The sequence below is a fragment of the Vulpes lagopus genome, chromosome 10, assembly GCF_018345385.1.
Source record: "Vulpes lagopus strain Blue_001 chromosome 10, ASM1834538v1, whole genome shotgun sequence".
In the NCBI taxonomy this organism is placed as follows: Eukaryota; Metazoa; Chordata; class Mammalia; order Carnivora; family Canidae; genus Vulpes; species Vulpes lagopus.
In genome coordinates this window covers 58,315,761-58,387,849 of record NC_054833.1, presented here as the reverse complement: position 1 = coordinate 58,387,849, position 72,089 = coordinate 58,315,761, and the positions used below count along the sequence as shown (strand labels likewise).

The window sequence follows — 72,089 nt, the reverse complement described above, 5'->3', positions numbered from 1 at the left end:
CCCTGCTCAGCATGGAGCCCAAGACAGGGCTCGATCTATGATTGAGTCCATGCTATGCACTTCATGCCCCTATGTGCCACGTGCCAGTCCTATTTTACACACTGAGGATATAGCAGTGAAAACAAGACTAAGTCCCTGCTATATTGAGCTCTTACATTGGTGAGGAGAGAAAGACGTTAACAAATGATAAAATATGAAATGCATGGTATGGAGAGACATAGAGAAGGGAAAGGGATAGCAAAGTTTCAAAGAACAGGGCAGCAATTTTAAACAGTAGTCAAAGAAATTCTATGAGATGGTGAGCTGAAATCAGGAATTAGCCACTTAACTGGCTGAGCCACGCAGGTGCCCCTCTCTGATCGCATTTTGGGGGGGATCATCAACAACTGTTGTTTTGAGATCCAAATGTAAATGTCAAGTAGGCAGTTGGATATACAAGGCTGCAGTTTAGGGAGAGTTTCAGGTTGGAGAGAAGCAGATGCTACCTAATGATGTAGGAGATAAAAGTATTTAATGGGATCAGAGATTATTCACTACATATTTCTTACAGTGTCATTGGTCATTACAGAGTCCTTTAGGATAAAGGAACGTGCAGGTGTGAGCACTGGTCTTCTGGTGGCAGAGGATAGCCATGTAAGACAGGGTGGACTATGACTGCCTCCACACCAGGGACACACGTCAATCAGCAGGTGACAACATAATAAAGAGGGGCACCTGGCTGGCTCAGTCAGTAGAGCATGTGACTCTTGATCTCAGGGTTGTAAATTTGAGCCCCACATCGGGTGTAGAGATTACTTTTAAAAATTTACAAAAAAACATAATAAAGGGATGTATAGGGACTTGGATTTGAAACAATTACATCACAAAAAGCAGTTTGGAGAAAATTGTAATAAAGAGCAATTTTGGGATAGTTATAAAAAAAAATGCAGACTGGATCCAGACCACCTGCTTTTGTTCTACCATTACTAGATGTGTGACTTTAGGTAAGTTATTTCATCTCCTTTGTGCTTCAATTTCTTCCTTTGTCAAACTGGAAAAATAATATACCTACACAATGATTTTTTTGAGGATTAAAGGTCAGTATATGTGAAATGACTGGACTAGTGACTATTGGATTAGTGTGTGATGGTACTATTATTGTCATGACCCACTGTCTACTGGGGGTAGCAGCCCTGTAGTGACAACAAAAATAAAATGCAGAAGAATTCTAATTGAGGTCTCACAGTACAAAGATGGAAGAGTCAGGGGAGTCTAAAGAGGGGAGTTTAGGGGGCACCTAGGTGGCTTAGTTGGTTAAGCATCTGCCTTTGGCTCACGTCATGTTGGGCTCCCTGCTTAGTGGGCAGTCTGCTCCTGCCTCTGCCCCTCCCCACCCCTGCTCATGCTCTCCCGCTCTCTCGCTCTCTGTATTTCTCTCTCACTTGCTCTCTCTCTCAAATAAATAAAATCTTAAAAAATAAAAAGGCAAAACTTGTATTGAACTTGAACGCTGGACTTTGGGAGGAGATGATACCAGTGAAGACAATGAGTTTTTTCTTTTTTTTTTCTATCTGAGCATGGCTTTAGACATGGGTTCACCAACAAGTGGCAGAGCTGTGTACCAGAGGAGTTAGGGGTGACAGGAGAGCTAAGAGGTAGAAGCATCAGCAGAGGTGTGCGTGGTGGCAGTTTGGAGAACAGGCAGTGACAGGAGTGATGATTCAAATGGGTTATTCATCCATTCAGCTAATGCTGGCTAAGTATCCACTATGTGCCACACATCCCAATAGGTAGATGTCTGAGGGAACAGAGTGAACAAGAGACAAAACCCCCTCTTACTCTGTCATCCACTATGTATTTACTATATTATATGTATTTTTTCTGGAATATTTTAAGGCATATCTCAGACATCATATCAGTTCACCTTTAAATATTTTAGTACATCTCTCTTACTGATAAAGACTTTAGAAAACAGCCGCCATATTATTATCAGCATCTCATTGATCACAATGTGCCATATAATAGCATCATAATCTTTACTAGTCAGTACACATTCACATTTTCCCCAGTTTTTAAAAAGGTCTTTTAAAAGTTGGTTTCTTTGAATCACATTGTATTCAGTTGACCTCTCTCTCCTGTTAATCTCTAGTAGTTCTCCATAGTCTCTTTTGTAACCTTTCATATTACTGATTTTTTAAAAATTATCATATAGGGTAGGGGCACCTAGGTGGCTCAGTCAGTTAAGTGTCTAACTCTTGGTTTCGGCTCAGGCCATGATCTCGGGCTAGTGAGATTGAACCCTGCTTCGGGCTCCACGCTCAGCACGGAGTCTGCTTGTCCCTCTTCCTCCCCCTGCTTGCTTGCTCTCTCTCAAATAAATAAATAATCTTTTAAAAAGTAAACTATCATATGGTAAAATTGACTTTTTGGTGTGCAATTCTATTTTCACACATGTGTAGATTCATGTGATTCCTACCACAATCAGGTTATAGAACAATTTCTTCACCCCCACCCCCGACCCAAAAAAGCTCTCTGTCACCATCCCTTTTAAATCACACCTCTTGTGCCTTTATATTTCTTGGGAAATTGAGTCATCTGTTCTGTATAATTTCCCACAAACTGGATTAGGCAGATGGTGTTCTTACAATGTGGTTTAGTGTGTGTCTGTAACCTGGTAGTAGATCTGAGGTTTGGTTAGATTTGAGTCCAATTTTCTTTTTCTATTTTTTGATAAGAATGCTTACAGATGGTGCTATGGTTTTCCTCTTGCATCATATCAGAAGGAACATAGTATTTGGTTGAATCACTTCGGACGATCCTGAGATTCATCATCACTGGGTTCGGCTGTGACCAGCTTGATCCCTCTGCCGGAGTGTATCCCACTGGCCTCTCACCCAATGACTTTCCTTGCTGGCCATGGTCACCACCTGGAGCCAATATTTCATTAGGGATTCCAAAATGGTGATATTTTAATTCTGGCATTTCTTTTGCATTTATCAGTCTTAGTTCTTCTCTTCTGGTATACATTTAACGGAAGGAAAGGATCATCTGGGAAGAAACTGTACAGTCATTTTTTTGAGGAGTTGGTGGCCCCATGTGGCCCAGTTAGGTGATTTTGAAAGAACCATTTGTAAAGACTTGGGGCACTTCTCCAGAAGGAGGGGCCAGCCTCTCCTTCAGTTACACGCTGATGGAGCAACAGAATCAAGCCTGCCCTGTGTTGGTCAGGAAGCATGGTAGGAGGCTTCTTGGGACAAGAAGTTTGCCGAGTTTCTGAGTCTTAGTTGGGCCTCAGTTGGGGGAAAGAGTAAAATTTGAACTGGATGAGAAATGGACGTTTGATCCTAGGTTAGATCTCTTAATATCTAAAATTATCATTGTTCTAACAGCCAAAGTGACACAGAAACCTATAGGATCTTAGATGCTAATTATGCAGATATATTCAGTTTGTGAAAACTCACTGAGCGTATACTACTATGTGTACTTTTCTATATGCATCTTCAATTTCAATGAAAATGTAAAAGAAATCTACAGATTGTAATATAATCCAGACGTACAGAAGGAAGATCTTACACAGCAGGTTTGCGGCAGGTGGCGAGTTAAGAATAGAGATTTTAGAATGGTGCCCTCCTGAGTCCTGCTCATTTATGCCAGCGGCAGGTTGTTATTATCTGACCTTCTGTTGTGTCCACCCAACATGTAGCCAGGGGAACACCAGGTACATATACCTTGCTGGGAAATTTTTATCATAAGATCAATGAAAGGTTTCAATCTGGGGAGTGCCATTTTGGAACATTCCCTGCAGTTGGTGTGTCAGCGGAATGGAGGAGGCCATTGGAGTTCAGCAGGGCAGTCAAGAGGCTGTGACATAAATTCTGGTTGGGTGGGAGCACTGCGTGGGGTGGAAGTTAGCTCACATACCTCCAGCCCACCCTCTCCTCTGAAGGTGCCCGTACCCATCTGCCTGCTGTGTATCAACTTCCAGACATGGAGAAGCACCTCAACCTCAATATGTCCAAACTGAACTCATGATCTTCCTCCCCAAACCTGGCCCTAATCCAGAGTTCCTAGTCCCTGTGGATCATATCCATCACACATTCAGTTGTGCAGGCCAGTATCTGGGAGTCACTCTTGCCTCCTCCCTTTGCCAAGCATGCTGCTCTTATCTGTTAAAAGTCTCGAGTCCTTCAGCTTCTCTATATGGTCACAGTCTTTACCGTGGCTGAAGCTGCCTGGGCTCCCGCTGCAGGATCCTAACTGGTCCACCACCTTTGCCCACTACAGCCTGCATCCAGTTCACTTACCACATTAAAGCCAATCAATCTGAATCCTTCAGGATTCTTGTGGCTGGATCCATTCTCAGGGAAGTTTGCTCAGGTGGCACCTCCCAGTACACCCTGCTAGATGATTGACCCTCCTGCCCACATAGATAGTATTGGAAGGCATTGGGAAAGATGAGCCTCAGCAAGGATGGTTATGTGATGAGAAGACCACCTCACTAGCTGCACCTGGCTACTAGGTAGAGAAATAGCCGGGATGCCTGTTGCTCTTAGGACATAATCCAATCTCATCCACCCCAAGGGGAGTGTCCGGAATATGTGGCCAAATCCAGAAGTCTGCCCATTTCCCACTTTTTTTTTTCCTCTAAGTTTTATTTCTGTGAAGCTTGAGGGCTCAGAGTCACCCAGAGGGAATGCTTATCTATTGGGTTGTTCCCTTCCCCAGGTTTCTGGGAATCTTACCTCTCCTCATTCACAGGTGAACCGAGAAATGAACCAGGTTCACACCCTGTTCCTGAGTGCAGCTGATTGGTCCAGAGATAAGCACCTGACCAGGATTTGACCAATCATTCCCAGGAATCTGGAAGGAAGGCTGACAGACATCAGCTCAGACTGATGAGGTGAAGGGGATTTTCTGTGTCCTGCACCTTCTCTGAGAAAGGTCCAGCTCAGGAAGAAAGGTTTTCTTAGTTTGGGCAAAGTCCTAAAAGAAACTGGGGTAGGGGTTGGTTGTGGGACTAGCTCTCAGGGCCAAGAAGGTAGTATCAGAAGGATGGGGGAGGGCTAGGAGAGTCTGCCTCTGTTCCCCCTCTTGCCTCCTTCCTTCAGGAGGTGGTTGCCGTGGAGATGATTGAGTTCCCTTCTGTTGCAGCACACGGTTGCCTGGAGGTACAGCTGGGAGAAGCCTGAGAACTCTGCAGTGCTACTCCTTGTCTGTTTCTGGGTGTCTTGTCCCTTGCATCAGATCTTAGGGTCTTTAAGACTCTCCTGGGGTGTTTTTAGAACATGTCCACAAACCCTTTGATACTCCATCCATGGAAAGGTGGGGTCTTTCCACCCTCACTGTGAACCTGAGTGGGTTTGTAATTCAACATGTAACCAAAAGAGTGATGGAAATGATGTTTGAATTCTGAGGCCAGGTCAGAAAAGATGCTGCAGCTGCCTCCTTTATTTGCTGAATGCTGTTTTGGGGATCCCTGAGCTGCAGGGTAAGAAGTCTGAGCCCAGACTGTAGGGAGAGGCCATGTTTCGGTGCTATGGTCAGTAGCTCCAGCAAAGGTCTCAGTACACAGCCTGTGTCAAATGCTGGACATGGGAGTGAAGGCACCTTCATGCGAATCCAGCCCCTTGTAGTCGGGTCTTCCAACTGAGGTGCCTTCCCACCTGATGCCCCACACGTCATGGAGCAGAGATAGGCCTTATCTGCTGTGTCCCCACCTGAATTCCAGACCCACAGAATCTGTGAGCAAAAGAAAATGTTTATTTGAAGCCTTTGTATTTTGGGTTAACTTATGCATTTAAACCAAAGTAATGAGAACACAGTCCCACACTGAGCTTTCCTACCCCTCTCTTACAACTGAAAGGTTGAAGGGCAGTAATTGAGTACTCATGGTCTCTGTCAGCATGCTGGCTCCTAAGAAGAAAACAAATGGAGAGGTCAAGTCATACATTCCCATTTTATTCTTCCCATAATTACCGATGAGATATGGCTTTCTGTCATCCTGAGACCTGGAACCTTACAGGAACTAAGCTTGCTTCTCATTAAAGAAACATCAGAAGAACATGAGTGTTCATCTCTGTCAAGAAGCATATTTTAAAAGGTTTATTCTGCATTCCTTTCCTCCCCAATTATTTCAGTGTACTCTTTTATTTCTTTTTGTTTTGTTATAGTGTAATGATAGAAATTATAGTAAAATCAAGATAATAAGTTATGATAAAAAGTTTTAACAAATTTATGCATATAATTACATACAATATGATATACAATAAAAATGTTATAGTAAAAGAACAAAAATTCTTTTTTTTTTAAATTTTTATTTATTTATGATAGTCACAGAGAGAGAGAGAGAGGTAGAGACACAGGCAGAGGGAGAAGCAGGCTCCATGCACCGGGAGCCTGACGTGGGATTCGATCCCGGGTCTCCAGGATCGCGCCCTGGGCCAAAGGCAGGCGCCAAACCGCTGCGCCACCCAGGGATCCCCAAAAATTCTTTTATTTGATTGTTTTTGTTGTTTTGTTCTCTTTCATTTTGGTGATTCTTTCCAATGTTTTGTTCCTTGGATATCTTTTCACACAACTGTGAGGCATTACAAAGCTGACTGGAAGCTCTGAATATGTAAGCAGGGTTTGCAGATGTGTGGGTCTCTCAGGGAAACTAGGAGGTTAAGGGGCTGTCTTTGAGCATACCTCCAAAGGTTAATTAGAACAGGGAGGTTTTTGTGGGGGGGTTTTGGGTGTGTGTGTGTTTTGTTTTGTTTTGTTTTAGAACAGGGAGGTCTTTTCTCTGGAATAGTTTAATTCTGCAGATAAGAAGTGCCCTGTCTCCTGCTTTGGTAGTGTAAGCTACTTGCAAATCTAGGAGCAGTTTGAGGAGGGACTGAGGTCCCCATCATTCAGTGCTAAATGTCACTTAATCTCCCCATTTTCAGGCTCTTGGGGAGGAAAAATTTTCCTATACCCTTCAAAGATCCTTCCAGCCAGTCTAAGAATTAAATTGACATAAGACAGATTAACAGGAGAAAATCAAATTTAAGTTTCTATGTACAGGAACCTCACATATATGAGAGGTACACAGATAGGTAAAGTGAGGTATATATGCCATCCTGAACTAAGGAATGGGATAGAGGCCTGGGGTTCAAAGAGGAGGAAATCTATTCCTAGGGCAATAAGAGGAAAAGCAGATGCCTGGTGATTAGATATCTACCCTGCTATTGGATGGGTCATTCAGATAAAGTTTATCTCTAGTGAAAGCTCTTATTCTGGGAAAGACCCCTAATTTAGATTCTTCTAGCTAGTTAAGGGGTGAAAGTTTCTCTTGGGCCCACAGGATCTTGATTGCCTTCAGCTCAAAATAGTCCACATGCCAAAGTGGCACATTTTGGGGAGACTTGTCCTGAACCCCTTCAAGTCCCATACCTCACCTCATTCCCTCTACCATATCTGGTCTCCACAAGGCAAGAGCATCTCACTTCTTTCAAAAGATAAACCTCTCATTTTCCAGTGGGAAAGGGTGCTAGCAGGTGTATGTGAGATAGGGAAGAATTTGGTGATCTGATCCTTCAGTACCACACTTTGAAGCACCCCCTCATCTTGGCCTCATGTCTCACCCACAGCTTTTGTGGTGTCTTGACTCTCCAAGGGCTGAGCCTTCCCAGATTCTGTGGGGTTTAATTGTCCCCCTTCCCAGAGGGCACCCCTCTTCAGGGCTAGGAAGATTAAATTGACCATCTAATCATGGAATTCAGACCCAAACTCAGATTTGTCCATCCTCAAACCTCTACATTGATTAGTTTATTTAATGAAGTTAGAATAAGGACTAGTAAACCTGAGAACATAGGATTACCAGAAGAACTAACTTCAGAATATAGATGTAGGATTCCTAAATAAAATGTTAACAAATGGAATCCAGCACAATATTGAAAAATCTACACTTGACAGACAACTCAGTAAAGAAATGCCAAGTAACATGAGATACTACTTTTGTCTGTCTGTGTGTGTGTGATGAACTTGGCAGGGATGTTAAGAAAGATACTAGCCATTGCAGGCAGTGGTAGAGGACATAGGGATTCTCCCATTTCTAGTGTAATTTGGCGTCACCTTTCAAGAGGTCACTTGTACTACATGTGGCAGAAGTCTTACAATCATAACTATTGACCTAGAAGCCCCCCTTCTAGGAATTTATTTTCAGGAAATAATTGTGATATTGCAGAAATTTGGCATAAGGACATTCATCTGTTATTTATAGTATTGAAAAATTGATAAGAATTTATCTGCCCACTAATATGGGCTTGATAGGAGATATAAATCAGACATAAAATTATGTTGAAAAATAACACCATGAAAATATAATGATATGCAAAGTGAAATCATGGGTTTGAAACAGTATGTTCTCAAGTTTTTGTATTATAAAGGATTCTTTTTTTTGCAAAAACTCAACTAAAAGTGACTTAAGAGAAAGCAAAAGAATGTATCGATTCATAATCCTGGAAAGTCATGGATCCTAATCCCAGAAAGTCAGGGAGCATAATGCCTTCAGGCAGGCCAGACCCAGGTGCCCAAGGATCATCATTAATAATGTGCTTATGTGTAATAATGTGTGAATTTCTTAATTCAGCTTTATTTTATGTTAGTTGTACTTTCAGGTACACCTTCCACAAGTGTTTTTAAACAGGGTGTTTTAGAGTTCTCCAGAGAAACAGAGGCAAGGAGACCCAGGCAAGCCCAGGGGTGTGGTTCAAAGGCTTCAGAGCCTGAGAGCTGATGGTGTAGATTCCAGGCTGGTTCTGAAGGGCTGAAAACCAGGAGTGCTGAGGTCAGGAGAAGATGAATGTTCCAGTTTAAGTAGTCAGGCAGGTAGTGAATTCAACCTTTTCTCCACCTTTTTGTTCTATTGAGGCCCTCAGTAGGTTGGATGAGGTCCATCCACATTGGGGAGGGTCATCTTCTTTGCTCAATCCACCCATTAAAATGCTGATCTCTTCTGGAAACACCCTCACAGACACACCCAGAAATTATGTTTAACCAGCTATCTAGGCATCCTGTGGCCCAGTCAAGTTGACATATAAAATTAACCATCACAGAGGGCCTAAAAGCAGCTCTGGGGTTATGCTACAGAAAAAGAGTCTTTTCTTCCAAATCATTCCAGCCAAAATCCCAGTGCTAAATTTCTTTGACCAGGCCTGGGTCATTTACTCCTCTCCAGCTGAGAGATGGTGTGGGTCCCACATGAATTATGTAATAATGACAACAGCTAAAATTTATTGAGTTCTAATTACATGTCAAATTAGGAATCTGAGTTTGAGTTCTATGATTAGATGTGTAATCTTGGGCAGTTCAGTCTCCCCATGCCTGAAAAAGACACATAATCCATATCCTCAGTATCATTTCACTTACTCCTCATAACAACCCTACTGAAATAGATTCTGTCCTCATTTTGCAGAGGAGAAAACTAAGGCTCAGGTAGGTTAAACATATTATACACAACAAAAGAATTAGCAAATGGTGAACTCATTCACATGGATTGAGAATGTGGGAGGAAGCAGTTCCCCTAGGAATCAGAGGCTTCTTCCAACATCAAAGATAGCCCAAAACAAAAGCAAATAACCCCACAGAATACAGTGATTTGAAAATTCAATAAATCTATCACTAATATACTCATAAAGGCATAAGAATATATTGCACTTGTGTTATAAGAAGAGGATGATGTGTTCATAAATTTAAGAGAAAAAGAGCCCTTAAAAGTTAAAGCAGGAGGAAAAAAAAAAAAGTTAAAGCAGGAGAGTAGACCTGAAAATGTACTATCAGTTGGAAGATCAATCTGAGGAAATCCCTGAAGAAGACAAAGAGATGGAAAATAGGAGAGAAAAGGTAACCCTGGGAGGTTCAATATCTGAGTAACAGAGTTCTAGAAAGAAAGAGAACATTTAGGGGAGGCAGTGAAACAATACAGAAACATTTACCAGAACTGAAGGACCTGAGGTTCCAGATTGGAAGCGCCCTTCAAATGCTCAGAAAAAAAGGATGAAAAGAGACCCACCAAGATGCATCATCATGAAATTTCAGAACATTGGGGGCAAAGAGATCTTAAAATCTGAGGGGGGAGGGAGAAGAGAGAGAGAAACATAAACATCGTATACAGAGGATGGGCAATCAGATTTGGCTTTGCGTGGTCCAACGAACAACACTGGGAGCAAGAGGACAACTGAGCAACACCTTCAAAATTCCGAGGAAGAGTGATTTCCACCCTCGTATTCTTCACCCAGCTGGATTATCAATGAAATATGAGGGTAAGCACAGACATTTTCCGACCTGCAAGATTTCAAAGTGTTTCCTTCATGCATCCCTTCTGAAGAAGCTACTGGAGGCTGTATTTCTTGAAACAAGAAGAATGGGACACCTCAGAGAGAAGTCTGACCTAGGGGAGAGATGGAGGGGATCCTCAGAGTGAGGGTGATAGGAGAATCCAGGGGTGACAGCCGTGCACTAGATGCAGAAGGTAACCATTCAGACCACAAAGAGACATGGAGAGAACTATCACCTCCTACCATCCACACTAACTTTAAACCAAGGATGAAATGACCAGAGAGTCTGGCCCAAGTTTTTTTTTTTTTTCTGTACTTATCTTATTTGACCACATGTTGATGAAGTTCCAGCTCATTTCTGCATGCCCCACTGCCTTGCTGTGCTGTAAATGTCATCTAGAAATGTTGGCAGGGAAATCATGGTGAACTGAAAATACAGCACAGCCTCCCCCTCTGGCCAAACACTTAAAACCTGGTCCATGCCAAGATGCTGCTACATGTCTCAACTGTGCTGAGCCTGATGCCTGGTTTTACTCAATTCTCTATTCAATGATTTTCCCGTCAAGGGCTCTTATAAATGCTCAGGGAAGCTGAAGCTAGACAGTGGCCCAGAGACCATTCAGCTTAGCTTCTCCCTTCTCCCGACCCTCCCCTGCACGAGCGTCCCTTCAACAGTGGCAGCATAAGACTTTCATTATAGTCCTTGATTGCTGCTTGCTGCACAGATTTTTTTAAATTTAGTAATATTTAGGGATGCATATGTAGGTAGAAAGCTAAAAGGGAAAACGGGAATGACTGACAAAAAAAAAAAGTCACCACAGTGGTCACTGCTGAAGGTAGAGAAGAGACTACAATTGAGGAAGGGTAGACATAGGCTCTGAGTGAACCAGCCAATGTTTTATATCTCAAACTGGCCACATGATTGTTTACCCTATTATTATATTTAAATAATTAATATTTTATTATTAAATGCACAAATGATTTTATTCCCCCTTCTATTTGCACAATGCATTTCACAACAAACCATTCAAAACAAAACAAAACAAAACAAAACAAAAAAAAACAAAAAAAAACAAAAAACAAAACAGGGCAGCCCAGTTGGCTCAGTGGTTTAGCGCCTTTGGCAGTGGCAGATGATTGGAGAGTAGAAGGGGAAAGAGTGGGCTATTTCTCCTCTATTTTTCTATTCCTGTGAGGTCCTTGACTGTGACTCCTTCTCTCCTATGAATGTCCTTCTCCCTCCAAACAGACACCTCCCTCTGTGGTTCCAGCTCCCTGGAAATCCCTCTCCTTGGTTCTGGTTCCTGGCTGGCCTCAACCTCCATATTCTAAAAAAACCTCCCTCTCCTGTTGCCTCTTCAGCGCTAGGGTAGCAGTGGGTTCCGGCTGTTGTTAACCTCTCCCTTGCCTCACCATCCTGTGGTTGGCCTCTCAGCTTTTCCATTTCCTGTAAAACCAATTTTCTTTATTTGGCTTGAAGGGCCCAGGGTGGCGTCTGTTTTCCTGACTACACCCTGACTAATACAGATAGGGTGCTCATCCTTGGTCTAATCTGAGCAATGTGTGGAATGGGGTAACATGTTATCAGCTAAGGCAGCATTGGCCCTAGGGGCTCCAAGAGGGAAGATTCCTTCACAAGGAGAAATAAGCACTGTAGCTCCTCCCTGCTTATACAGGAAAGGGTTATGCACAAAGATAACATCTCTTAGGTAGAATTTTAGATGATTTTATATTATTTTTTCTTCTTTTTTTGTTTATCCAAATTACCTACATTTCCTTTTCTCTTCAAAATTTTATTTAAGTATTTATTTGAGAGAGAGAGAGAGAGAGGGAGAGTGTGTGTGTGTGTGTGTGTGTGTGTGTGTGTTTGAGCAAGCAGGGAAAGGAGCAGAGGGAAAGGGACAAGCAGACTCTGTGCTGAGCATAGAGCTAATGCTTGATCTCACAACCCTGAGATCAATACCTGAGCCAAAACCAAAAGTCAGATACTTAACTGATTGAGCCACTGAGGCACCCCCCAAATTATCTACAATTTCTACAACAGTGGACATGGATTGTTCAGGCATGAAGAAAAAATTGCCGGCATGCCACGTTTAGGAAACAAGTGAGAAGGGATGATCATCATGTGTGCACAATAAGATGCATCAGAGAATATGGAAGCAGCTAACCCCCATAAAATCACTTTGGTCCCCAAGCTTTTTTCTCCCGCTTTATTGAGCTATGGTTGACAAATAAAACCTTGATAGATCTAAAGTGTACACAGTAATGACCTGATACATTTTCACAGGGTGAAAGGATTCCTACAATCGAGTTAATGAACGCATCCATCAGCCCACGTACTTACCTTTTTTTTTTTTTTTAAGATTTTATTTATTTATTTATTCATGGGAGACACACAGAGAGAGGCAGAGACTCAGGCAGAGGGAGAAGCTGTTTCCCTGCAGGGAGCCCAATGCAGGACTCCATCCCAGGACCCCAGGGTCATGACCTGAGCCAAAGGCAGCCGCTCAACTCCTGAGCCACCCAGGTGCTCCTCGCGTACTTACCTTTATTTACCTATTTGTTTTGGCAAACACTTAAGCTCTACTCTCTTAGCAAATTTCAGTTGTAAAATGCAGTGCTGTCAACTCTAGTCACTATGCTATACGTGGTGGTTATAGATCTTCAGACCTTATTCATCTTATAATGGAAAGTATGTCCCCTTTACCAACCTGTCCACATTTGTCCCAACACCCAGCACCTGGCCACCATTCTCTTCTCTGTTTTTGTGTGTGCCACTTAAAAAAAAATTTTTTTTTTAGATTTTACATATAAGTGAAGTCAAGCAATATTTGTCTTTCTCTGCCTCCCTCCCTACATCTTAAAAAAAAAAAGTCATTCAGTATAAGATACGAGAGTAATGAGATTTCTCTTGTGAGATGTACAAAAGATGCTTATGCTCTTTTGCTTATCTGGTGTAGTTCATAATGTAATTGAATAATTTGAAAAATCTGGTGCTATAATCATAAAAGGGGGAAACAGCTCATTGTTGGGGGTGATTTTCACAGAATCATGCAGACCCACAAATGAGCAAGTCTCTAGTGAGGGGAGGAAATCTTGCTGGTTCATATGGATAGGTTTATATTTAACAGGAGACTTGTGTGGTTGTTTGTAAGAATTGGAGGCATGTTTTGGTGTTTTCTTAATCAAATCATCTAAGGGGTTTTGGAAAATGTATAACTGAGAGGCTGAAGGATCCAAATGGATATTAAAACAGCTGAGGGGGACTCCTGGGTGGCTCAGTGGTTGAGCATCTGCCTTCGGCTCAGGTCGTGATCCCAGGTTCCTGGGATCAAGTCCCACATTGGGCCCCTGGTAGGGAGCCTGCTTCTCCCTCTGCCTATGTTTCTGCCTCTCTCTCTCTCTCTCTCTCTCTCTCTGTGTCTCTCATGAATAAATAAAATCTTAAAAAAATTAAAAAAATAAAACAGTTGAGGCATGGGTTAGAAATCGGAGAACATGAGTAAAAAAGCTCAAGAAATAGCAGTGGAAAGATTAAATAGGACTTGAGGCGGAAGCAACACTGCATCAAGGAAGACAGAAACCAGTGGGGAGAAAATGAACCATTGGAAATGGGAAGAGAAAAAAAAATTAAATTAAATAAATAAAATAAAATAATAAAATAAAAATAACATAAACAAAATACAGGGCTAATCAGCTAGTACTGGACCAACTAGTCGACAAACATTTTCCACAGCAGAGCCTCGCATAGAAAATATGCATCGCAAGTAAGAACATGGCAAAACTTGCTTCTGCTTTCCATGTAACCCAATGCAGTCCAGTGCAAAGTGGAGAAATCAAAAGAAGACATTTTCCTAGATGTTTAACTGTGACCATCAGTGAGTCACAGCAACAGACTTTGGACTTCAACGTGCACCTGCGTGCCTATGCCTGTACTTAGTCACAGTCTAATTACAGCTGTTTCAAGAGCCTGTTCACTGGACTCCCAAGATGCTGTATGTGAGGAGAGCAGGATTGTTAATAATGCTGCCCCACACATGGGGGGCTCCGTTGGTGTAGCGTCTGCCTTCAGCTCAGGTCACGATCCCAGGGCCCTGGCATCAGGCCCAAGTCTGGTTCCTGCCTGCTTCTCCCTCCTGCTTCTCCTTCCTCCTCTGCCTCTCCCTCTGTTCAAGCGCTCTCTCTCTTTCTCTCCCCCTCTCTCTCAAATAAATAAATAAAATCTTAAAAAGATAACCAAGAACGGAATGAATATTGAGGAAGTGTCTCTGTCTCTGGGAGGGCTTCTCCTCGGTAGACCCTGTATTTTATTCTATTCTAATTTATTTTATTTATTATTTTATTTTATTTTGCTCTTCCCATTTCCAATGGTTCATTTTCTCCCCAATGGTTCCTGTCTTCCTTGATGTGGTGTTGCTTCCACCTCGAGTCCTAATTAATCTTTCCATTGCTATTTCTTGAGCCTTTTGGGGGAGAACATGATGTGGGCTGCAGGCTGCAAATGCTTGACAGGTCCTGGTGTGGATCTTGGCCGAGATCTCTTGATGAATTGTTTCATTATCTTTTCCTTTAATCTCCCAACTTCCATCCTGAGTGAATGCCTCACAAGAACCACATCTACTACTTGAAGGGAGACTTCACAGAAGTGGCTTGGCTGCAGTGACATCCTCCCGACACATCAGGAAAATCTGAGCAACCTGGTTGAGAAGGTGAAAACTCAGACCTTCTCAGGACGCCTACGGCGACCAGAGTGTGAACACAGATTGCGTGTTCATTAACTGTGCGGTGCAGGCTTTTTCTTTTAAGGAATTCCTTCTCTGTTTGTGGACACCCTAGATCACGATCATCTTCTACATTGCCAGAGGCATGCCAAAGCAACAACCAGCATTGGATTTTTAGTCGTGGGTAATACAGAGAAGAAGTTCGGCACCATTCTGAGCATGGCAGCTGGCACTCTTGGAAATATTCAGGACAACTGTCATTTCTGGAAAATATCTAAGGCCTCAAGGTAGCAAACAGGCATCTGAATGGAAAATGCATCTGAACTGGGGCTGGTGCATGGTGGGATCCTTTTGAAGGCTATTGACTCACAGTTCTGTCAAAAATACAACAGCTGAGGGGGCACCTGGTGAGCTCATTCGATAGAGCATGCAACTGTTGGCCCCAGGGTCATGAGTTCAAGGCCCACGTTGCATGTAGAGCTTACTTAAAAAAAAAAAAAAATTAAAAAAATACAACAGCCGTGTATGCCCATAACCCTCCCTAGGGTAGGTCACACTCCTAGTCAACACTCCAAACTGTTTCCATTTAGAGCATGTAATTATGTAAAAGCGGAAATATTTTTAGAGCAACCCTGCTCCCTCAGCAGTGAAACATCACCATGTCCCCTCATTGTTAGGCATTTCAGTCACTTTCAAGCGTCCTCAGAAAGCACACCTCTTAAAGAATCTTTTTCTTTTTTTTTTTATGCTCACACAGCTGAACCTCTCTTGATTTTTCTAACCAGGACTAGCAATTCATCTTCATGTTAAGAAGCACACACTTCATGAGTTAGGTGTCCTTACATTCTATCTGAAGACAGATCTAGTTTAGTTTCTAAGAATTAAGATCAGAAATGTTATCACTGGGGCACCTGGGTGGCTCAGTGGTTGAGCATCTGCCTTCAGCTCAGGACGTGATCCCAGGGTTCCGGGATCAAGTTCTGCATCGGGCTCCCCGCAGGGAGCCTGCTTCTCCCTCTGCCTGTGTCTCTGCCTCTCTCTTTCTCTCTGGGTCTCTCATGAATAAATAATCTCTAAAAATAAAATAAAAATAAATCACAAAGCTGTGAGTCGCAGATTCTGTACCTTGTATCTTTTGCTCTGCCATTTTCATACATCTCCAAAAATGGCCATAGTCCCTTGGGCATTGTCAGAACTCAGTCTAGGACCTGCCCTACCCTGAGCTCAGCATTCCTCCTCCTGGTGATGGACAGTGGGCTGTGCACACCATCGTTACCCACCCTGGGGCCTTCCAACGCCACAGCACCCACAGCCCCTTGGAGCTCACCAAGGAGCAACCCAACGGCTTGGCAGCCATCCCCAGGGGCTGGTTGGAGGATTTAATTTACTGTTTCCAAACTCATAAGCACAATTTCCTTTACTTCCTAGTTTCCCGAAGATGATTTGCGAGCTGCTCTCTGTTCGCCACCTTCGGGAAGGTTTCTGAGGTGGCCCAGGTCACTCCTCTGCCACTTCTGGTTTCAGGGCATGGATCGCTCACGGAGATGCACAGCCCAGGAAGCTACTGTGTGAACCACCTGGGTCCTGCGAGGAAAACTCTCTGACCACTGGTTTCCAGCCCTGAGTTCTGGGAAAGTTGTCACCAGGAGTGGGGGGACCTAAGATTCTACAGGGAGGTTCTTGCACTGGGCTGCAAATGCCCTCTTGTTGACCGCCAAGTTTTAGTGGGTTTGTGAATTTCTCGAAATTGCACACTAATTCCCTATAAATGTGATTTTCCAGGAGAAAGAGTTCCCCACTTTCATCAGATTCTGCAGGGCTCAATGCCCTCAAAAGGCTGAGAGCCTCTGTTCTGTCTTTATTTGCTCTAACTTGATATATAGTACTTCTTGTTTTACTGCTGACCAGTAGAGTATGAATTGCTTTTATCCAGACCTCAACAGTACCATGCTCTCTGCGTCTCCCTCTTACTCCTGGGTTGTTGTTGTTGTTGTTGTTTTAAAGTACTCTCTTCACCCAATGTGGGATTTGAACTCACAACCTTGATATTAAGAGTCACACACTCTTCCGACTGAGCCAACCAGGCATCCCACTTTTTGATTATACATTTTTCTATGTGGATGGCCAATTTCTGGGTACTTTTTAAAATCCTTCAGGTGGAGAACCTGGGTGGCTCAGTCAGTTGAGTGTCTGACTTCTACTCAGATTGTGATCTTGGGGTCCTGATATCGAGCCCCATGTAGGTCTCCCTGCTCAGTGGAATCTGCTGCTTCTTCTCCCTCTGCCCCTACCCTCCACTCATGCTCTTTCTCTCTCTCTCAGATAAATAAAATAAAATAAAATAAAATAAAATAAATAAATAAAATACAAATCTTTCATGTGAGCTTTAAGTTAGCTGTTAGGGTGGTGGTTGTCTTTAAATATGTCATGACTTTCTTTTTTTAAGATTTTGTTTATTTATTCATGGGATACACACAGACAGACACAGAGAAGCAGGCCCCCTGCAGGGAGCCTGACGTGGAACTCAATCCCAGGACCCCGGGATCATGCCCTGAGCCAAAGGCAGACATTCAACCACTGAGCTACATGGGTGTACTGAGTTTTTCTTTTCTTAAGAAAGACTCCCCCCACTTTTTAGTGTGCACTGACTAAACAGACAAAAGAACACATATAAATGTGGAATTTAAAGAAAAAACTGAAGCAACCTAAAATTAGAATATTGCCAGCATCTCATTATTTACACCCCCTTAAAAACTCCCCCAGAAGTATCCATTCTTCTAACCTGTGGTGACAATTTCCTTGCCCATCTTTACAGCTTTTCCTCGTAAACATGCATTATTCAGTTGTCTGTTCTTGAACTTTATATAATTGGAATCATACTAAAATATTTATTATCTTGCTTCTTCAGCTCAATATCATGTTTGCAATGTTAATTCACATTGCTGTCTGGAGCTGTGCCTCATGCATTTTCACTGCTTTGTATGAATCTACCACAATCATCCATTTCCCTGTTGACGGACAGTTGTTGGTTTCCTATTAGTAGCTGTTAAGGTTAATGTAATCTCTTTCATGCATATGGTGCGTATGGACTAGAATTTCTCAAGAGTATGTGCCTAGAATTGGAATAGCTAGTTTGTGGGGTGTGAACAAATTCAACTTTGTTGGAAAATGGTCCTGACTTTCCAAAGTGGCTCTAAGGAATAGAAGCTGTCATGAGCCACCGATGAGAATTGTCCCACATCCTTGCTAATCCTTGGCATTATGAGTGTTTTTATTTTGGTGATTCTGGAAGTATGTAGTTGTATCTCATTGAAGTTTTAATTTGATTTTTTTAAATTACTAATGAGGTTGAGAATTTTAAAATATGCTTATTGACCATTTGGACCTCCTCTTCTGTGAAGTTCCTGCTCAAATGTTTGTTTGTTTATTATTTTTACAAATGGCTAAGTTTTTTTTGCTGTTGTTTTGCTTTTAAGTAGGCGTGGAGCCCAATTCAGGACTTGAACTCATGATTCTGAGATCAAGACCCGAGCTGAGATCAAGAGTCAAATGCTAAACTGACTTAGCCACCCAGGCGCCCCCCTGTTTTGTCTAGTTATTATGAGGTTGTCTCTTACTTACTGATTTATTGGAGTTCTTGTTGTGTTCTAGATACTAACACATTTCAGGGGGATAAATGTGCCACAAATATCCTCTCTTGCATCATCTCTTACAACTTTCTTTATGGGACTTGCATAAGAGAGCTTTTTACTTGTCATTTCAAGTATATACAAAAAATAGAAAATATCATAAACCCCTCCACTCCAGTCACCCATTTCAACAATCGTTGATGAGCAGATCGTTTGACGAGCAGAAGTTCTTAATTTTTGTGTGGGCCACTTTGTCGGGCTGTTTATCCAGAGTTAGTACTATTTGTATCTTATTTAAGAAATCTTTTTAAAAAAGAATCTTACCCTCAGTCTCCTATGTTTTCTTTTGAAAGATTTATAGTATTATCTTTTACATTCAGACCTTTCAGCTACTTGAAGCTGATTTATGTACAATAAGAAAAAACATGCAGTTTTTTGTGGTATGGATACCTACCTGTCCCAGCACCATTTATGAAGCAGCCTGTCCTTCCCCACTTATCCTAGACCATCACCTCTGTCAAAAACGGCAGGTGTGCCTAAGTCTGTTTCTGGGATCTCCATTCCACTCTAGTGGTTGTGCCTATCAGTTCTCCTGCTAGTACTCAGCTGTCTTCATAAGCAGGCTGTTACTGTTGGGGTCTGGCTTGATTGCCGATCATAGTCATAATATAGTTTACCTGATTGCCATCTTTTGTTCAGACTTGATTTATTGTCCAATGTGGGCCATTTCTATAAAGGCCCTGTGTGTTCTTGAAAAGAGGATATGTTATGCAATGTTGGGTATGCTATTCTACAAATGCCTAGTTGGCCAAGTTCAACTGTGTTGTTCAAACCTATATTCTTTTTTTTGTTGTTTATTTCCATTCTTTTTTCAGTTGTGAATCTACATTCTTATTGATTTTTCATCTATTTGTTCTATCAATGACCAAGAGAGGTGTATTAAAATATCCACAATATGATTGCGGACTTGTCTGTTTCTCCACGTAGTTGGGTCAATTTTTATTTCATGTATTTTGAGATGATGTTATGAGGTTCATACATATTTAAAATCATTATATCTTCCTGGTGAACTGAGCATTTGTTTTATTAATATGAAGTAAACCTGTGTAACTCTACAAATGCTGCTTGCCTTCAATTTTTTGTTTCTGCAATTAATAGAGTGACAAATATATGTACATATATGTATACACACATTTGTATTGTGGTAAAATATGTATAATATAAAATTTACCATTTTAACCATTCTAAGTGTACTATTTAGTGGCATTAAGGATATTCACATTGTTGTGCAACCATCACCACCATCCATTTCCAGAAATTTATATCATTCCAAAGAGAAACTCTGTACCCATTAAACAGTAATTCCCCCATCCCCTACTCTGGAGGGAATTCCCATTACCTCTTGTAGGAATCTCCTATCAATGGAATCATACAGTATTTGTTCTTTTGTGCCCAGCTTCTTTCATTTTGCATAAGGTTCGACCATGTTGTAGCATGTAGCCGAATTTCATTCCTTTTTATGGTTTAATAGAGCTCCATTGTTTGCCTACACCACATTTTGTCTATCCATCCATCTGTTGATGGACACTTGGGTGGCTTCCATCCTTTGTCTATTGTGAACAATGATACTATAATGCTGGTGTAATAGTAATGTGTTTGAGGGTCTGCTTTTAACTCTTTTGGGTGTACACACATACACATTTTTAATATAATATTTCCAATTAAAAATTTTCACCCCTTCTAAAAATTGCTATGTTTCTCTCAGAAACCAACCTGTCTATCTTTGGTTTCAGCTGGAGCATCTTAGCCATCTACATTTACTGGAATTGTTTATATTTATATATATTCTAATTTTATGCTTTCAATTTGTCCTGCCTGTTCTATGTGCTTTTCACCTGTTTTTACTTTCTTTTGGATTGATGATTATTCGTTAAATCATTCCAACCCCTCTATCAGTTGTTTGGAAGATCTGCACTGTTTCACTTTCTTTTAGTTCTTACCTGGAAGTTACAACATGTGCTATCGATGTATCAAAACCTAATTTAATTAATGCCTTTACCCTCATACCAGACAATCACAAACCTTAGAATATTTTTAAATTATATTTATTCCTTTTTCAGACTTTTATGTTATTATTGAGTGTTTTCATTTTTAAAAAAATATCTAAAATAAATAAATAAATAAAAAGTATCCTTTAGGGTCCCTGGGTGGCTCAGTGGGTTAAGCCTCTGCCTCTGGCTCAGGTCATTATCCCAGGGTCCTAGGATCAAGTCCTGCATCGGGCTTCTTCCTCAGTGGAGAGTCTGCTTCTCCCTTTCCCTCTGTCCCTCTCCCCTGCTTGTGCTCCCTCCCTCTCTCAAATAAATAAATAAAATCTTAAAAAAAAAAAAAAAACCCTCCTTCCATGTTGTACACCTGAAACTAATGTAGTGTGTCAACTCTACTCAAAAATATATAGAGCTATTTAAAAAATGATAAAGTTTAACATAAAACTTCTGAGCAGTTAAAAATCCCCCTTAACACCAATATTTTATAGAATCCATTTTCACTTACATTTACTCACATATTTATAATTTTCTGTGTTCTTTATTCATTCTCAAAATTCGGACTTTCCATTAAGGACCATTTTCTTTTTCCCAGAAGGGTGTCATTTAGAATCTTCATGATTGAGGGATTACTGGTAGCAAAATGGAGGCATGTTGAAGTGCCTTTGCATTTGTCCTAGAGGGTCTCATTTCACTGTGTTCTGCTTTCCTGAGAAATCAACTGTGAGTCCAGCGATTGCTACTTTGTAAGTAGTCTGGTGTTTCTTTCTTTTAACAACTATTTATGGGAGGCTTGGGAGGCTCAGTGGTTGAGTGTCTGCCTTCGGCTCAGGTTGTGATCCCAGGGTCCTGGAATGGAGTCCCACACCGGGCTCCCTGCATGGAGCCTGCCTCTCCCTCTGCCTGTGTCTCTGCCTCTCTCTGTGTGTCTCTCATGAATAAATAAATAAAATCTTTTTTAAAAAACACAACTATTTATATGAAGAAGTGGGCAAATAGTATAGTAATTCCTATTTGCTCATGATTCAACTTTGATAATTACAAACTTACGGCCAGTTTTGTTTCATCTGTACTCCTACCCACTTCCCATCCACCTGTTTTATTTGGAAGCAAATGGAAGACACATCGTTTCATAGATAAATATTTCAGTATATGAACCTGACAATAAGGGATTTCCCTTAAAAGAAACATAACTGTAATACTAGTATTGTTCCTAAAAATTAACAATAATTTATTAGTATTATCAACTATCTAGTCAGTGTTCAAATTTCCAATTGTCTCATAAGTGATTTTTTAGGCTTGAATAAGATATACACGTTCCTAGTAATTTGTCCATTTGTTAGATTCTTTTGATCCCTATATTCCTTTACTTTTTTCCTCTTTTTTCTAATTATTTGTTGAGCAAACCAAGTGTTTTTCCCATGGTGCTGCCCCAACACTGCATTCTCATAGCACATTGAACATGTTCTGTGACCACATGTTAAGAACTTCTCTTTGTCTTGGATGTTCTACATTTCATTATGGTGTGTCTAAGTATGGCTTTCTCCCAAACTTTTAAAACCTTTCTGCCAGAGAGTTTCTGGGATTTTTGAAAGTGTGTATATATATCTTTCTTCAGTTCTGAATTTTCTTGTCCATGATGTCCCCAGAGTATTTCCTGCCCTGGAATTCTAATTAGACATATATTCGCCCCCTTTACTGCTCATTTCTCAACTTTTATCTCACATTTTCCATGTCTTTGTTTCCTATTTGCATTTTTAAAAAGATTTTATTTATTTATTTGAGATGGAGAGAGACAGAGCATGAGCAGGGAGGAGGGTCAGAGGAAAGGGAGAAGCAGGCTCTCCACTGGGCAGGCAACCTGATGCAGGACTTGATCCCAGGACCCTGGGATCATGACCTGAGCTGAAGGCAGATGCTTAACCAACTGAGCCATCCACGCACCCCTCCTATTTGCATTTTGAGTAGTTCCTAATGTTTTATCATTTACTAATCCTCTCCCAAAGTGTGTCTAACCTGCTGTCAAACCTACTCATTGAGTCTTAACATAGTGTTGTATTTTTAAACATGTTCTATTTGTTCGACATGGTCCCTTTCAAATCTACAAGGTTGCGTGACATCTGTAGATTAGGCCTATCTCTTTACGCTTTCTTAGACAATCAGAACAAATTGCATTTTGGAACAATATTCTGCAAAATCTTTGGGAATACTGGAATGGAAAGTCCAAATAAGGAATCATTTACACCTGCTGTTAGGTGTGGCCATCCATAGAACCCTCAGGCCCAGGCAAACCATCTTTAAGAGATTGCTAACAAATCCCTCTCTGCTTTATTCCCAATCAACAAGAACCTCAAAGAGGCCATGTCATCCTCATCACGATGGACGTGCCCACCAGCGCATCTGTCTTACCTGGGATCCACCTCAGTAAATACAGCTTCTGAGAGAAAGAGGGAAACCCCCTAAATCCAAGTCCTGTTTTACCTATTGTCATTTTCCAGCTAGATTTACCTTCTCCGAGGAGGCATTTTGCTGAACTCTTTATGTACATCATCTCATTTATTTTTACCTATAAACCTGTGAGGTTATTATGTTACCTCCTTTTTCCAGATGAGGGAAGAGATGGCTCAGAGGGTTTAAGGCAGTTGCCATGGTCACACAGCTGGTGAGTGGTGGAAGAGCCTCGAACACAGCTCTGTCTGGTCCACACTCGAGCACTTTCTGGTTCCATCTTTAGGCTCATCACCTGACCTTAAAGGTTAAAGACCCATATCAGGACACGTGAGGCTGATTCCATGCCTGGAGTGACACAGTGTCGATAAGGTCTGTCTTATTTTGTTGATGTAAAGATTATATAAAATGACTTTTGACATCGATTAATGCCAATTCACCATCGTGTAGTATAAAAACAAAAATCAGTTTTGGGTGTTGTTTGTTGTGGTATATTTTCTATTGAGTAAAATCCACACATCTTAAATTTACGGTTTTTTTTTTTTACATAATTATACACCTATTTTGCGTTCTCCAAATAAAAATATAGACTATTTCAATCATTCACAAATATTCCCTCCTGTCCATATTTCCACTTCCAGAAACAACCATTGTCCTAGTTTCTATCCCTTTGGATTAACTTTCTTTGTTCCTAAAATTCATATATAAAGCAATCAGAATTTTTTTCTTTGGTCTTTCTTCTTTTGCACCACAATAGCTTTTGGGGTGTATCCATGTAGTTGTATGTAATGCATAGTATTCAATTATGTGACCCTGGGAGGATATATTTGCAAAGATATATCTAACAAAGGACTGTTATTCTAAATAAGGATAGAACTCTTAAAATCCCACAATAAGAAAACAAACTGGGGCAGCCTGAGTGGCTCAGCGGTTTAGGCGCCTGCCTTTGGCCCAGGATGTGATCCTGGAGTCCCGGGATTGAGTCCCACGTCGGGCTCCCTACATGGAGCCTGCTTCTCCCTCTGCCTCTCTCTCTCTCTCTCTCTCTCTCTATCATGAGTAAATAAATAAAATCTTAAAAAAAAAACCCTACCTGATTATAATGTGCCAAAAGGGGCACCTGGGTGGCTCAGTGGTTGAGTGTCTGCCTTCAGCTCAGGGAGTAATCCCAGGGTTCTGGGATCGAGTCCTGTATTGGGCTCCCCACAGGGAGCCTGCTTCCCCCTCTGCCTATGTCTCTGCCTCTCTTTGTGTGTCTCTCATGAATAAATAAATAAAATCTTTTTAAAAATAAAATAAAATAAATAAAACATGTACTGAAGACTTTAATAGCCACCTTACCAATAAAGATATACAGCTGGCAATCGGCATGTGAAGTGATGCTCCCTAGCATGTGTCATTATAGAAATGCAAATTAAAGCAATGATGATGTACCACTATACACCTGCTAGAATGACCAAACTTCAGAACACTGACGATAGCAAATGCTGTGAGGATGTGGAGCGACTGGACCTCTTGTTCATTATTGGTGGGAATGCAAAATAGTGCAACCACTTTGGAAGACAGTCTGGTGGTTTCTTTCAAAACTAAATATACTCAGGTAAATATGTATTTACCCAAAGGATATGAAAATACAGATACAAAGGGGTACATGCACCCCAATGTTTATAGCAACATTATCAACAATAGCCAAACTATGGAAAGAACCCAGATGTCCATCAACTGATGAACAGATAAAGAAGATGTGGTGTGCATATATGTGTGTATATATATAATGCAATATTACTCAGCCATAAAAAAGAATGAAATCTTGCTATTTACAACGACGTGGCTAGACCTAGAGTGTATTATGCTGAGTGAAATAAGTCAGTCAGAAAGACAAAAAAGACAATACCAGACATGAATGAATTCACTCATTGTAGAATTTAAGAAACAGAATAGGTGAACATGGGGGTAAAAAAAAAAGAGGGGCAAACCAGAAAAGACACTCTTAACTCTGTAGAACAAACTGATGGTCACCAGAGGGTGGGTAGAGGGATGGGTGAAATAGGGGATGGGGTGAAGAAGTGTGTTTCTTGTAATGAGGACTGGGTATTGTATATAAGCGTTGAATCACCATATTGTACAACTGAAACGGATATTACATTGTATGTTAACTAACAGGAATTTAAATTAAAACTTGAAAAAAGAAACCCAAAACTAAACATAGTCTTTCCATATGATCCAGCAGTCATGCTCCTTGGTATTTATCCAGAGGAATTGAAAGCTTATGTCCACATGAGAACCTGCCCACCCGTGTTTAAAGCAGCTTTGAAAAAAAATAAAATAAAATAAAGCAGCTTTGTTCACAACTGCCAAAAGTTGTAAGTAACCCAGATGTCCTCCAGTATGTGAATGTACAAATAAACTGGTTCGGCAAGACAATGGAATATTGTTCAGCACTAAAACTTAATGCGCTCTGAAGGCATGAAAAGACATGGAGAACCTTAAATGCAGATCACTGAGCAAAAGGAGCCAGTCTACAGGCTCCATACTGTACGATTCCAACTATATGACATTCTGAAAGAGGCAAAGCTGTGCAGACAGGAAAACATGAGTGGTTGCCAGGGGTTGAGGGTGGGGGAGGTGGAGGGATGGACAAGCAGAGGAGGAGGACTTCCAGGGAGTGAAAATACTCTGTATGATATCATAATGGTGGATACCTGTCTTTATATATTTGCCCAGACCCATTGAATGCACAACAGCAAGAGTGAGCCAGAACGTAAGCTGTGGGCTTTGGGGCTAGCGGGGGCACTCAGTACAGGTCCAGCACCCAGGTCCTGGACTCTAAGCACTATTCAGGGCAGGCAGTTCCACTTCACAGGCTAGTGAGAAATATTCCTCAACTCACTGCCAGGACCACGTGGGAAGCAGAGAAGAGGGATCTCAAGCTCCTAGAAGCTTCCAGCCCCAGTCCTCCATGTTCTCTGGAGCTGCCTCCTTCTGAGAGAGCCAGATTCCAGCTCTCAGCTCACACTGCCCGTATGGTCTTGATGTCTGGGGTCAGTAATGCCCCCTCCATCTTCCAGCCCATCTCCCCTACATCCTGTGTCTCTACTCTAGAGCTGGAGAAAGTTGAACAAGGAGAACTGGGACATAGACTTTGCAAGACAGTGCCTGCTGGGGAAGGGAAACTGAGCTGGGATGTTCGGGGAGAGCTGGTCTGCCATCAGGGGCTTTGAAAGATGGATAAGAGAAATCTCACAGAGGAAGACATGGACATGGCCAACATGCACATGAGAAAATGCTCTGCATCACTTGCCATCAGGGAAATACAAATCAAAACCACAATGAGATACCACCTCACACCAGTGAGAATGGGGAAAATTAACAAGGCAGAAAACAACAAATGTTGGAGAGGATGCGGAGAAAAGGGAACCCTCTTACACTGTTGGTGGGAATGTGAACTGGTGCAGCCACTCTGGAAAACTGTGTGGAGGTTCCTCAAAGAGTTAAAAATAGACCTGCCCTACGACCCAGCAATTGCACTGTTGGGAATTTACCCCAAAGACTCAGATGCAATGAAACGCCGGGACACCTGCACCCCGATGTTTCTAGCATCAATGTCCACAATAGCCAAACTGTGGAAGGAGCCTCGGTGTCCATCAAAAGATGAATGGATAAAGAAGATGTGGTTTATGTTTACAGTGGAATATTACTCAGCCATTAGAAACGACAAATACCCACCATTTGCTTCAACGTGGATGGAACTGGATGGTATTAGGCTGAGTGCAGTAAGTCAATCGGAGAAGGACAAACAGTGTATGTCCTCATTCATTTGGGGAATATAAATAATAGTGAAAGGGAATATAAAGGAAGGGAGAAGAAATGTGTGGGAAATATCAGGAAGGGAGACAGAACATAAAGACTCCTAACTCTGGGAAACGAACTAGGGGTGGTGGAAGGGGAGGAGGGCGGGGGGTGAGGGGAATGGGTGACAGGCACTGAGGGGGACACTTGACGGGATGAGCACTGGGTGTTATTCTGTATGTTGGTAAATTGAACACCAATAAAAATTAATTTATTAAAAAAAAAAAAAAAGAAAGATGGGTAATGACTGGATCCTGGCCTAGGGCACAGTGTTCCTCTCCACACCTAGATGCACCGAGATCCAGGGATTCCCACACACACTGAGCTTACTCTCTGTTGAGCCTTGGCCTCACTCCTGCCTCCTTGTGGTCTCATTTTGGGATTCCCAGGGCTCAAAGGGACCAGCCTGGGACTCACTTCTGCAGGTGCGCAGGCCTCAGAAAATAGGAGGGTAGGAAAGAGGATCCACATGGGCATCCAGCCCTTAGCGGACCTAAACCAGCCTAGTCAATTGTATTTGCACCTGCTGCGCTGCTTCACACGGCCTTTAAACACAGCAGCCCCTGCCCTAAAAGTTTGAAATGAAATCCAAATTGAGTTAAAGCCTTATTTCTGTTGAGGAGGAAGCAGAAGCAAAGCCATGTCAAGCTCTTGGGAAGGAGGGTGTGACCTGTCTTACACCAAAATCAAGATGTGTCTTGGGTGCAGAATACCACAGGCAGAGAGACTTTGGCACAAAGGGAAGGGGCCACAGCAACAAGTGCCCTGGAGCTTCGTTCATGGGGAGGGTGGAAGAGGATTTGGGCTGGCAGGAGAGAAGAGGGCAGATACTCCTCTGAGTGTTGGGTGGCTGCATGGAAGTGGGGGGCTGAGACCAGGTGGGACAGGCTGGAGAGAGCCAACTTTCACTTCCTCTTGTCTTCATCATCCCTCTTCATTAATATGGCGTCATAATTATGCATTTTCCACATTGTCAAGAGTTCTCTTAATAAACGTTGTAGTGTGGAATCTACTTTGATTAGAAAGGATCTGCAGAGACATTCAAGAGACTTCTCATAGGCCCCTCACTGGGTGTGTTTCTCCCAACGTCATCACCGTACCTTACAGTGGTCCACTTGTCAAGACTAAGGAATTGCCATTGGTACCTTACGATGAACCGAACTCTAGAATTTGTATGGACTATACCAGTTTTTCCTTTAATATCCTTTGTAAATTCAGGATCCAACCCACGACAGCCACATTTTATGTACTTGTTATGTCTCCTCATCCCTGCGACAGTTTGTCAGCCATTCCTGATGTTTCATGACCTTGAGAGCTTGGGGGAAGGACTGTTTTCAAGTATTTGTAGATTGTCTCTCAGAGTGGGTGTGTCTGATATGTTCTCATGATTAGAATGCGGTTGTGTGTTTTTGGAGAGACTACCACAGAGGTGACATGCCCTTCTCATCACATTATATCAGAGGGCACACGATATCCGTGTGACATTCCTAGTGGTGTGACCTTGGCCACTTGGCTAAGGCAGCATTGGCCAGGTTTCTCTACCGTAAGGTTGCTGTTTGGTCACTGTTTTCCCCCTTCCTGACTCTGTTCTGTGGAAGCGAGTCACTAGGTCCAGCCCACACTCCGAAGAGGAGAAGGAAATCATGTTCCTTTTCCTGGAGGAGGTAGTATCTTCATAACTTATTTGGAATTCTGTAAGGAACGCTTATTTCTTCTCCTCGGTTATATTTTTATATCAGTAAGTATACTGTGGGTTATAATTTAATACTTTATTACTCACTTTGTTGTCAATATTGTTCCAGCTTTGGCCATTGGTGGCTCTTGCGGATGGGTCCCTGGGTTCCCCATGACATGCTCCATCCCTTCATTTATTTTTAATTTTTAGCACTTCCTTACGGCACTCTGAGATGCTCCAGGCTCATCTTAACATTTTCTCTGCCCCAGCCCTAGAGAGTCTTGGATTGGAGGATGGTATTAGGCAACCTGGTTTTTATAACTATTGCTTTGACCTGTTTATTCCATTTAGTAGATGACAATGGTTGATTCAGCCATTCCGAATTTTAAGTTTAGGAATAATGATTTTTCGTGTTGATAAATCATTTTGCAAATTTTCCTGGGAAAATAAAATGGATTTTTCTGGGGAGTAGAGTAAGTTTCCAGGAGAAGAATTAATGGGTAAGGTTGGCTCAGTGGTCAAACAATCATCTCTTGATCATCTCTTGATCTCAGGGTTGTGGGTTTGAGCCCCACATTGGGTGTAGAGATTACTTAAAATCTTTTAGGGACACCTGCGCGGCTCAGTGGTTGAGCATCAGCTCAGGGCGTGATCCTGGGGTCCCGGGATCAAGTCCCACACCGGGCTCCCCTGAGGGAGCCTGCTTCTTCTGCCTGTGTCTTGCCTTTCTCTGTGTCTCTCATGAATGAATGAATGAATGAATGAATGAATGAATGAATGAATGAATAAATAAATAAATAAATAAATAAATAAATATCTTTAGGGCAACCCAGGTGGCTCAGCAGCTTAGCACCACCTTCGGACCGGGGTGTGATCCTGGAGACCCAGAATCAAGTCCCACATCCAGTTCCCTGCATGGAGCCTGCTTCTTCCTCTTCCTGTGTCTCTCCCTCTCTCTCTCCCTGTGTCTCTCACGAATAAATAAATAAAATCTTTTTTTTTAATAAAATAAAATCTTTAAAAAAAAAGAATTAATGGGGAAAGATCATGTATATTTTTATGTCTCTAGAAACTCAGAGGCAGGGCAGCCTGTGGCTCAGCAGTTTCGCGCCACCTTCAGTCCAGGGCCTGATCCTGGAGACCGGGGATCAAGTCCCGCATTGGGCTCCCTGCATGGAGCCTGCTTCTCCTTCTGCCTTGTCTCTGCCTCTCTCTCTCTCTCTCTTTCTCTCTCTGTGTCTCTCATGAATAAATAAATAAAATCTTAAAAAAAAAGAAACTCAGAGGCAAATCGTTTCCATATTATAGTACTAATGCATACCGCCTCCAAGAATTTATAAATGCACTAGTTCCCCTTCAATTTTTAGAATGAATAATAGAAGAGCTATATAGAAGAGCTATTTCATTTTGGTATAGAATGAAAAGTCGTCCTGTCCCTGTCTTTCTAATTCCCACATGCCTTCTTCCTGGAGACTGTGGTACTAGTTTTTTGTATATTCTTTTAGAATTTCTTTATGAACAAACCCAGCAAAATGAATGCTTGCAAAAGAGAGCATACTAAAACACTGTTCTTAATCTTGCTGTTTTTGTGTGTATTTTGGATATCCTTGTATATCAGCACAAAGAACTTCCTCATTCTTTTCACAGCTGCAAAATATTCCATTGTATGAATTCACTATAACCTATTTAGCCAGTCATCTGCTGATGGCCATTTAGATGTTTTCCCAATCTTTTACTAAAGCAGAAAATGAGGCCGCAATTAACCCTCTAGTCGCATCTTTTCACCTGCGTGCAAGTGTGTTTGAATACTGACATTTCAGAAACATTATTGCTGGCTCAAAGGAGATAAACATTTGTGATCTTGTTAGATATTACCGAATTGCCCTCCTTAGGAGTTCTATTCAATAAACAACCTGCCAGCACTGTATGAGACTGTGACTACCCTATTATCCTATTATGCATGTACAAGTGTGCTATTAAACACATGAATTAATGTGTCTAAAACACTTAGAACAAATGAATGGGAAATAGCAAGAGAATGTTAATTACTTTTATTATTGTTATTTTTAGGGTTTTTTTTTTCCCCCAACCTGATTAGTAAAAGAGATGGTATCTTGGTGTCTTTTCATTTGCTTTTGTCCTGTTGTGAATGAGGTTGAAAACTCTTTTTGTATGTTTAAAAGACATTTGTTTGCCCTGCCAAGCTTTATAATCAGACTTAAATCTGAATCCTCTGTTATTCCTCAACCTAGGAATCCTTGGTTTCTTGCTTACCCGCCACTGTCCTGATTCCTCAACTTGGCGATTAGACTTCTCATAGTCTGGCACCAAATTATCTTTCCAATCCCATCTCCATGACTTTCCTGTACTTCTTTTTTGTTCTAGCCTAAATAATTTAACTATTGTTCTCCTTAAAAAAAAAAAAAAAGATTTTAGGGATCCCTGGGTCACAGCAGTTTAGCACTTGCCTTCAGCCCAGAGCGTGATCCTGGAGTTCCAGGATCAAGTCCCACGTTAGGCTTCTGCATGGAGCCTGCTTCTCTCTCTGCCTGTGTCTCTGCCTCTCTCTCTCTCTCTATGTGTCTCTCATGAATAAATAAATAAAATTTAAAAATAAAAAAAAACCTCTTTTTAAAATTAAAGAAAAAGGTTTTTTTTTTTTTTTTTTTTGAAAGAAAAAGGTTTTTATCATGAATGGAGGTTGTGGTTTACTAAATGCACTTATTCAAGTGATCATATGGTTTTATCCTTTCTCTTGTTAATGTGATGTATCACGTTGATTGATTTATGAATATTGAACCACCCATGCATTGTGATGAATAATTTTTTTAAATGTATTGTTCAATTCAGTTTGCTAATATATTCTGTTGAGGATTTTTGCATCTGTGTTCATCAGGGATATTGGTTTTGGTATCAGGGTAATGCTGGCCTCATAGAATAAATCTGGAAGCTTTCCTTATTTTTTTTATTTTTTGAAATAGTTTGAGAAGAATGGGTATTAACTCTTTTTTCAATGTTTGGCAGAATTCACCTGTGAAGCTATCTGGTCTTGCACTTTTATTTATTGGGAGTTTTTTGATTACTGATTCAATTTCATTGCTGGTAATCAGCCTGCTCAAATTTTCTATTTCTTCCTGATTCAGTTTTGGGAGGTATTATGTTTCTGGGAATTTTCCCATTTCTTTTAGGTTATCCAATTTGTTGGCATACAATTTTTCATAATATTCTTTTATAAGTCTTTGTATTTCTGTAGTGTTGGTTGTTATTTCTCCTTTTCCATTTCTGATTTTGTTTGAGTTCTTTACCTTTTTTTTTTTTTTTTTAATGAGTCTGGCCAAAGGTTTATCAGTTTTGTTGATCTTTTCAAGGAACCAGCTCCTGGTTTCATTGATTTGTTCTTTTTTTTTTTTTTTTTTTAGTTTCTATTTCATTTATTTCTGTTCTAATTTTCATTATTTTCTTCCTTTTACTGTTTTTGGGTCTTGTTTGTTCTTTTTCTAGCTCTTTTAGGTATAAGGTTAGGTGGTTGATTTAAACTTTTTCTTGCTTCAGGGCATCTGGGTGGTTCAGTCAGTTAAGCATCTGCCTTCGGCTTAGGTCATGATCTCAGGGTCCTGGGATCAAACCCCACATGATGCTCCCTGCTTAAAGGGGAGCCTGCCTCCCCCTCTCCTTCTGCAGCTCCCTCTACTTGTGCTCTCTCTCTCTCAAATAAATAAATAAATAAAATCTTCGATTTCTTTTCTTGCTTCTTGAGGTGGGCTTGTGTTACTATAAACTTCCCTCTTGGAATGGTTTTTGCTGCATCCTAAAGATTTTGGACCATTATGTTTTCATTTTCATTTGTCTCCATGTGTTTTTTAAATTTCCTCTTTGATTTCTTGGTTGGCCCATTTATTGTTTAGGAGCATGTTATTTAGCCTCCATGGATTTGTGTTCTTTCCAGATTTTTTCTTATGGTTGTTTTTACTCTCGTAGCATTGTGATCAGAAAAGATGAACGGTGTGACTTCAGTCTTTTTGAATTTGTTGTTTTGTGGCCTAATATGTGATTTATTCTGGAGAACGTTCTATATGGACTTGAAAAGAATGTGTATTTTGCTGTTTCCAGACAGAATATTCTAAGTGTTCTAACTATATCTATTAGATCCATCTGGCCCGACATGTTATTCAAAGCCATTGTTTCCTTGTTGATTTTATGTTGGGATGATCTATCCAGACCCTAACAATTTTGAAAAGTGCTGGTATATATTGTTGGGATTTGTCTGATTTTTTTTCTCATGATTAGATGGAGGTTATGAGTTTGGAGGAGGAAGCTCACAGAGGTAAAGTGTTATTCTTATCATATCAAGGGTATATACTATCAATATGACTTATCACTATTGATCAATCATCTGGCTGAAATAGTTTTGTTAGGTTTCTCCACTGTAAAGTTTTCTTTTCCCCTCTTTCTGTATTGTACTCATTGGAAGGAAGTCACAATGTATAGTCCACACTTAGGGATGGGGAGTTATGCTCTCCCTTCTTCAGAACAGAGTATCTACATAAATTATTTGGAATTCTTCTATATAGAAGATTTGTATTTTCTTCTTTATGTATTTGATCATTTATTTGTATAATGAGTATGGACTCATGGATATTTATTTTATAATTTGAGTTATAATCCAATACTGCTTTATTTATTTTATTGCTAAAATTGCTCCAGCTTTAGCCATTGGGAACATTTTCAGTAGGTTCTTATGTTCTCTTAAATATACCCCCATAATTGTGTTTGTGTGTGTGTGTGTGTGTGTGTGTGTGTGTGTGGTGTATGTGAGCATTTCCTTACTTTCTGACAAGATACTCCAAGCTAGTGTTATATAGTTTCTGTTCTGTCCTAGAATCAGCCACCTCCCATAATTCTTTTTATTGGAGAATGGCATTTAAATCCAAGGTCTGTGCATGTTGCTCCTGGAGTGTCACTGCTTCTAGTTCCTCTCAGCTGATTGTGCAATGGGGGTGTGTGTGTGTATTTTATATATATATAAAAATGTATTTATATAAAAATATATTTTATATACATATAAAATATAGAATTTCCACATTATAAAAACAAAGTATTTACATTCTGTTATGTGGCCTTTATTCCCACCATTGTTTTATCTTAGTTTTACAGTATATAAATATTCAATGCTTATCACCAGTCATTATAGATGTATAATAATATATATAATGTATAAAAACATACATAATAAATATGTATAAGGTATCCAAAACTACTACTTTTTTTTAAGATTTTATTTTTTATTTATTCAGAGAGAGAGGCAGAGACACAGACAGAGGGAGAAGCAGGCTCCATGCAGGGAGCCAGAGGTGGGACTCAATCCCGGGTCTCCAGGATCACACCCCAGGCTGCATGCGGCGCTGAACCACTGCACCACTGGAGCTGCCCTTGACGGTTACTTCTATAGAAATATCGATACTAAGCTAAACATGAGGGGCGTTTAGGTGGCTCAGTCCATTAGGCCTCTATGTTCGGCTCAGGTCATGATCCCAAGGTCCTGGGATGGAGTCCCACATCCAGCTTCCTGCTCAGTGGGGAGTTTGCTTCTCCCTCTACCCCTCCCCTTGCTTGTGAGATGAAGCCCTGTGTGGGGCACTGTTTTGAACACAGACATTGCTTAAGTTTCTCTCCGTCTGCCCCCAACCCCACCATGTGCTCACTCGCTCTCTTGAAAAAAAAAAAAAAAGAACTAATGAAAGATGTATTTCATTGAGAAGAAATAGGATCCCAGAAGTAAGGCATGGAAGGCCAGGAACACTGAAAGATATAAATATGTTGTCCAATGTAACTAATTTCTTTACTTAAAGGATTTTTATTGACTATTGACTTGAAGGAAACAACCATAACTATTTTTTCTAAATTTACTTATTTATTTATTCATGAAAGACACACAGAGAGAGGCAGAGACACAGGCAGAGGGAGAAGCAGGCTCCCTGCAGGGAGCCCAATGCGGGACTCCATTCCAGGACCTTGGGATCACAATCTGAGCCAAAGGCAGATGGTCAACCACTGAGCCACTCAGGTGACCCTATTTTTTCTATATTTAAATAAATATGAAGGATAGTTGTATTTTTAACTTTTTGAGGAGCCTCCATACTGTTTTCCAAAGTGGCTGCACCAGTTTGCATTCCCACCAACAGGGCAGGAGGGCTCCATGTCTCTGCATCCTCACCAACATCTGATGTTTCCTGTGTTAATTTTTAGCCATTCTGACAGGTGTGAGGTGGTATCTCATCATGGTTTTGATTTGTATTTCCCTGATGATGAGTGATGTTGAACAAGTAAAAATGCTACTTAAAACTTTAGGCTTAAAAAAAAAAGTCATTTTCTGGTTTGGTGAGAGAATTTTATATACATCTTAAGTGTTTTTAGATTTCATGGGAAATTTTATGGTTAGATTTTTGAGTCAGGTAAGCATCTACTTTTGTCTCAGGTCATGATCCCAGGGTCCTGGGATGGAGCCCTGAGTCAATCTTCCTGCTCAGTGGGGAATCTTCTTCTTCTTCCTCTCCTTCTGCCCTTCCCCATGCTGCGCACTCTCTCTCTCTCAAATAAATAAATAAAACCTTTTTAAAAAGATTTTCATTTTTAAAAGTCAAGGTAAATACACAGAAAGAGATACAATTGAGGGTTTCTAATTCAGAAGAGGGGGAAAAGGATAATATAAAACCATCACCCGTTAAACAGAAAACAGAATAAAAAACAAATAAAAGGTGGCAAAACATTACACTCATAAGATGGAGAAATAAGTCCAAATACATCAATATTTCCAATACATATAAAATTACCTGCAAAAAGTTAGAGATGTCATAATGGATTATAAAAATAAAATCTATATGTGTGCTATTTAGGAGAGCTATCTGGAACAAAATCACACTGGAATACTGAAAAAAATGGCAAAAGATATGCCTTGTAAATACTAACCAAAAAAAATCTGTTATAATGATTTTGATATCATGCAAAGTAGAAGGCAAGAAAGCACTAACAAGGAGAGATACCGTGTAATGCCAAAAGGAACAGTCACCAAAATAATACAACTATAAACTTATAGGCTCAGGACTCGAAATATATAAGGCAAACACTAACAAAATTGGAAGGATAAATGGGTAAATCCTTGATCTCTGTGGGAGAATTTAGGCATACCTCTTTGAGAATCTGTTAGGTTAAAGCAGACTTAAAAGTAAAAAAAAAAAAAAAAAAAAATGACCTCATCTGAATAATCGTTAGTCCTCCAAGGTCCTGGAGACCTTGCTTTAAACAGGCAAACATTCCTTAGAGACTTACACTATCCATAACCCCGACTAACTAAAAAAGTATAGTCAGTTACTCCTCACAATCCTGGGCCAGCTCTTTATGCCCACGGATCTTGTCCCTCTGCTTTAATAAAAAAAGACCTTTTGGGGAGCACCTAGGTGGTCCAGTGGTTGAGCATCTGCCTTCGTCTCAGGGCATGATCCTAGGTCCTGGGATCGAGTCCCGCATCAGACTCCCCACAGGGAGTCTGCTTCTCCCTCTGCCTGTGTCTCTGCCTCTCTCTGTGTCTCTCATGAATAAATAAGTAAAATCTTTAAAAAATTTGTTTTGCACGAACAAAAAAACACAACATAGGAGTTGATATCTCTTTAACATGGAAAAAATATATAAATACAGAGCCAACATCTTTCTTATGGGTTAAAAAAAGAGAGGCATTCCTACTAGTCAGAGAAAAGGCAAAATTGTTCACTATCACTCTGTCACTATAATTTAACAGTGTGTTAGAGAGGTTAGCCAGCATGGCAGGTAGGGAGGAGTGACAGAGAAATTTAAAGGTAGGAAGAAGTAAATTTATCTTTATTTGCAGATTATGGCATATATATCAGGAAAATCCAAAAAAAAAAAAAAGCAAATGGAAAACTACCAAACACAAAGTAGAAATTTAGTAAAGTAGCCCAATACAATATTAAATACAGAAATCAGAATTCTTCATAGAGAAAACAACAACTAGTAGGAAAAAACAATGAGAGACCACATTTACAATACCAATAAAGAAAGAAAAATGACTAGGTATATACTTAATGAGAAACTTACAAAACCAACATGAGAAAATTATAAAACGTTCTCCAAAGACAAAAGTCAGGCTTGACCACATGTGGAAAGACATGTTTTGTTTATGAACAGAAAGACTCAACACCCTGTTGAGTCTCCCTAAGTTAATTTTAAAAGGTAATGCAGTCCTAATAAATATACAGCTAACTTATGTTCTATACCTAAAAGAATGAAAATAACCCCCCCCCACACCCGCCGGTAGAATAAAGTAGCAAAAATAGCCAGGAAATCTCTGAGAAAGAAGGCAGTGGGGCCATAGTCAGAGCCTAGTCCAATACTAAGTACTTCATTAATTCTCCATCATCAAGACTGTGGTGTTTGTGCACAAGTAAATAGTCAGATCGAGACATTGTACAAGTACAGAAATTGATATAAGAGCATAAGAAAAATTAGGGCAGCCCGGGTGGCTCAGCGGTTTAGCAACGCCTTCAGCCCAGGGCGTGATCCTGGAGACCCGGGATGGAGTCCCACATTGGGTTCCCTACATGGAGCCTGCTTCTCCCTCTGCCTGTGTCTCTGCCTCTCTCTCTCTCTCTCTCTCTCTGTGTGTGTCTCTCATGAGTAAATAAATAAAATCTTTTTAAAAAAGAGCATAAGAAAAATTATATATATTAAATATATCATCTACCCTTGTTGCGGAAAAAGACTTTTAAATAAGTGATGTTGAGACAATTGCATAGCCATATGGAGAAAGGGAAATTGGAACCTTTTTTTCAAACCATAAAGCAAGGAAATTTCAAAATGAGCCAAGTAACTAAATGTGAAAAAAAACAATAACAAACAAACACTCCCCTCCTTAAGTGGTAGTAGAAAGTGTGGGTGAATTCTTGCAGAATCTGGCAGCAGGAAAACTTTTGTAACCATGATCAAAATTCCAGCAGCCATAAGGGAGGAAGATGAACTTGACTCTGTAAATACAAAACAAATAAAACCAACCTTTTGCACAGCAAAACCATACAAATGACATAATAAGCCAAATGGTAAAGTAGGAAATGATTAAGTAACTTGTACCACAAAGGCTATTATCTTTAATATAGACTGAACTTACACAATTTGAGGAGAAAAAGAACAGTGACCCCTTAGAAAAAAATGAGTGAAATATATACAGTTTATTTATATATACAGAAATTTAAATGACCCTTAGACATATGAAAAAAATTTCAATTTTGCTCATAATAAGGGAAATGAAAATTAGATTCATACCAAAGTGTCATTTCTCTCTTCTCAGATTTGCAAAGATCCAAAGGCTTGGTAACCTTCTGTTGGCAAGACGGTAGGGAAACAGACACTCATGCATGTTGGTGCGAATGCAAAATGGGAATTTGGCAACGTGTAGCAAAGTCATACATGAATTTGCCTTTTGAAACAGAAATCCCACTTGTAGGAATATCTATCCCCAAAGTACATAGACAAAAAAGGAGAAGTGACGTAAGCATAAAACTCTTTTTTTTTTTTTAAGCATAAAACTCTTAATTGTAGCACTCCTCGTAATAGCAGAAGACTCAGAGGAAAGCCAAATACTCTTCAACAGGGGGTTGGCTTATGGATATGGAAATGCCAAAAGTAAAAACATGGAAAAATACAACATTAGACATTAACAACAACAAAAGGCTGATCTAGCCTGAAGACCCACCAGGAGGATACGATGATTCTAAATGTGCTTTGTACCTAATAACATAGTATGAGAATAGATAATGTGAAAATTGGCATAACTGTGATAAATAAATATACACACCCTCAGTTTTAGAAAGGATGTATATCACACCTATCTCTGTAACTAATGCAATGAGTAGACAGAAAATCAGTGAGGTCATAGAAAATCTGAAAAATGTAATTAACCAATTTGACCTAAAACACATGATATCCAAGTGCACGTGGAACATTTCCAATAATTGATCAAATAGGGGCATAAAATAAACCACAATAAATTTCAAAGGACTTTAAGTCATGCAGAGTAACTTTCCTGACCATAATTGTATCGTTTAGAATAAAGTTATACAAAGATAATTAGAAAATTTCAAATATAGGGAAATGAAGCAGTATGCTCAAGGGGGAAAAAAAGCATCAAGAAACCATGGGTTTATAAAGAAATAATACTGAAAATTAGAAAGGCATTTTAACTAAATATAAATGAAAATAGACGTCAGAACATGCAGTTAGGAGTCATGCTGGGTTTCTAAAAAGATTTTATTTATTTATTCATGAGAGACAGAGAGAGGCAGAGACACAGGCTGAGGGAGAAGCAGGCTCCCTGTGGGGAGCCTAATGTGGGACTGATCCTAGGACCCCAGGGTCATGCCCTGAGCTGAAGGCAGGTGCTCAACCACTGAGCCACTTGGGCATCCCTAGAACCATATTTAAAGGAAGATTTATAACATTAAATGAAAATAGGAAAAAAAAGTCCAGGCTCAATAGCAGCCATTTCAGTATCATCTTGTGACGTTAGAAAAATAATACCAAATAAACTCAAAGAAAGTAAAAAAGATAGCAAATAGTAATGAGCTGAAATTAATAAAATAGAAACAAACTCAAACAAAAAATACTTAAAGCAAGAGTTTGTCATTTTAAATACTGGTAAAATTTATACCAGCCAGGCAAAATGTATATAGTGATGAAAGTAAGCATATTATTGGTATATGCAACATAGATGGATCGTACAAATGTCAAGTAAAAAGAAAAGCTGGACCAAAAGAAGATATACTGTCTGGTCCCATTAATACAAGATTATCTAGGATATTAAAAGTAAAACCGACAGTTACCTTTGGGGGAGGTAGGGAAGAGATGTGATTGGAGAAGATGCCACGAGGGGACTTTTGGGTTGCTGGAAGTTTTCATTTCTTTAATAAATATTAGTTCCATGGGTGTGTTCATCCTGGGATAATTCACTGACCTGGGCACTTGTGATCTGTGTGCTTTTTCTGCACATTATACAGCAGGAAGATTTTTACCAAGAAGTGACAGGAGTCATCAGAGACTAGCTGCTTGACAAACCTAGTGCCCCCAAAAGAAATAAGATCAAACAACAGATGTCTCCTCCCTTTACTCTTTCTGGCTGCCTGGAATATGAACAAGATGCCTGCAGATTCAGAAGCCATTTGTGATCACAAAGATGAAAGCCACAAATGACATCAGCTATGGATAGCCTGTTACCCATGCCTTATATGTGAAAAAATATGCCACTTACTTACTGGAGCCTTGAGCCTTAAGGGGGCCTTGGAGCTCCCTTGAAGCTGACTGCCACCTCGGCTAATGATTTAAGGATTCAATTTTTTTAAAGTATAAAAGACAATTATCATGTGGCTTCACTCATACATGAAATATAAGAAATAATGAAAGGGACCATAAGGGAAAGGAGTGAAACTGTGTGGGGAAAAATTAAAGAGGAAGACAAACCATGAGAGACTCCTAACTCTGGGAAAAAAAACCCAAAGGGTTGCAGAGGGGAGGTGGGTGGGGGACATGGGATAACTGGGTGATGAGCAATAAGAAAGGCAGGTGATGAGATCAACACTGGGTGTTATATGTTGGCAGACTGAATTTAAATAAAATACAAAAATAAAAGAAATAAAAGTAGAAAAGGAAGCATAATTTCAACATTAAAAAGGAGTGGGAGGAAGCAAATGCCAGAACTTAATCATCTAGGAAACTGAGAAACAAGAATACATGGAAAACATTTAAAATAAAACCGATAAAACAAGCAAATCTCAAGCTTTATTTTCGTGCAAAACTAAACTGTATTAAGAAGGAAAGAAGGAAATACTTCTTATACAGCATAGGTTAAAAAAAAAATCATTGTAAGATCCTCGGCAGCAGGGATAGAAAAGAGGGAGCACCCTGGGAATCCCTAATTTTCAGAACCTACTGTGTGACCCTCCTCATTATCAATACCTGCAGGGTTCATGCTGTCCCATTTCCTCCTTTCCGTTCAAAGTGCCAGCTGTTCTCTTTTTAAAGACCTGGGTTCTTGCTTTGAGTCCAGCCCACTCTGAGGGTGGGAAAGGTGACCCACCTGGTCTGCAGGTGAGCCCCCCCACCACAGATTTTAATTCCTGGCTTTGTGATGCAGTGAAAGACCGAGATACCCCAATGTTTCTAGCAGCAATGTCCACAATAGCCAAACTGTGGAAGGAGCCTCAGTGTCCATCGAAAGATGAATGGATAAAGAAGATGTGGTTTATGTATCCAATGGAATATTACTCAGCCATTAGAAATGACAAATACCCACCATTTGCTTCAACGTGGATGGAACTGGAGGGTATTATGCTGAGTGAAGTAAGTCAATCGGAGAAGGACAAACATTATATGGTCTCATTCATTTGGGGAATATAAATAATAGTGAAAGGGAATATAAGGGAAGGGAGAAGAAATGTGTGGGAAATATCAGGAAGGGAGACAGAACATAAAGACTCCTAACTCTGGCAAACGAACTAGGTAGGGGTGGTGGAAGGAGAGGAGGGTGGGGGATTGGGGTGACTGGGTGACGGGCACTGAGGGGGGCACTTGACGGGATGAGCACTGGGTGTTGTGCTGTATGTTGGCAAATCGAAATCCAATAAAAATTTTTACCAAAAAAAAAAAAAAATATTCCTGGGTTTGTCGCCCGCGGTTTCAAAGGCGCGCCCTCTGGGGGCCAGCGACGGAAGGGCAGGCGCTGCAGAGGCTGCTGTCGGGGTGCGGGAGCCGGGGAGGCCGGCCCCGCTGGGGGGCTGCAGCCCAGAGCTTTCGCCTAAAGGGACCGCCTGGCAGGCCCGGCATCCGAACTCTCGGGCCTCGCTCCTCCCGTTTCGGTGGCCACCGTGTCGCCCAGCTGCGGTGGAAAGGGCTCCCTAGGGATGCAGCATGAGTGCCCACCCTGGAGTTGCGCAGGGCTCCCGGAGAGTAGGAGGGAAGAACTAAAGTCGGCTCCAGGAAGTCCCACCAGGATCCTGCCTGGTGTCCAGAGGGGGAGCGAAGGGGCGCCTGGGTGGCTCAGTCAGTTAGGTATCTGCTTTGGCTCAGATCATGATCCCGGGGGCCTGGGATTGTGCCCCACGTGGAGCTCCCTGCTAGGTGAGGAGCCCGCTTTTCCCTCTCACTCTGCCGCTCCCCCTGCTTATGCTCTCTCTCTGACAAGTAAATAAAATCTTAAAAAAAAAAAAAAAAAAAAAAGAGGAAGAGAGATGGCGGGTGGAAAGTTAGGGATGTGTGGTCCACGTGGAGTCACTGCAAACAGGTGTGCAGATCCCTCAGGAAGGGCAGGTGGTTGTGCCAGACTCTGAGGGGCGGGGGGCGGGGGTGTAGGGTGGAATGTCCAGGTAGCTGGACTGAGAAGCCTCGGGGAAGACAAGAGGGGGCAATAGAGGGAGAGCGTTGAAGGAGAGGTGAGGTACGAGGAGAGCCCCCTGTCCCTTGTCTGGTAAGCTGGTCCCCTCCCTCCCCAGTGCCACTCCTGTCTCACACCTCCACAGCAGGTGTGCCCTAAGAGCCTGGGGCCCACCCTCACTCAGTCCCCTATTGGACCTCAGTGGCCCCTTTTCCAAGTGGCCCTTTTCTACTTACTATTGGGTTATAATGGTACCATCCCACTGTACCGCAACTTCAACAGTCTGCCTTCTGTCATGTGCACACCCACACCCTCCAACTGCCCTTTTAACCTCCCTCCTCCCCTCTCTCTCCAAGACCTTCCAGTCTCTGCCCCACAGAGCGTCTCCAGAAGAGTATCTTAGTGCAGTGCAGACACTCTCAGAGTCTGTGACGCCCGAGGCTTTTATTACCCGTCTGAGAGGGCAGGGTCTGAGCTCCAACTCCACCTCCTGCTTGGTAACACAGTGATCAGGGGCTTACAAGGTTGGCGGCATCCGTGGGCAGATTTCGATGATCATGCATGTGTTTCTGCCTCCCTCACTGTATGATGTCAGCCTTATTTATATCGGCCTCAGATAGTTGCGGAGAGCTATGGGGCATCAATACACCAAATATTTAAGATGTTTTGAGGATTTGGGCTTTCTCTCCCCTGGCCTTGACCACCCCACAGCCTTCGCCCAGGCCAGGCTTTCATTTCCTTACACTGAGATGGCAATAATTTCCAGAGATTGGTTCTCTGATCTCTACGTTTGAAGATTCATTTTTTTTAATTTAAGATTTTTAATTTATTTATTTGACAGAGTGAGAGAGAGAGATGGCCAAGCAGGGGGAGAGGCTGAGGGAGAGGGAGACACAGGCTTCCCACTGACTCTGTGGGAGAGAGGACTATTTCTGATTCTTTCTTTTGAGGTGAGTTTTTCCTTCTAGTCATTTTGCTCAGTGCAGAGTGGCCAAAAACAAGTTGTACTTGATAGAAGCGCGAACTCTTCTCACTGTAGCATTCCAGCTGTTCTCTCTTTAAATCTCAGGCCAAATTCGTAGGTTTTCAGGATGATTTGAAAGTTATCTAGGTAATTTGGTGGGGACAGGTGACTTAGGGACCCTACTCTTCCGCCATCTTGCCCCCTCCCCTCAGGCTTCCTGCTGAGCAGGGAGCCTGACGTGGGGCTCGATCCCAGGACCCTGAGATCATGACCTGAGCCGAAGGCAGAGACACTTCACCAATTGAGCCCCCAGAGGCCCACAATTAATCTTTTTTATATACAGTGTTTTGCTCATGTTCTTGTTATTCAAGCTTTCATTTCCTCTCTCCATTGGCCCTTGATCTTGTTATATGTGGTTGTATGCCATGCGTTTCTTAACCTTTTAAACCATACGGGCCTGATGGATACAAGGCGGAGTCTACAATATCCTCTTTCTTTTGGTCATATGATTGGAGATGGGTGCATGGTACAGGGTTCCAGGCATGCTGGTTGATCTGCAGTAGAACCGCTCAGGGGTCCAGGCTGCTGACCCACCTATGCATTCTCTCCTCCCACTGCCATCCCCCCAGGACATGTGACCTGGCTTGGGTTGGCAGAAGCATGTGGAGCAGCCCATATGAAGATGCACATGGAGGCATCACGGCTGAGCTGGGGACACTCTAAGGAGATGTGGACACTGGGTAAAATCAGAAGAGTTCGAGGCCGAGAGACCAGAGCCCAGACAGCAAAAAGGATGTCAAAGCCAGAAAGGTAGATATACAGAGAAGGAAGAGTCTGTGGTACATGCTGGGAATGAAACATTATTCAAATGGCGCTAAGATGAAATGCGCTATCAAGCTATGAGAAAACATGTGGGAGCCTTAAATGCATCCAACTAAGTACAAGAGGTCAGTCTGAAAAGGCCAAGTACTGAGTTATTCCAACTGCATATTTGTTATGGACTGAAGGTTTGCATTACCCCCAAAGTTCCTATGTGGAAATCCTGATCCCCTTGATATGATGCTATTAGAACGTGGGATGTTTGAGAAGTAATTAGGCCATGCAGGTGGAGCCCTCTTGAATGGAATTAAGTGCCCTGAGGAAAGAGACCCCAGACCCCTAGCTGTCTGCAGGGTGAGGACACTATGAGAAGACAGCCATCTAGGAACCAGGTTCTCACCAAACACCCAACTGCCTTCATCACAGACTTCCCAGCCTCCAGAACTGGGGGAAATAAATGTTGGTTATTTAAGCCACCTTGTCAATGGTATTCCTTTTATAGCAGGCCCAAATGACTAAGACAATAATGTTCTGAAAAAGGCAAAATTATGAGGGACAGTGAAAAGGTCAGTGGTTGCCAGGCATTAGGAGGGAGGAATGGGAGGGGGGGAACCAGAGGATTTTGAGGGCAATGCAACTACTCCGTGTGATGCTTTGATGGCTGATACATATTTTTACACATTTGTCAAAGCCCATAAACTGTACAAAATCAAGAGTGAACCCTAATGTCAATGATAGGCTTTGGGTGATAATAATGTGTTAATGAAGGTTTATCAATTGCAACAAATGTGCCACTTTGGTGTGGAGGTATTGGTGGTGGGGGAGGAGGTATGGAAGTGGGGGGAATTGGGGAGTTCTCTGTATTTTTCTGCTCAGTTTTGCTGAAAACCTAAAATTGCTTTAAAAAATAAGGTCTACTCTGGGGCGCCTGTGTGGCTCAGTCGGTTAGGCGTCCAACTCTTGATTTCAGCTCAGGTTATGATCTCAGGGTGGTGAGATTGAGCCTCACATCCGACTCTGCACTGTGTTTGCAGCCTGCTTGAGATTCTCTACTCAACTCTGCTCTCTCTCTCTCTCTAAAAAGCAAAGTCTACTAAAATATGTACATAAAGATTTAATATTCTAATTATTTTAAGCGTACCGTTGAGTGGCATTAGGAAGACACGATGATGTGTAGCCACCACTGCTATTTTCACAACTTTTTCATCATCCAAACAGAAACTTTATATCCATTAAGCTATAACTCCCCATTTCCCCTTCCCCCAGCCCATGGTAACTTCTATGGTACAGACTTTATGAATTTGCCTGTTCCAGGCACAGCATAGAAGTAGAATCGTACAACATTCATCCTTTTGCATCTAGCTTAACTCACTTAGCAGAAGGTTTTCAAGGTTTGCTCATTTTGTATCCTGTATCAGAACTTCCTTTTTATGGCTCAACACTATTTCATTGTGTATATATACCACATTTAAATTTATTTATTTATTTATTTATTTATTTATTTATTTATTTATTTATTATTTTATACCACATTTTTAAAAATCCATTTATCTGTGTATGGACACTTGGGTTGTTTCCATCTTTGGACCACCATGAACAATTCTGTTGTGCATGTTGATGTACAAGTATCTGTTTGAACCCGTGATTTCAATTCTTTTGAGTATATACCTAAGAGTGGAATTGCTGGATTGTATGGTAACTCTATGTATAATTTTCTGAGAAATTGCCAAACTGTTTTCCCCAGCAGCTGCCCCATTTTACGTTCCTACCAGAATGTACAAGGTTTCAATTTCTCTGCATTCTCCACATTTATCGTTTTCTGTTATTTATTTTGAAATTGTGACCATCCTAGTGGGTGTTAAGGTGATAATTTTATTGTGGTTTTTATTTTCATTTCCATAGTGATTAACGATGCTGAATTATATTTTCATGTGCTTGTTGGCTTTGTGTGTATTTTCTTTGGGGAAATGTCTATTCCAGTCATCTGCCAGTTTTTTAGTTGAGTTATATTGTTGTTGTTTTGAGTTGTATGAATAACTTAACTTTATGTATTCTGAATATTAATCTCTTAGCATATATATGATTTACAAGTATTTACTCCCATTACATGGGATGTCTTTTTCTTGATAGGGGCCTTTGGAGCACAAAAGTTTTGTTTTGTTTTTTTTCAAAAGTTTTTTTTTTAATTTGATGTAATATATTTTATCTAATTTTTCTTTTGTTCCCTGCACATTTAATATCATATTTTTAAAGCCATTGACAAATCTAAGGTCATGAAGATTTTCCCTCATATTTTCTTCTAAGAATTTTATAGCTTTAGATATTTTTTTTTAATTTTTATTTATTTATGATAGTCACAGAGAGAGAGAGAGAGGCAGAGACACAGGTGGAGGGAGAAGCAGGCTCCATGCATCGGGAGCCCGATGTGGGATTCGATCCCGGGTCTCCAGGATCGCGCCCCGGGCCAAAGGCAGGCGCCAAACCGCTGCGCCACCCAGGGATCCCTATAGCTTTAGATATTAAATTTAGGTCTCTGATCCATTTAGAGTTAACTTTGGTAAATGTGCAATGTAAGGCTCCAACTTCATTCTTTTGCATGAGGACATCCAGTTTTCCTAGACAGCACCGTTTGTTGAAAAGACCTTCTTTCCCCCATCTTCACCCCCGTCCGTCCGCAGATGGTCTTGGCACCCTTGTTGAGAATCGGTTGACACTATGTGGAGATTTGTTGTTCTTTTTGTAGCTCCTTTAGGTGGAAGGTTAGGTTGTTTATCTGAGATTTTTCTTGCTTCTTAATGTTGGCCTGTACTGCTACATACTTCCCTCTTGGGACCACTTTTGCTGCATCCTAAAGGTTTGGGACAACTGTGTTTTCATTTTCATTTGTTTCTTATATCGCTTTTTTTTTAGTTCTTCTTTGATTTCATGGTTGACCCATTCATTGTTTGATAGCATGTTGTTTGACCTCCATGTATTTGTGGTCAACACAATTTTTTCTTACGGTTTCATAGTGTTGTGGTCAGAAAAGGCACATGGTATGACTTCAACCTTTTTGTATTTATCAAGGCCTGATTTGTGACCTAATATGTGATCTATTCTGGATCAGTCTCTGAGTGTCATAGAAAGCCTGAAGTCCACATGAGAAAAGGAGATACCTGAGGACAAAGAACTAATCATAACAAGAACAAGAACTAATATTTTTGTAGCATTGGAGTGTGTCACACTGTTCGTAGCCCTCACCAACTCCATTAGGGAGCACCTGTCATCCCAGTTAGAGGTGAGGACACTGTATATGCATCTGGAAAGTGAGGCCAGGACTCAAAACTTAGGCCCCGGGCAGTCTGAATCCAGAGCCTGCACATGTAATCTTTATGAAAGTGTGCAGGCTCAGCTCCACTGGGTGTCCTGACAGCAACTCAGTGGTTTGCCAAGGGATGACCTTGTTATGGTCATGAGACACTGCTTGGAGGGACAGAGCTAGCAAAGGGGGATTGTGAGGAGTAAAAATAAGCTTAACCATGAAGGTACGAAGAAGATGGTGGTGCAAAGACATCATAAAGTCAATCAAATCCAAGACTGCATGAATTCTGTTAGTGTCTATCTTGTCTGTGTTACTGTAGAACCCTGAAGAGCTATTGTTAACTAATGGACAGATTGAGGGTGCAAGTGGAGAACTCTAGAAGAAACACAACTCAGATGTTTTGCTTAGCAAGTAGTTGCTTCCATATCTTGCTAACACTTCAGACTCCATGTCCTAACTGAACACATCTTTGACCCCTAATTGGCTTCTTCTAACTTCACTATTTCTGACCCTTGCTCTGGTTCATAAGCTTGTGTCGTTTTTTTGCCCTTTCTACTATATGCAAAGTGGCATCACGATTTCAAAGACATTTTTAAAGCAAGCACAAGGCTATTTTTCCTGGCTTCTACCTAGTAATAGCCACTGGATTCAGCTGTTTTACAAATCACGGGGTTTCTGGATCACTACATCAGCCACCCTGAGGAGCTCTGGGCGTGGCAGCCGCTTGACTTCATTCAGATTCTTCTCTCCAGCCTTGCATCCATGCACGCTGCAAGTCCTGCTTCTCTGCAGTCTTTCCATTTTCCTTCTATTCCTCTAACCACCAGGTACTGCATCTCTCTCCTTAAGTAGCAAAAGTGCCCCTGTGAGGCTGCTCCCTTTACCCTTTAATCTTCTACTTAATGGCTTTTAAATTGTGTTAGAACATTCTCCATCAATAATGTAGTGTTTATTGCTTTCTCTCCTGATTTCAATCTCCAAATATCGTCCTCTGGTGGTTTCTTATGTATACCATTTGTCTTCTCAGCTACATGCTAACTCTCCCAAAGTAGAGCCACACTTCTGTATATCCAATCATATTCCTACCCATCACTGGAGAATTTCAGAGCTGCCTTACAGCATGTGCTGAATAAATGCTAAGTGATTATTTTAATAGAGTTGATGGGATCCCTCTGTACTATTTCTTAAAATGGTTAGAAAATGTATAATTATCTCAAAATAAAAAAAGAATGTAAACTTTAGAAATAAAGCTACAAGGCTCAAGATCTTGATGAGTTATCCTTCTTTTCTCCCCCATTCACAAATTGTTACAAAGATTCTTTGCTCCAGTAACATACAGATGCCTGCTGAATTCCAAGCAGCTTTGTTGATGTGTTCCCAGCCAGATGGCTTGGGCTTTTTAAATCTAGGCAGCTGTTAGGTTGCTTGCTTTCTCTGATATGGAAGAGAAATGGGACGTGGAGGGTAGAGGATGTACCTTGAAGATAGGGTGCAGCCCTGGCAGGTGCCTCATGGTGGCCACAGTCATGACCTTGGCCACCAGATGAGTGTTCAGCAAATGATACTGGAGCTGGTGCAGCTGGAAATCAGAATTTAGAACCCAGGCCTTTGCCAGAAGCCAGGCAAGTGGGGGTCTAAGGGCAGGAACAGCAGCGAGGTGAGGGATGCTGGATCTGCAGTAAACGGGAATTAAGCATTGACTGACCTCAATCACACGTAAGACACCATGCTTGACATTGCAAACAGAGACAAGTAAGATCATTGCTCCTAGTGTTTACCAAACCAAAGTGGGCCCGCTCCTTGGTAAGCTACACACAGAGTCCACCCCCGGGGGAGCTTTTGTATTTGTACAAACAAGGGGGATCACCAGGAATGATTCCTGAAGCCATGTGACCCCAGAAAGAGTGAAAGCAGGTTCCATTTGTTAGCAACTGGGATGACTATTCAAAAGGAGATGTTAACATCATGAGGCTGAGGTCACTGCTGCCACTTTTGCACTATCTTGATTCATCTGCATGGGAGTCATTGTCAAACGACTGACATGTAAAAAGCTCTGCATAATTAATATATAAACTCAGTGAATCTGAGGACACACATACTTCAAAGTATATTAGATATTAACAAGTTGCTATCCAGAAAGCCTGTAGGATAGTATTCGGGTGCCTTTTTCTTTACACCCCCACCAGAACAGAATGTTGTCACTTTTTAATTTTTGCCAGTGGATAACTGTGTCAAGAACTAACTGTGAAGGGTCAGAGACTTTAGCCCACTCAAAACTAGCCAGCTTGGGTGGCTCGTAGGTTTGGCGCCACCTTCAGCCCAGGGCGTGATCCTGGAGACCTGGGATCGAATCCCATGTCAGGCTTCCTGCATGGAGTCTGTTTCTTCCTCTACCCGTGTCTCTGCCTCTCTCTCTCTCTCTCTCTCTCTCTCTCTCTGTGTGTGTGTGTGTGTGTGTCTTGTGAATAATAATAATAATAATAAAACTAGCCAGCTAGCCTGCTACTCTTGGGGGGTTTGCAGAAGACTCAAGCTTCCCACTTTGGAGACAAAGAACATGGTTACACAAAGGAAGAGCAATAGAAGAGCCCATGTTGGCATGAGTCCCTCACACTCTCCCATGACCCATGAGTGAGGTACAGCGGGTCTAGATGGATGACCGCACAAACAGGTTGCATGATAGGAGAGACCACTGGTTTGGGGGAAAACCCAACATTTTTATAATGAGTGGATTCAACTCTGTTCTTTGTCTCTGGGTAATATTACCTTGTTATGGTTACTTGTTGTGAAAACAACACCGAGAAATAGCCCAAGAGCAATCAGGTACTCAGAGGTACTCAGGGTCCAGAGCAGATTGCCTCTCCCAGTAAAAAGTGTTATGTTAGTTGCTGAAATCTTCTAGTAGGTTCCTTCTGAAAATAAAATAAGTGGTACACCTGGGTGGCTCATCAGTTGAGCGTCTGCCTTTGGCTCAGGGCATGATCCTGTGGTCCTAGGATCAAGTCCCGCATTGGGCTCCTCACAGGGAGCCTGCTTCTCCCTCTGCCTGTGTATCTGCCTCTCTCCATGTGTCTCTAATGAATAAATAAATAACATCTTTTATAAAATAGGGAAAGGAGATTTAGAAGTACAGACTTCCAGATATAAAATAATTAAGACACCAGGATGTAGTCACAGCATAGAGAGTCTAGACAATAATATTAAAACAACTCTGTTTTGTGACAGACGGTAACTAGACTCATTGTGGTGACTGTTTTGTAATGTATATAAATATCAAATCACTATGCTGTATGCTTGGAATGAATACAATATTGTATGTCAGTTATCCTTCAATTTAAAAAAAAAGCCCTCACTAACCATCACTCAGTGGCCGTGAAATGGGTGGTCCTCAAAGTCCATCGGGGAAGCCCCTAGGAAGCTCAGGCTGCACCTGCCTCTAGGTACCTCAGACATGTTAAAGTGATGCAGAATTGACACAATCAATGAGTATAACCCCTTCCATCTATTTGCTGCCCTTTGGGTGTCCCCTTGGGGACCATAAGTCTTCTGTTCATTCCTATACGGGGTTGCCTGCCTTTTCTTATTGATTTGTAGAAATTCCTCATTTATTCTAGCCTGCAGTGTTCTTTTACCACTCGGAAGATATCCCTCTGTCTTCCAGCACCCGGCGTGTTGTTCCAAGTGTTTCATTTGAAAAAAAAAAAAAAGAAAAGAAAAAAAAAGAAAGAAAGAAAGAAAGAAAGAAAGAAAGAAAGAGAAAGAAAGAGAGAGAGAGAAAGAAAGAAAGAAAGAAAGAAAGAAAGAAAGAAAGAAAGAAAAGAAAGGAAAAGAAAAGAAAAGAAAAGAAAGAAGAAAAACACTCTTCTTGATGTCCTTTTGAAGTTAAGGGGATTTTTCTTCCCTCTGGCTGCTTGTAAAGTTTTTCTTCCATCTTTGGTTTTCAGTATTTTTACATTTCTTTCCATGCTTCCCGCCCCCCCTTTATTTAGGAAGAAGTGTGGTTTTGTTTTGTTTTTTTGTGTCCTGTTTGGGGCTTCTAGGAGTATTTTAATCTGTGGCTGTTGATGTGTGTGATTAATTGTTCACCATATCTGTTGCTCACTCTTTCTCACTCTTTTTAAAAATGTTATTTATTTATGAGAGAGAGTGAGTGAGTGAGTGAGTGAGTGAGTGAGTGAGTGAGAGGGGAGGGGCAGAGGGAGAAGGAGAGGGAGAAGCAGACTCTCTGCTCAGTGGGGAGCCCAACGTGGGGGCTCGATCCCGGGACCCTGAGATCATGACCTGAGCCCAAGGCAGATGCTTCCCTGACTGAGCCACCAGGTGTCCCCTCTGTCTCACTTTTGTTTGGGACCTGAAAGATCGGCCACCCGAGGAGTGGGCTAGACATTCTGGCCTCATAGAATGGAAGCCCGACATCCAATAAACTTAGCCCCTGATGGGATTAAGGAGATCTGCGATCCATCACTAGTACCCCTCAAGCCTAGCATCCTATTCAAAGGCAGATAAATCTAGTAAGAATGACTAGAAACTAAAAATCTAGTTAGAATCTACACTTAGCAGACTTAAAACCCAGATGTAATAGAACTGCTTTGTCCAAAGTACTTAGTCCACACTGGCCAAATGCTGTGGCCCTTTATCCTTTCATGTCCAACCATTAACTATTCTATTTGTAAATAATAGGAGATTGGTTTTGTTAGGTTGCTTTTGGCTTATTGCAAAACAAGGGAAGGGGGGGAAACAATGCAAATGCTCCAAAGAAGGAAGCATACTAAGGCCGCTTGGCAGCCTGGTAGAGGTTTGGAGACAATTCTATGATAGATAGATGATAGATAGATAGATAGATAGATAGATAGATAGATAGATAGATAATAGATAGATGATATAAAAATTTTTTTGGACAATCCTGTGATATTTGAATCGAAATCCTTCTATGGGCCAGAAACGAATATGGAGGACCTGCTGTTACATTACCACAGAATAGAATGCGACAGAGATGGAGAGATGAGCTTGGAACAGGGTGCCCAGCCTAATGGAATGGTGCGGGGGCTCAAGAACTCAGGATGTTTGCACACATTCATTCCCCCTGCCCCCCACATATGGCTGCTGTGCCGCAAAATTCCAGATAACACCATCATTCTGGTAAAATAGCACAAAACAGCACCAGAATGCAGGTCCAACCAGGCATGTGATTTAGTGCATTTCCTGAGCTGGAGATGAGCAACCACAGTACTCTCATGAGGCAACAGTACGCCTGCTGTACGCAGAAGTGCCTGGGCAAAATAAAAATAATAATCATCATCATCAGTACAATGTAGATAAATTGAGATCATGTATTTGAAACCCCTTGGTACTTGCTCTAGCTAGTTCCTTATTTGTCTGTTTGCAGCGTCTCAGACTGTGGGCTACCATGTACATTTGGATGGCCAGAGGGAGGAAGAAGCAGAAACGAGGGGAGGGTTTATCGGGAGTCCTGGGGAGGGACGTGGGGGATGCCCAGGCAAGGAACACAATGGAGGGAAGGCAGGGCTAGGGGGTCACGCTGGAGACCTTTGGAGGCAGCCTATGGGACGCGGTGGGTGAGGACTCCAAGAAGCATCAAGGCAAGAGCTACTGTCCGCAGCCGGGTTCCAAGAAGCCGCTCAAAACTTCTGTCGGTGGACGGAAGGAAGCCCTTGAAGGGACCACTCATTGCAGGAAGACCTTTTTACTCCAGGACAGCACTTATTTTTCTTCCTTGAAATCTGAATGAGGGCAGGGCAACAGACCTCACAAAACCAACTTTATTATTTAATCAGGTCTTTCTTTACTGATGGGTAAGCCAGATCCTCTGGGGAAAAGGAGAGGGCCGAAGTGCAGGACAGGCTGGACATTAAGGTAGGGTGGGCACAGGGGATGCTGGGCTCCAGAAGTCCACAGGAACCCCTCCCTGTGAGTCCCCTGGAGCTGTTTGAGGCAGCAGCCTTGGGCGCCTGGATGACACAGCATGGGGGGAGGGCAGTCTGGTCACAAGAGGATGTGGCCAAGGAACGTGGAGGGTGCTCAGAGGCACTTGGGGAGGCCGGAGCTCCGGGGTGACCCCTCTCATATGGTCACACTGTTCTCCACCATGCTGGGTCGAAGGTACTGATAGGGCAGCTGCAGGCCTGCATTGTGGGCCTCTATCTCCTGGTCCACAGCAGCCACGGCCTGGGGCCGAGGGCCTGAGAAATATCTCTCCTTGTGCTGCCCCAAGGCCACCTGAGAAGGGGAGAACGAAACAGCTCAGCCCTGGGCCCCTCAGCCAAGAATACCACCCCTCCTAAGCCGCCTCCTCTCCCCGCCAGCCCCCAGGGCCCAGGCATCCGTCTCTACCATGATGGGCTGGCGTCTGCCAAGGAACTTTGTGAAGGTCTTCTACTTGTGGGCCTGGTGGGCTGTGGGCAGCGAGTCCACTATATCCTTCTCTGTCACGTCCTTGGAGACGGGCGGGGGCTTCCGCGTGGTGCACGGGCCGTTGGGGATCCAGGAGTACCAGTCCAGCTGCAGGTGCAGGAGCCTCAGGAACCCAGGCCGACCACAGAGCACTCGACCTCCTGCCGACTCCATCCCGGGAGCCCCTAGGGCTGATCGCAGCCGCCTACCTGGCCCAGGTGGGCAGAGGCATGCTGACCTGGGCACGTGAAGATATACATGGTGACAAAGTGGCAGAGCTGAACCCAGGTGTCTAAGGAGACGGGGAACCTGGGTGACTAGAAGGGAAGCAGTGACTTTGAGACCAGGACATGACAGAAGCATCATGTCAGTGAAAGGCACTGTCAGGTGCTACAGAAAGGATGGAAAATACTCGGGAGAAAAGGGTCTGGTTGCAGAGGGAGCTCTGGGTGCACGAGGGCAGGAGGATTTCTGGAAGATGCTCCGGTGAGCCCCCCGGGGTGCTCAGGGCACCCACGGTAGGGGGCTTACGACACTGTGAGTGTGCACTGCTGATGGGCGGGTGAGGTGACACGGGTCGTGGGGAGGGGCTCACACTTACCCCCGGTCCCGGGCACCCTGCAGCCCCGTCTCAGTGATCTCTCTGCATCAGGCCTGCAGCTCTGGATCATCCCTCACAGCTTCATCAGTCATGTAGAAAAGACCGACCATCCCCTCCACGTACCTGCTCCCCGGCAAGAAAGCCCTTGGTCCCAGGCGGCCGACCGCGGGGCCAGCTGGACCTGTGGCCCACCCCCTCCTCGTTCTCTCCAACAAGCCTGCTGGGTCGCCCTCTCTGCGTCACCCTCACCGGCTGATGATCCCCCACAGCCTGAGGGCATCTTGGCCTAGAGAGAAGCCTTCACATCCAAGAGCCTACGGTCAGCCAGGTCGGCCAGAGGGCAGAGGGAATGATAGGTCAAGCAAGCTGTGGCTCTCTGGAGAATGTCCACATGGCCTCCGCTACTGGTGCTCACCCCCTGAGGACGACCCCACCGCAGATGCCAGGATCAGCCACGGGGGGTGGAGGTGGGGGGCCGGTTTCAGGGTCAGATTCTAGTCAATGGTCCCTCTCAGGTCCCTCCCCGGGTGTGAGGGAATCAGGGAGATGCCTTCATGGGGGATGCAGGGCTGGCGGTGGTGGGGCCAGCCAAACACCCATCGGGATGCTTTCACTGTTTTTTTTTTAATGTTTTATTTTTTTTAAGATTTATTTATTTACTTATGATAGAGAGAGAGAGGCAGAGACACAGGCAGAGGGAGAAGCAGGCTCCATGCCGGGAGCCCGACGTGGGATTCGATCCCGGGACTCCAGGATCGCGCCCTAGGCCAAAGGCAGGCACCAAACCACTGAGCGACCCAGGGATCCCCGGGTGCTTTCACTGTTGAGCCCTCTGCCCTCCTTACCCATCCTACTCTGTACCAGGTCAAAATTCCCCATCTGGAGACAAGATTGCTCCGGGCGGGGATGTTGATCTCCATGGTGTGGCGGAAGTGTGGGATCAGGAGCTGAATGTGGGATAAAGGAACAGGACTGGTAAGGGGGGGATCCTGGGGTCCAGGAGGGGAGTGGAAATTTAAGGAGCAAGGATAGAGAAGAAGGCAGAGGGCAGGTCTCCACGAGAACGACAGACCTCCCACTGGACTGGAGTGGGTCAGGGTAAGATGTGGGAGAAGACAGATGGGGAAAGGTCTTCCCAAGGTCTCCCCAGGATGAGGAGTGTACAGTCTCACATGATCTCTAAGAATCCCAGGACTCTCTGGTCTCGCACCACAAAACCTAGCAAAGGTCCCACATGTGAAACTATCTCATGCCTGTGTCTTATTCCCCTCAAGGAAGTATCGGTGGGGGGCACCAGGGTTGGGGGGCTCTGTCGGTGAAGCCTCTGCCTTCAGCTCAGGTCATGATTCCGGGGTCCTGGGATTGAGTCCTGCATCGGGTTCCCTGCTCCATGGGGCGTATGCTTCTCCCTCTGCCCATCCCCCTGTTTATGCTCTCTCTCTCTCTCTCTCTTAAATAAATAAATTAATTAAATCTAAAGAAGAAGAAGAAGAAGAAGAAGAAGAAGAAGAAGAAGAAGAAGAAGAAGAAGAAAGAAGAAAGAAGAAAGAAGAAGAAGTATCTCTGCTCCCTGCAAAGGCAAATGTCTCCTGTCCTCTTGTGCTTTCCCTGGGATGTCACCCCTGGCAATCTCTCCTTCCTCTCCTCCTCGCTCCTCCTCCTCCTCTCTCCACCCTGTCCTTCGCCCCCGTCCTGTCCCTCTCTCTGTCTCCCTCTCTTTCACATACACACACACACACACACACACACACACACACACACACACACACCTCATCCTGGATACCTTCGCACAGAAAACCCTGGCTTCTCCCCACATGCATGCCTTCCCAGCAGCCTCCTCACTTCTTGCTTCCCTTCCACAGCAAGTCTTCTCAAAAGGCTCCCTCTGCCCCATCTCTCCCCCATCACCTGCGTCACCTGCCGCCACCTCCACTCCCCCAGACATCACTCGTCAGTGGATTAACCAATGGCCTCCACACTGACGTCCAGATGTGGCTCCTCTGGCTGTGATGTCGCTGGCTTCTTGGCAGCATGTCACACGGATAACCATGCCTCCCTCTTCAAGTGCTTTCTCTCCTTGGCCTCCATGACACCAAGCCTTTTGTTTCCCTCCCACCTCAGTGGATGTCCCTTGTCTTGCTCCGTGTCTTCCTTCACTCCTCACTCACAGTTTATAAAGGCCGGGCACATCCTACCTACTGTTATGTCCTAGGCCAAATCCTCCACTGTAGCTACAAACCCCAGACGACTTCCTCTAGTACAAGGTCAGACTCTGTGGAGGTGCTTCCAGAGGCTTCAAAGGGTGTGTGACACAAAGTGCAGTCAAATACAGAAGAGATGCTGACATACCTTGTAGATAGGATGCAGGCTGGGCAGGGTCCTCATCGTGGCCACAGAAATAACCTCAGCCATCAGGTGTCCCCGCAGGAGATGTGACTGTAGCTGGTGCATCTGGAAGTCAGAGCTACGGACCCAGGTCTTGGCCAGCAGCCAGGCCATAGGGGGGTTGGAGGGCAGCATGGGTGTGGGGCAGCCGTGATGAGGAGGCTGCAGCTGGAGCAGGAGAGAGGGGAGGGGTCGGGACCTGTGTGCCCCAGTCTCTAAGGGGATCCGTGTCTGTGCAAAAGATACCTGGGGCCTCTTACCTGGATGACCATGGGTAAGAGCTTCCCATCAGGCTGCAGCTTCAGCATAACCAGAGGGGCGGCCACATATTGTTGTTTTAAAATGATTACATTAAGCTTGACCCCATCTAGCAGGAGAAATCAGCTTCAAATAGAGATCCAGCCTGGAGGGTGAGGAGCAGGGGTAGATAATGAGGTCATTCTGGACCCTCCCATTTCATTTGGGAGGCTGGTCCCTTCCTCTGTCCATCAAGTCTCTCTCTCTCTCTCTCTCTCTCTTTTTTTTAAGTCTTTCCTTTCAACATCAATCTGTTTTCCCTTAACCCAAGCCCCGAATTCGAGGTTTCCACACCCAGTATCTTCCATCAGACTTGGAGCTTCTTGAGGTGAACTTCCTGGTTCTCCACCATGCCCTCAACCCCCACAATCAAGTCATCCCCAGGCTTTAGCTAAATGTAGCACACAGGAGTTCCTGTATCCTCTCCTCAAAAAAAAACCCCCATAGTTAGAGCTCTTTGGGGCTTTGTTCAATCTCTCTTCTTCTTTCCTTCCAGAAGCCTGAGCTTTTCCCAAAGGCTGGAATGCTTCTTACAAAGGAGGAAGAGGGGGAAGAAAAGAGGGATAATAGGAGCAGATGGTTAATTCAGTGGTCCTCCACCAACCCGGGGTGATCTTTGCCCTCCGCAGAGGACATTTCGCAATGTCTGGAGGCATTTCTGGTTGTCACGATGAGGGTGGTGTTGCTAGCATCTCATACCACTAAGCATCCTACAACGCACAGCACAGCCCCCACGACAGTTATCTGTCCCTAAATCTCGGCTGTCAATGTTGAGAAACCCTAAGTGTAGATGGAGGAGGGTGTAGATTAAAGTATTTGATGGAGGAAATGAGGAGGGGCGGGTAGGAGAAGGAGGCAGCATGGCTGGGGTTGTGGATGAACAAGAGAGAGCACAGCACCTGGAGTTCTTTCTCCAGCTGGGTCTTCAAGTCTTCCATCCCTGGAGGCAGCACCAGCCGGGCTGGGAGGCTGCTCGAGCACCTCAGGAGCATGGGGTTTGTACCACTGAGGAACTGGTACCTGAAGAGGGCATCATCCTTCCAGGAATTTCGAACCTTCTCTAAAGACATCAGGTGGGGAGCATGCTGTAAGTTCTGTGCCTCTGATCCTACTAACAGATCGCTCTCCCTACCCTCTCCCCCTCTTCTGTCAAAGCCCTGCATTGGAGAGATGCCTGGGTGGCTCAGAGGTTGAGCGTCTGCCTTCTGGCTCAGGTTGTGATCCCAGGGTCCTGGGATCAAATCCCCCATCGTTTTCCCTGCAGGGAGCCTGCTTTTCTCCCTCTGCCTGAGTCTCTGCCTCACTTTGTGTGTCTCTCATGAACGAATAAATAAAATCTTATTAAAAAAAACCCACAAAGCCTTGCATTGGAAATATGTACATAGATTTGGGGAGATTGTAGTAACTGACCAGCCAGCGCAGTCTTCGCACTTGGGAATATTCTTTTGAAATCTTCCAGTCTTTTAACTGGATTTGTGAGCTCCAGTGTCCCCTTGAGGACCAAGCCCTCCAACCTGCCGAAAGAATGGCAATGCTAGGAGATCAAGAAAGGACCCTACTTTGCATGCTGGGGTGCAGGTGCCAACCCACTACCTGGCACATACACTTTTGCCAGCGAGAAAGAGAAGTCAAAATCCTTATCCTCCCAGAATCTCTCATTCTTGGGGAGGTCCCACGGTGTTCTCCCTGCTACAGGCAGGATTAACCATCTTTCCAGGAGCCCCACCTGGAGGGAGAACACGGAATCGGGGATGAGTGGGGCGGTCGGTTTCTTGGGATCTGGTGGGGGATCAGAGGCTTGCTTGGACTCACCGGTACATCCTCTTTCTTTTCTGGATTTCCTGCTCTCGGTGCGTCTTAAACAGGCTCTGGTCGTCGCCTACGGGTCCGGGCTGGGGAAGGGGACACGGCGCCCACCCTTTCACCCTGCACAACCTGTCCTGCCTCACGTGTTCCCCTCTTACATCACAGCATCCCCCACCCCTTTTCCTCCGGCGTCCCCCCCCCGCCGCCCCCCGCGTTGCCCCGCCGCCCTCACCGGTGCCCTCGGGCAGACAGACGATCCCAGAGCCCTGCACCCAGCTGTAGCCGGGGAATAGGGCCTCGCCGTTGGTCCCGGGGCTGCGCACGGAGAACTCTGCGCACTTGCAGAACCAGTCGAAGTCCCCCAAGTGTTCGTCCTTGCGCAGCTTCACCAGCAGGAGGCGGCCCAGGTGGAGGGGGACGCGGACTTTGAACTCGGTCTGTCGGTGGGGCGGGGAGCGAGCTCAGACGGGGTGGGGGGGTACGCCCCCTCAGAGAGTCCCCTTCCCCTCGGAGTCGCCCCCGGAGAGACCCTAGTCAGCCTGCAGGTGAGGCGGCCCCGCGGCCCCGCCCGTCCCCCACCCGGAGCCGCGCACCCCGCCGGCTGCGCACTGACCCCGCGGCGCACGGGCCTCAGCTTCTTCCCCAGGTCGGCCTCCGCGTGCTCGCGACCAGCCACAGCTGCACCTGGTTGCAGGAACCCGCCAGGAGCGAGTCCCCGGTGACCACGCGGATCGTGTACTTGCCCATCGCGCTCAGGCTTGGAGCCGCTCGGACTTGGAGCGGGGCTGGGGAAGGTGAGCAATTTAACCAGTGGGAGGCCCAGCCCCCTTGCCCCCCCTCCCCGGGAGGCCGCCCCAGACCAGTGTCCCTACGGCCTCGGCTCCCAAGGTCCCTGCCTCCCACCCACAGGTCCGCTCCACCCAGACACCTGTGTCCCTACCACCGTCCACACCCGAGGATTCTCAAGGCAGCTCCTGAAGGGACAACCCACCCGGATCCATTTGGAAACGTTCCCTGGTGTCAGGTCCACACCCAGTAGCCAACTACACACAGGGGCCTTCAGACTGGCCCACGAGCCACCCCCCAAATAGTGAATAAATGAGTATATGAATGAGGTGACAACAGTGGAGCCGTGGGAGGTTTGAAGTGCGGGGGTGTTTTTTTCAGTGGAAAGTGAGTAAACCATCTTGACAAGGATCCAGGGCTTGTTGTTGAGGACAAGTATGAGATACTGCTGGACAGGTGAAGGAGTCGGGCATGTTGTCCTGAGTGGAGTCAAGAGGGAGAGTTGGGAATTCTTCTTCAAAACAATCATGAAGTTTCCATGGGGCTTTCCTGAAACAGGCTCTGTGGAGCCAGCACCTCAGCTGAGCACCTGTAAAGGGTCCCATCAGGATCAGTTCTTCCCCCTGCTACCTCCTGATCTTTGCTAATTTTAAATGCACTTGCAATATGGTGTCTATTATAATAGAAGTATTGTTATCTGATTTTTGCTATTTATTATCCTTTCCTGCTTAGGGACAGTTGCTGTCCAGGCACAAATCCCTCCCAGATTCCTTCTTCAGATACTCATTTCTATCCATCCCTCCCCAGCACTCCTGCGCATCGTGGGCTTGCCTCCTGCCTGGACCTCCTGTTCTGTTGCAAACAGAAGGCCTTGAATCCACAGCCTTCTGCTCGAACGTTGCTTCTAGCTCTGCATATTGACTTATAATTGGTTAGTCAAAATAGCTGGATCAAGAGGGATTCAAAAAGTAGACATACAAATCTTAAACATTTTTGCTTTAAAGCAGAACCAAAGGGGTCAGTGGTTGAATGTCTGCCTTCAGCTCAGGGAGTGATCCTGGGGTCCCAGGACTGAGTCCCGCATCGGGCTCCCCGCAGGGAGCCTGCTTCTCCCTCTGCCTGTGTCTCTCCCTCTCTCTCTGTGTCTGTCATGGATAAATAAATAAAATCTTAAAAAAAATAAAACAGAACCAAAAATGAACAGTCACGCTCAAATGTTTTCTGAGCATGAATCCACAATAAGAGCTTCCCTGGGTCTTTCTTGTGTAAACTACACCCAGGTGAGTTGACATTATTTAAAAAGGAGCTCAAACCTAAAGATTCTTGTGGAGGAAAGACTACATTCAATATCTTTTCAGATATGTCCAGTTTTCCTCAAACCATTTACAGCTGTCTTGTCTACTCCTACGCATTGGCAGTGATTTTTTTTTTAAACGATCCCTGTTCACGGTCGTAAAGCAGTCAACTTGGTTTTAATAAAAACAATGCCTTTCTGTTTACTCTTTCCATCAGTTTGTTTGTAAATTGCATAGTTACAATAACAAGTATGAGACACATTGATAGTCTAGGGGGTGTACACACTATTCGTGATAAACAGAAGGCCTCCAGGGGTGGGCATCAGGTGACAAGTATGGCAGGAATGAGTCCACTAGCCATGTGCTTCTGGCACACTGTGGGCCTGTCCGTGTTCATTGGAGAGATGCTCAGTGTCTATTACCTGATAAGATGGTTCAATATAGGTGATTTGGAAGCTTCGTTGTAAAATCGACTCATTCTCAGATGCTACCTTGTCTACTGAAGCCACCTCTCCTAATACTCAAGAATCAGGGACCATGAGCAACCTCAATGCTCACCACACAACACACCCACAGAGCAGTGTTACTGCCATCCCTCAGGGACTCTCTTCTGCACCGCTCACACCGTTGCCAGTAAACCCTGTTTTCTTCCTCCCCCCAAATTAGAGGCATTCTCCTCTTCTTCACATTGACTCCAACCCCTGACAGACATCACCTCTATTCTGTAACCTACCATTGTCCTCCAGAGCCTCAAATTCTACTTAAGGAAGAACCTTCTGACACTCTCTCCACCGACTCAGCCCCCAGATCCTACATTTCACATTTCAGTTGCCTGCCAATCCGATCACAATTTACACACCATTTATTATCACTTAAAACCCACCTGCAGGGCAGGTGGCCGGGTGGCTCAGTGGTTTAGCGCCGCCTTCAGCCCAGGGTGGGATCCTGGAGACCAGGGATCAAGTCCCACATCGGGCTCCCTGCATGGAGCCTGCTTCTCTCCTCTCTCTGCCTCTCTCTCTCTCTGTCTGTCTCTCTCTCTCTCTCTCTCCCCGGTTCTCTCATGAATAAATAAATAAAATCTTAAAAAAAAAAACCCACCTGCAGTATGTCGCTCTTACTGTGGTTTCTTTCTCTGTCTTTGAATTTTGTGCTCTCTTACATCCTTCGAAGGAGACCATAGAGAAATCTCACTGACGTCGCTCATCAGAGGTATGTCTGCCATCCACCACTGGTTGCTTGTGTGGATATGATGGTCTATACAAGTAATGTTTGGTCCTTGAAGCAGCATTTAGCTTCATGCTTATCCTTCCTATCGAAACAACTCCTAGAGCAGGAGCCAGGCTTCTTCAGTGCAATATTCCAATGCCACGTTCAGGCTAGATGTCCCGTTGTTTGACCTGGAAAAACCTGCAGTCCCTTGGCTTCTGCCCATTCACATGGAGCCACAGGAATCACTGATACCCTCCTCTGTACACCTTAAAGACTGCAGAGAAGTAGGATGAGTTGACAATGGATCCAGGGCAAAATATATTAAGATTCTTTCAGGCCTTCTTGGAACTCTTTACTTGATTCAAAACTCCCCAATAAGATTCCTTCATTCCAAAGCCTCCAGACCAGTAGCAAACACAAGTTTCTATTTTAAAGTATGTCTCCAAATTCAGAAGACAAATCATTCCCTGTGCTTCTGAAATGGCAATCCTCCATACTCCTGGGGCATCAGAACCCTTAGACTAACTTTTATTTCACTGTCCTACATGCCAGTGATGGCCCTGGGAGATTCACATTCTGCTGGTTTCCTGCATCAGCCAAGGACCCAATAGAAGACAGATGACACATTTAAAATAGGATAATTGGAGGAGACAATTGATAAAGAAGGGGTAGGGCGTGAGAGAACCACAAAGGAATACAAGATCCTGAGTCCATCAGCCCTAAAGCTGTCACCACCCACCCGCCGAGGAAAAGATTACTAAAACCTAGAAAGAGAAAGCTTTCTAGGGAAGGCTTCCTTGAAAGGTGCAGTGTCCTTTTGTCAAGTCACATAGCCTAAAATGAACTTTTAGGGAGGGACCCAGGGTAATAAACATGCTGACCTCATGCTCCTCCTTCCCTTTGACCTCCTATGGAAGCTCTCCATTGGACAAATCTAGCTAGAAACCAAGGGGGTATGAAAGCCCATTAATACAACCCATAAAAAGCTTATGCACAGCAAAGTAAACAATCAACAAAACTAAAAGGCAGTCTATGGAATGAGAGAAGATATTTGCAAACCACATATCTGATAAAGGATAAGTATCCAAAAATCGATAAAGAACTTACCAAACTCAACACCCCCAAAACAAATAATCCAGTTGAGAAATGAGCATAAGACATGAATAGACATTTTTCCAAAGACAACATCCAGATGGCCAACAGACACATGGAAAATGCTCAACATCACTCATCATCAGGGAAATGCAAATCAGAACCACAATGAGATGTCCCCTCACACCTGTCAGAATGGCAAAAATTAACAACATAAGAAACAACAGGTGTAGGCGAGGATGTGGAGAAGGGGAGCCCTCTTGCACTGTTGGTGGGAATACAACCTGATACAGCCACTCTAGAGAACAGTATGAAGGGTCCTCAAAAAGTTAAAAATAGAACTACCCTACAATCCAGCCATTGCACTACTAGGTATTTACCCAAAGGCTACAAAAATACTGATTTGAAGGGTTACATGCTCCCCGATGTTTATGCAGCATTATCGACAATAGACAAACCATGGCAAAACCCAAATGTCCATCAACTGATGAATAGATAAAGATGTGGTACGTATATACAACAGAGTTTTCAGCCATCAAAAAGAAGAAATCTTGCCATTTGTAACAACGTGGAGAGAACTAGAGTGTATTATGCTGAGCGAAATAAGCCAGTCAGAGAAAGACAAATATCACATGATTTCACTCATATGTAGAATTTAAGAAAACAGATGAACACAGGGGAAGAGGGGGAAAGAAAAAGAAGGAGGGATGGAAACAAATCATAAGAGACTCTTACAACAGAGAACAAATTAAGGGTTGATGGAGGGAGGGGTATGAGGGATGGGTATTAAAGAGGGCACTTGTTGTGATGAGCACTGGGTGTTGTATGTAAGTGATGAATCACTAAATTCTACTCCAGAAGCCAATATTGCACTAATGCTAACTGACAAAAATTAAATAATTTATTTAAATTTAAAAATATTTTAAAATATATTAAATTTAAAATATATATTTGAAAGTATATTGAATTTAATAATATATTTTTAAAATATATTAAAATATATTTTAATATATATCCCCTAAGATCATTTTCCCAGGTCAAACAGAACAGTGCATAAAAGTACAAAATGGATTTAGAGACCCAAAAGGAATTTATCCAGAACATTCCCAGACATCCTCAGTCTTTATGAGAACTTCTCTTGCACCCTCCCTCCACCCTTGGCTTTAAAGAGAAAAGAACCAGGGCAGCCTGGGTGGCGCAGTGGTCTAGTGCTGCCTCTAGCCCAGGGTGTGATCCTGGGGACCTGGGATCGAGTCCCATGTTAGTCTCCCTGCATGGAGCCTGCTTCTCCCTCTCTGCCTGTGTCTCTCTTTCTCTTTCTGTGTGCCTCTCATGAATAAAAGTATTTGTAAAAAATCAAATAAAGAAAACAACCCTGTCCCTCTCTCATGATGGTAGGAAGGCAGGAAATTTCCCTTCGAAGCACTGAACTCCATGAACACTGGTGACTTGTTCTGTCCCTTTTTATATTGACCAGAATAAGGTGGTTGATACCAGAATCATTTTTGAACTGATGCCTTCAGTAAGCTCTGCATGGGGTGGAGAAATTGAGATGGAATGGGGGGCCAGTGAGGGTCTGCCATCCTGGGATGGGAAATAGGCAGCAGAAAAACACTTGGCTAAGCAATGGCCAGTTGTCTTCTGGGGCTCATACTGTATGACCACTAAGGGCAAGGCTTTGGGGGACGTCGTAGCCAAATCTAAGAATAGCACTCTTGTGACTCTATGATGCAGCAGGAGAGACAAATTTAGTTGACGCCTTCCCCTCTGAAGACAGATGGAAAAGCAGAATACTTACATAACTCTGTGAGGGCACACTTTTTGATCATAGTCAGGGATTTGAGACAATGGGTACCAAAAGAAATTGATTGTGAGTCTTAATGAATAATGACTTCCAAATCATCTCAGCACCTGGTTCCTAACAGCAGAGTTGGTATTAATATCTGTGAAAGTAGAGAATCTAACTGAAGGAGATACCTAGGTAGAACAAGAGACTTTAGGGAGCTCTCTCCACAGGACTCACCAATCCATTAAGGATTGGTCCACTTATGTTCAAAGGTATTAGAATATTTCACTGTTAGGTGATTTCCACCATTATTATGTGAATCCAGCATGTGAGCAGGAGGATGGTAACGTTTAAGAGCTGGATTTCCATGCTGCTCTGCACTGCCCATCTGTGCCCCCAAGTCAAGGCAAGAGGTCAGCAGAGATACGTAGAGTTTCAGGCTCAATGCCAAGACACTTAAACTCCACGTGGCCATTAAGTTTCTAACGATTACCCTTGCACCAAATAGTTATGCTAAACTTCTATGCAAAAAATAAAAAATAAAAAAATAAACTTCTATGCAGATTTCTTTTTTAAAAAAGATTTTATTTATTTATTCATGAAAGAGAGAGAGAGAGGCAGAGACACAGGCAAAGGGAGAAGCAGGCTCCATGTAGGGAGCCCGATGCGGGACTCGATCCCAGGTCTCCAGAATTACGCCCTGGGCTGAAGGCGGCACTAAACCGCTGAGCCACCTGGGCTGCCCTCTATGCAGATTTCTACGTGAATTTCTTTCTCAGAGACAGGAATCATAGGGGAGATGGTTAAAGATATATTGATATAGCTAAATATAATTAGATGGATATAGATCTACTTCTATAGATATAGATCTATAGATATCTATACAGAGAGGGAGAGAATATAGAATTTTTTTTTCCTCTACAACATAGGAAAGTGAGTATGGCTGCCAAGAGATGGCCATGGTACTATGCCTTCAGCAAATATCCCCTTTAGGAGGGAAACTACAAATTATTTATATCCATTATCCCAAATTAGGAAATGTGAATCAAAAAATTAATATTAAACTTGCTGAGGTGACTTTGGGAAGTTCTACCCTTTCCTCACTACTGCATAACCTTTAGGCGATGGGACAATCCCCCAAGTCAAAACAAGGTTAAGTCATATTCAAACAAAGTCATCTGCTGTGAGTGAGACCTGAAGATTTGAGACCATGTCAAGGGAAGAATCTCAGAGTGTGAGATGACGGAGGAAGTCTGGAGTAGTGGTTAAAGGCACAAGCTTTTGAGCCAGCCACATTTGAGTCCAATCCTCCCTCTAACTTGTATCTGTGATACATTACTGAGCTTCTCAGAGTCCCTGCGTCCTCACCTACAAAATAAAAATAATAACACTTACATCATAGAGCTGCTTAGACATTAAAAGTTACAATGAACTCTGCTCTTAACACAATATATAATATTTAATAAGCATTCAACAAATGGTAGAAATGATTATTATGCACAAGGAAACCCCAAGATTTAAAAGGAAGCAGAGCATGTGACTGAAACATAAGAAGACTCATACTTGGGCACAATTGGACCAAGCTGAAGTCATTAATTGCAGTGGTTTGCAATTGCAAATCATGCTGTGGCTGTGTGAATACCTGAAAGTTAAACTATTTTGAAGGCAGGGATTTTCTGCACTATTTAGGTTAATTTTAGGGTCCTATTCTCCAGGGCTTTCAGATCTTTATCGATAGTGCAGTTTCTTGTAGGACCCAGAGATGTCTCCCTGTGGTTTGAGAAGACCAAAATAATAAAGATGTACAGTTAAACCAAGATAGACTGGGACCTGTCATGGACCTGGACAGTGGGGAGGAAAGCCTTAGGTTTACTCCCATGGACTTCCATCTAAAATTGATTTGTCGGAAAACTGTGTGGAGGTTCCTCAAAGAGTTAAAAATAGACCTGCCCTACGACCCAGCAATTGCACTGTTGGGGATTTACCCCAAAGATTCAGATGCAATGAAACGCCGGGACACCTGCACCCTGATGTTTCTAGCAGCAATGTCCACAATAGCCAAACTGTGGAAGGAGCCTCGGTGTCCATCGAAAGATGAATGGATAAAGATGATGTGGTTTATGTATACAATGGAATATTCCTCAGCCATTAGAAACGACAAATACCCACCATTTGCTTCAACATGGATGGAATTGGAGGGTATTATGCTGAGTGAAGTAAGTCAATTGGAGAAGGACAAACAGTGTATGTCCTCATTCATTTGGGGAATATAAATAATAGTGAAAGGGAATATAAAGGAAGGGAGAAGAAATGTGTGGGAAATATCAGGAAGGGAGACAGAACATAAAGACTCCTAACTTGGGGAAACGAACTAGGGGTGGTGGAAGGGGAGGAGGGAGGAGGGTGAGGGGGAATGGGTGACGGGCACTGAGGGGGACACTTGACGGGATGAGCACTGGGTGTTATTCTGTATGTTGGTAAATTGAACACCAATAAAAATTAATTTATTTTAAAAATAAATAAAATAGGCCAACCAGAAAAAAAAAGTTGATTTGTCGGGCAGCCCCGGTGGCGCAGCGGTTTAGCGCCGCCTGCAGCCCGGGGTGTGATCCTGGAGACCTGGGATCGAGCCCCATATCCGGCTTCCTGCATGGAGCCTGCTTCTCCCTCTGCCTGTGTCTCTGCTGCCTCTCTCTTCGCTCTCTCTGAATGAATAAATAAATCTTAAAAAAAAAATAAAATTGATTTGTCAAAGATTCAAGGGTGCAGACCACAAAGCCTGTGTCTCTGCTGCCTCTCTCTTTGCTCTCTCTGAATGAATAAATCTTAAAAAAAATAAAATTGATTTGTCAAAGATTCAAGGGTGCAGACCACAAAGCATCAGTCTCTGTCAACTCCGATTATGCACAATACATAATTATGCAATTATTATTAATTATTAATTAATTATTAATATTAATTAATGATTAATGTAATCCCCACCCTTGACTTCCCTGCAACCTTGAACATGCTGGGACAGCAGTCAATATTGCCAGAAATGAGATAGTAGTTGAAATTGGCCCAAAGAAGGAGGAAGAAGGAGGAAGACCAACGTACTGAATGGGAGAAGATATTTGCAAATTATCTACTTGATAAGGGGTTAATATCCAAAATACATAAAGAACTATTACAACCCAATATCAGAAAATCTGATAAAATCTGATCCACACTAACTGCTGAAAACAGCCAGTCTTACTCATTTCTTTATCATCTACCCATTTTGTCAAGATGGAAATCTGTGATTGGCTGAATTTTGATGATGTACGAATGTGTATGTGTGTGTGTGTGTGTGTGTGTGAAAGAGAGAGAGAGAGAGAGAGAGGGAGGCAGAGACATAGGCAGAGGGAGAAGCAGGCTCCATGCACCGGGAGCCCGACGTGGGATTTGATCCCAGGTCTCCAGGATCGCGCCCTGGGCCAAAGGCAGGCGCCAAACCGCTGCACCACCCAGGGATCCCGAGAGAGAGATTTTTGAGAGGGCAGAGGTGGCAAGAGATGGTTAAACATCACCAGCATCTTCCTGGTGGTGAAAGTGCTCTCTCCCCCACCAAAGTATTTATGACAAAAGGAATTCTTCTCCAGTTTTGTAATAAAAGGAAATGGAAAAATGAGACTTAATGCACAGAAATTCATTCTAGCAATTGAGCTCCTCCAGGAACATGTCCACTCAAGCTCAGTGTACCTTGGTCCCAGATGGTGTGCGGTGCTAAGGGGATGTGGAGTTCAGGAAGAGCCAGAAGAGAGCCAGAAGGAGTTTAATGAAACCAGAGAAGCCTTTCTGGAGAAGGTGACTTAAAAAAAAAAAAAGATTTTATATATTTATTCATGAGAGACAGAGAAGCAGAGACACAGGCAGAGGGAGAAGCAGGCTTCCTGCAGGGAGCCCGATGAGGGACTCAATCCCAGGACCCTGGGGTCATGCCCTGACTCAAAGACAGACGCTCAACTGCTGAGCCACCCAGGCATCCCTGGAGAAGGTGATTTTTGACCTGGCTTTGCAAGCACAGTAACGCATGGCGTGTCTGAAGATCTGCAGAGTCAGCATTTCAGGTAGGAGGTCGGTGGCAAAACCAAAGTCCAAACAAATGAGAATAATGAAAAAACCCCATGGATGAGGTGAGGGATTTGAGTTGGTGGAGAGCCTTCTACATGGAGCTGAGAGTAGACCTAGACTCTTTGTTCATACCATGTCTCTCACTAAAAAGGACTCGGGCCTGCTGAGAAAGTTTCGTCAACCATGACAAAGTAAAAGAACACATTGAGAAGAAGAAAATGTAAGGATAGGAAGCTCAAGATGAGGGAGGGAGAAGGTTAGCACAGCTGAGATGTCAAGATGGGTCGGATGGAGTGGACAGCCAGCCTAAACTACTCCCGAGAGAAGCCAGGCAGAGACCGGGGATGGTGAACACATTGGTTAAGGACGATCGTTCTGGTGGGGGTGTGGACAGCACGCGTTGGTGCCAGGAAAATGGAATGAAGGGCTTCCATCTGAAGGCGAAGCATCCGGGTTTGTGCCCCTGTCTGGGCTTGAGCAGTATGGTCTTGGATGAGCTCACGTGGCTATATGTGAAATTACGTGAAGATGTCAGATTCATGGCTTATTCATGAATCTCATTATTCCCTGAAGAATTGATCCTTCTAGTTATAACTGCATCAACAAAGTAAAGTTTCTCCAAAATTATCCCAAGAACTGCAATGACTCAGTTGGACCAACAAAGATTGTCTATGTGGCAGGGCTGTCACTTAGGTGACAAATGTCGTGAAATCCTGATCATAAAAACCATATTTGACTACTTTTCTGAAAACGAGAAAAACAAATTACATGACATAAATTTGTAATAATTTAGTTCTTTTTTTGTATATTTTTTATTGGAGTTCAACTTGCCAACATACAGCACAACACCGAGTGCTCATCCCATCAAGTACCCCCTCAGTGCCGGTCACCCAGTCACCCCAACCCCCCCGCCCACCTCCCTTTCCACCACCTCTTGTTTGTTTCCCAGAGTTAGGAGCCTCTCATGTTCTGTCACCCTCTCTGATATTTCCCACTCATTTTCTCTCCTTTCCCCTTTAACCCCTTTCACTATTTTTTGTATTCCCCAAATGAATGAGACCATATAATGTTTGTCCTTCTCCGACTGACTTACTTCACTCAGCCTAATACCCTCCAGTTCCATCCATGTTGAAGCAAATGGTGGGTATTTGTCGTTTCTAATGGCTGAGGAATATTCCACTGTATACATAGAGCACAGCTTCTTTATCCATTCATCTTTCGATGGACACCGAGGCTCCTTCCACAGTTTGGCTATTGTGGACATTGCTGCTAGAAACATCGGGGTGCAGGTGTCCTGGCGTTTCACTGCATCTGTATCTTTGAGGTAAATCCCCAACAGTGCAATTGCTGGGTCGTAGGGCAGGTCTATTTTTAACTCTTTGAGGAACCTCCACACAGTTTCCAGAGTGGCTGCACCAGTTCACATTCCCACCCCCAGTGTAAGAGGGTTCCCTTTTCCCCACATCCTCCCCACATTTGTTGTTTCCTGCCTTGTTAATTTTCCCCATTCTCACGGGTGTGAGGTGGGATCTCATTGTGGTTTGGATTTGTAGTTCCCTGATGGCACGTGATGTGGAACATTTTCTCATGTGCATGTTGGCCATGTCTGTCTTCCTCTGTGAGATTTCTGTTAATGTCTTTTGCCCAGTTCATGATTGGATTGTTTGTTTCTTTGCTGTTGAGTTTAATAAGTTCATTTTAGATCTTGGAAACTAGCCCTCTATCTGATACGTTATTTGCAAATCTCTTCCCCCATTCTGTAGGTTGTCTTTTAGTTTTGTTGACTGCTTCTTTTGCTGTGCAGAACCTTTTGATCTTGATGAAGTCCCAATAATTCCTTTTTGCTTTTGTTTCTCTTGCCTTCGTGGATGTATCTTGCAAGAAGTTGCTGTGGCCAAGTTCACAAAGGGTGTTGCCTGTGTTCTCCTCTAGGATTTTGATGGAATCTTGTCTCACATTTAGATCTTTCATCCATTTTGAGTTTATCTTTGTGTCTGATGTAAGAGAATGGTCTAGTTTCGTTCTTCTGCACGTGGCTGTCCAATTTCCCCAGCACCGTTTATTGAAGAGACTGCCCTCTTTCCAGGGGATAGTCTTTCCTGCTTTGTCGAATATTAGTTGACCATAGAGTTGAGGGTCCACTTCTGGGTTCTCTATTCTGTTCCATTGATCTATGTGTCTGTTTTTGTGCCAGTACCACACTGTCTTGATGACCACAGCTTCGTACTACAACCTGAAAATCTGGCATTGTGATGCCCCGGCTCTGGTTTTCTTTTTCAATATTCCCCTGGCTATTTGGGGTTCTTTTCGGATTCCACACAAGTCTTAAGATGATTTGATCCAACTCTCTGAAAAAAGTCCATGGTATTTTGATAGGGATTGCATTAAATGTGTAAATTGCCCTGGGTAACATTGACAATTTCACAGTATTAATTCTTCCAATCCATGAGCATGGAATACTTTTGCATCTCTTTGTGTCTTCCTCAATTTCTTTCAGAAGTGTTCTGTAGTTTTTAGGGTATAGGTCCTTTACCTCTTTGGTTAGGTTTATTCCTAGGTATCTTATGCTTTTGGGTGCAATTGTAAATGGGATTGACTCCTTAATTTCTCTTTCTTCAGTCTCATTGTTAGTGTATAGAAATGCCACTGATAAAAAAAAAAAAAAAAAAAAGAAATGCCACTGATTTCTGGGCTTTGATTTTGTATCCTGCCACACTGCCAAATTGCTGTATGAGTTCCAGCAATCTTGGGGTGGAGTCTTTTGGGTTTTCTATGTACAGTATCATGTCATCTGCAAAGAGGGAAAGTTTGACTTCTTCTTTGCCAATTTGAATGCCTTTTATTTCTTTCTGTTGTCTGACTGCTGAGGCTAGGACTTCCAGTTGAATAGCAGTGGTGAGAGTGGACATCCCTGTCTTGTTCCTGATCTTAGGGGAAAGGCTCCCAGTGCTTCCCCATTGAGAAAGATATTTGCTGTGGACTTTTCGGAGATGGCTTTTAAGATGTTGAGGAATGTTCCCTCTATCCCAACACTCTGAAGAGTTTTGATCAGGAATGGATGCTGTATTTTGTCAAATGCTTTCTCTGCATCTATTGAGAGGATCATATGGTTCTTGTCTTTTCTCTTGTTGATATGATCTATCACGTTGATTGCTTTTCGAGTGTT

At 43.1% G+C, this 72,089-nt stretch overlaps 1 pseudogene; it reads right to left on the bottom strand.

Moving 5' to 3' along the window:
• Window positions 1-53,158: 53,158 nt before the first annotated feature.
• Window positions 53,159-59,407, bottom strand: LOC121500665 (annotated as a pseudogene).
• Window positions 59,408-72,089: the final 12,682 nt, after the last annotated feature.